The sequence below is a fragment of the Coregonus lavaretus genome, assembly GCF_964263955.1.
Source record: "Coregonus lavaretus genome assembly, contig: HAP1_SCAFFOLD_271, whole genome shotgun sequence".
Lineage (NCBI taxonomy): Eukaryota > Metazoa > Chordata > Actinopteri > Salmoniformes > Salmonidae > Coregonus > Coregonus lavaretus.
This window is the reverse complement of record NW_028157817.1, coordinates 567,073-631,451: the sequence shown is the minus strand read 5'-3', so window position 1 is coordinate 631,451 and position 64,379 is coordinate 567,073. Positions and strand designations below refer to the sequence as shown.

General features: G+C 42.4%; 2 protein-coding genes across 2 annotated transcripts; both read right to left on the bottom strand.

Annotated features, from left to right (window-relative positions):
• Positions 1–3,928: 3,928 nt before the first annotated feature.
• Positions 3,929–5,327, bottom strand: LOC311124883 (proline-rich protein 18-like). The gene has a single exon (XM_084198977.1). The coding sequence runs from the start codon at positions 5,160–5,162 to the stop codon at positions 4,413–4,415; it is 750 nt and encodes a 249-aa protein (XP_084055103.1). The 5' UTR covers positions 5,163–5,327; the 3' UTR covers positions 3,929–4,412.
• A 4,306-nt stretch (positions 5,328–9,633) lies between these two features.
• LOC311124894 (vesicle transport protein SFT2A-like) lies at positions 9,634–52,541 on the bottom strand. Its single transcript, XM_084198991.1, has 8 exons — positions 52,363–52,541; positions 50,036–50,122; positions 46,859–46,941; positions 33,601–33,682; positions 31,163–31,198; positions 30,851–30,909; positions 16,760–16,789; positions 9,634–10,444 (listed from the first exon to the last, which is right to left on the bottom strand). The coding sequence occupies exons 1-8, from the start codon at positions 52,426–52,428 to the stop codon at positions 10,405–10,407; spliced, it is 483 nt and encodes a 160-aa protein (XP_084055117.1). The 5' UTR covers positions 52,429–52,541; the 3' UTR covers positions 9,634–10,404.
• Between the last annotated feature and the right edge of the window lie 11,838 nt (positions 52,542–64,379).

Below are 64,379 nucleotides of genomic sequence, written 5' to 3'. Positions count from 1 at the left end.
GAATGGAATATGAATGAGAGTCATCCAATATGCTGTAATAGAAATAAGGCCATGCTCATGAAAAAAAAATTGTCCTCCCTCATCTTAAACGGCACTGACAGCCACTGATTGGTTCCTACCTTCTCTTCAGCATTTATTTTAAGCATGATTTCCATTCAGGGCTTCCATTATCCTGATTAATATGTGTGCTTATTGCCTCCTCTGGCCCAAACAAATATTTTAATGAACTCCTTTAGTAAGAAAACAAATGTTTTAGTGAACTCCTTTAATAATAAAACAAATGTTTAAGTGAACTCCTTTAGCAAGAAAACAATTATTTTAGTGAACTCCTTTAGCAAGAAAACAATTGTTTTAGTAAACTCCTTTAGTAATAACACAAATGTTTTAGTGAACTCCTTTAGCAAGAAAACAATTATTTTAGTTAACTCCTTTAGCAAGAAAGCAAATGTTTTAGTGAACTTTAGCAAGAAAACAAATGTTTTAGTAAACTCCTTTAGTAATAACACAAATGTTTTAGTGAACTCCTTTAGCAAAAAAACAAATGTTTTAGTGAACTCCTTTAGTAATAACACAAATGTTTAGTGAACTCCTTTAGTAAGAAAACAAATGTTTTAGTGAACTCCTTTAGCAAGAAAACAAGGCATTTGAGACAGTCCCTGATTGGTTGACAGGTTGTTTGATTGGTTGGTTGGTTGGTTGATAAGTAATAATACATTTAACTCATAAAGTGCATTTCTCAAACCCAAGGCGCTAAAAATAACAGCAATGGTAGTGTTACCTTTTTGCCACCACTAGATGACAGGTATGTTTCCAAGATGCAGGGCAGATTGCTTGATTGGTGGATGTCTTTACACTTTGACTTCATCGTGATCCATCACAGTCAACCTTCACATTGAGACGTGATAACAATATAATTGATCAATATAAGTACGCTAGCGTAATTACAATGTAGGTACATACTGTTGTCACATGGTTCTACAGCAGCCTACCTGTTAGCAGATTGTACAATATCAACAATTTAAATAATTTCACAAAGGATATTATATGATCATCTTTTTAAGTTAGCTAACCCTTAGACCTACAAACTTTTAAAAAATTCCAGCTCACCAGGGTTGGGGTCAATTCCATTTAAATTCCAGTCAATTCAGGAAGTACACTGAAATTCCAATTCCAATTCTCTTCAATGAGGAACATTTGGAATTGGAATTTGGTTTACTTTCTGAATTGACTGGAATTGAAAAGAAATGGAGGCCAACCCTGCAGCTCACAGCGCTCACTTACCCCTCTACCTTGAACAGCATGTCAGAATGTTATGAGTCCCTAGGCTAGGGTTTACACTCCTCCCTCAGTAAAACTCAATGGTTACCAAGTTACACAGAACAATGTGAACCACAACTTCCTTTTTTATTTTACTTTCAGTCAATTCCAAGTCTGACTGGCTGTAAAGGTTATAGGTTATAAGCTGCAGTGTTGATGAAAAAAAGTACTTTCTGTTCACATGTATTTTCTTATAAAATAATAGTCTCCACAGAGAGTCTGTGGCTTAGTCTCCACAGACTTGCGTCCTAGTTGAGACTATTATTTAGCCTAGTCTCCACAGACTTGCATCCTAGTTGAGACTATTATTTGGCCTAGTCTCCACAGACTTTCATCCCAGTTGAGACTATTATTTGGCCTAGTCTCCACAGACTTGCATCCCAGTTGAGACTATTATTTGGCCTAGTCTCCACAGACTTGCATCCTAGTTGAGACTATTATTTGGCCTAGTCTCCACAGACTTTCATCCCAGTTGAGACTATTATTTGGCCTAGTCTCCACAGACTTGCATCGCAGTTGAGACTATTATTAGGCCTAGTCTCCACAGACTTGCATCGTAGTTGAGACTATTATTAGGCCTAGTCTCCACAGACTTGCATCCTAGTTGAGACTATTATTTGGCTTAGACTCCACAGACTTGCATCCTAGTTGAGACTATTATTTGGCCTAGTCTCCACAGACTTGCATCCTAGTTGAGACTATTATTTGGCCTAGTCTCCACAGACTTGCATCCCAGTTGAGACTATTATTTGGCCTAGTCTCCACAGACTTGCATCCCAGTTGAGACTATTATTTGGCCTAGTCTCCACAGACTTGCATCCCAGTTGAGACTATTATTTGGCCTAGTCTCCACAGACTTTCATCCCAGTTGAGACTATTATTTGGCCTAGTCTCCACAGACTTGCATCCCAGTTGAGACTATTATTTGGCCTAGTCTCCACAGACTTGCATCCTAGTTGAGACTATTATTTGGCCTAGTCTCCACAGACTTTCATCCCAGTTGAGACTATTATTTGGCCTAGTCTCCACAGACTTGCATCGCAGTTGAGACTATTATTAGGCCTAGTCTCCACAGACTTGCATCGTAGTTGAGACTATTATTAGGCCTAGTCTCCACAGACTTGCATCCTAGTTGAGACTATTATTTGGCTTAGACTCCACAGACTTGCATCCTAGTTGAGACTATTATTTGGCCTAGTCTCCACAGACTTGCATCCTAGTTGAGACTATTATTTGGCCTAGTCTCCACAGACTTGCATCCCAGTTGAGACTATTATTTGGCCTAGTCTCCACAGACTTGCATCCCAGTTGAGACTATTATTTGGCCTAGTCTCCACAGACTTGCATCCCAGTTGAGACTATTATTTGGCCTAGTCTCCACAGACTTGCATCCCAGTTGAGACTATTATTTGGCCTAGTCTATCTAGTGATGTGCATTGTATAATGATTTCTACAGTTCTACTAGGCCTTTGTATCATAATATATATTACAGCCTAAGCTACTTCTTGAGGCTGAATGGACACTAACTATCTGCCTATAGTTCTCATGTGTCCCAACTAATGTATTAAATCGGCAGAAATTGTAGCCTAACAATGTGGGGGCAATTTTACTTTCTTCTCAGGAATTTAACGAATCAGACTATTAAACTATTCATGTCAATAAATGCCTTAGCCGATTATATAATCCTGTATCAGCATGACATTACAAAACTGTCCTGACAGCAATGTCTGGAGTTAACGGGTCTGTTTAATATATGTGTATATAGAGTGGTTGCCATGATACGAATAGGTCCTATTCAATGGGCCATATTCACTGGGCTGTTTAGAGTGGCCGTTCTCACTCTCCCACAGCAGGCGCGGGCAAATCCTCTCTGAGCAGCGCACCAGATCACTTCTATAACAACCGTATTGGCCACAGGATGTTGATGCTTTGGCTTATAACAATAATGGGGTGACGTATCCGATATGATAACATTAAAATACATTTTGTTCAGCTGAAAACGTGCTGATTGACACTATAAACCACAAAGGCCTAGGCATATTGATCGAATCAATGGCTTAAAGGCCTAATAGCATTATTGCGTGCACTAGCCTAGGTCAGTAGTCCTACTCCTTAGCAGGGTAATGCTTTGGCATTTGTCAGCGGGTGCACGAGAGCTCTCTGACAACACTGATTAACACACATTCTAATAAGAAGCTTATCTAGTTAGCACCAAAATGACTCAAAGTAGGATATAAAAGCAACCTTGTGAAACCTAAGCTTTCAATGACATCTGAGCCATCGTGTCATTCTTGACTTTTGACTTGTTGATTGGGCAGAACCAATTGACATTGGTTACGGTTGCCATCATAGCTACATACCTCCATCCAAGTAATGGATACTGGAGGATATGGCTACCTAATTTGATTTGTATTGGGTTTATTGATCACAAAACTGCCAGGGGTAATATCTACACTAATTAAATAAGTCAAACGCTCAGTGCATGTAGGTTTTTTTTTTTTTTACTTCATACAAATGGCATAAAAATGTCAGGGTATAACGAAACATTTGAGCTGATACAAACATCCCCCTTCTCCCTCATAATAAATACTGTAGGCCTACAAATCTGATCCACCTTTACAACATTTTTTCTTTAATTTTCCACAGTGCAAAAAAACAGGTGCATCTTCTGAGAGGGTAAAAACAGTCGTTTGCGCCCCCCCCCCAAAAAAACACGCAAAGTAACCCTGTCGTCGCGGTTGACAGCTATTGTTCTTGGACACAAAGGAAGAGGGACCTTGGATCGCAGGCGGCTCATGCCAACCAACGAATAAAGGCGCCTCAATAAAAACAAAAGCCACGTGCAAAAGAAGAGAACACAGGATTCTGCCAGTGTCAACATGAAAGGCTATTCAATTAAGACATCATTAGAATTATTAGACTAGTAAAAACAACATTCCCATGTGTGTGGAAACAGTGTTCGCCGTGCGTAATGGTGAGCAGTGTCAGTGGATAGGCTACTAAGAATCAATTTATTTTGTGTAGGCTACAATGTGCAATGTTCGTAGCTTGCCATATCACATAATATTAAAGTCCTATAATATGAGAAGCATTCGTCAGCAGCTTTTTAGGTGCGGAAGGGCAGATAGTTTGTCCACTTTTCCAAAAGCAGCGGCGCTTTCAACTCCTTTCAGCCATTCTTTGCATTTCCTCACCACCGTCTCATCCACGTCGCCATCGTCTTCTTCATATTCCACGTCATCGTATTTATACTGATCATTTAGTAAAGAGATTTTTACTATGGTTGTAATGTCCTCTGCATGTTCCAGATTGGGATCGGGGTTGGTCGTGCTTTTGGAGCCACCTTGAGTCCTTTTGGATGGAAAGACTCGCCTGTGCCGAAAGTCCACGGACACACAACCCTTCTGCTGTTTGGCTAGCATCTGTTTTTCTAAGCTGCGCTTCTGAATAACGAGAATGGCCTCCGGTGTGAGGCTCAGAGAGAATTGAATCTTCCTTTCTTCTCCTGCCTCGTCCTTTCCTATGGAACTCCGCGAGGACTGCTTGCCCCTGTCCCGGTGAGTGGTGGATTCCACGGAGCTGTAAAGCGGAACGCTCTCGCACGAGTCTTGAGATTGTTTGGGTAAAGTTAGCCAGGAGTTCTTTAAACCTTCTGTCTCCTGAATCGGGAGTTTGGTTTTCTGTTGTTGGGGTTTTCGCCCCAAATTCCTCAGATTGGCCGTAGTCCAAGACTTCGACATCTTTTCCTTCTCAGAGTCTTTTTCCTCCGTCTGTTTCATTTTCCTGAACAGCTCTCTCCCGGGAGAAGAGATTCGTTGATGGAGATTTATCGGCGGAAAAGGCATTATTGGGATTTAAAAGTGATCCGACCACAACAGCAACGTCGTCTATTAAACAGAATACGAATTTTAAACTCGAAGACTGTAAATAAATATACTGTATTGCAATTGCATTATCCGATCAAATACAAATGTGGTATCTTGAATGTGGTAATGTGCACCAGTGCTATAATCCGTTTAGTAATTCAACTGGTGTGAAGTTGCGGCTTGTCTGGTATTTATACGGCTGGTCCGTGGGAGGCGTGTCCATGGCAAGAGCTAGGAGCAGAAACACGCGGCTAAACAAAGGCAACAGCGGTAAAAGAACAAGCATGGCTTAGGATAGTGATGTCATTCATTCCATATTAGTACTTTAAATGTAACGTTGTTCTTGTTGAATGTAAAAAATTAAAAACTGACCAATAACATGATAGGCTTACTATTCAGGGGACCGTTATTACAGCGCTGAGGTCAATTTCAATTGACATTTCAGTAGAATGTTCACGTTTTTCCATTCTTGAACTGTAAATTCAGTTCATCCACTGAAATGAAAATTAAACCAAATAAATTAGATGAAATAAATAAAGAGCTCACACACACACAATATTGCTATAGCTATTTATATAATTTCCCAGTGACAAATGTCCATTTACTCATGTAACCTGCTATGTCTGGTATAGATCCATCTGCCTTTTCTCTGCCCTGAACCATTTCTAGGTCGAAACCTGATTGTAAATCGCCTGGGGATATATTGTTTACCCATCATTAATGAATGAAGGATGAAGTGTATTGACTGTTAGTCGACATCAATAGTATTGAATGATTCCATTTTGAATAAATAGTGAGCGGAATTCCATTTTATTCAGAGGCATAATATTGTTATCAGAGGCTCAAGGCATAATCTCTCGAAGAGTGTGCTACAACACGTTCTGTCAGGGTCTTGCTTATAACCCTGCCTACATGGACATATTACCTCAACTAACCGGTACCCCCTGTATATAGTCTCGTTATTGTTATTTTATTGTGTTACTTAAAACATTATTTTTTTGTTTAGCATATTTAGTAAATATTTTCATAACTATTATTTTTCTTAAAACTGCATTGTTGGTTAAGGGCTTGTAAGTAAGCATTTCACGGTAAGGTCTACACCTGTTGTATTCGCCGCAAGTGACAAATAAAGTTTGATTTGATTTGAAAGAGACCAATTTTGGACTTATAAATTAATGATATGTAACCATTGATTCTTGACTAATATAACTTATAAATGGCTCATGAGCTTAGTTTAACTGTCATACCCCATCCGAACCCAAACTTAAACAAAACATGATTCAAATTATATTTTTGATATCATGGATAGTCAGCCCTTGCATCAGAAGCTCTGTCTATGAATTTGAGAGTGCTTACATTTCTCCATGCAGCCCCATCCTTCAGCTTTTTACCCAAAACAGTGGCAGGGATTTGGATTGTTATCGTTTGAACTGCTGATTGCCATAGGCCTCTCACACATATTAACCTGTAATAGCCAGGCCTGTACACTGTTTTCTTTTCCTCCATTTTGTGTGAATCATTTCTCAATTTCAAAGGTAAATAGCTTTGCTATTTCTAGTAATATGTGACAGAACTGACTTTGAGAGAGACGAGCAGTATAGATTCAGAACACAAGCCATGATCACAATACAATACAAAAGAGTAATGATCCATTTGCACAGAAACGCTTAATTTTTTTAACTGTCACAATGTCATTGTTGAATATACCACTAACCACATACAGTAGCCAAAAAGCTGATGATCGGTTGGGTTTAATCATGGAAAGACAGTCTACACCCTCTATAACATCTACTAAACACCTGTATGTGACAAATAACATTTGATTTGATGGTGGTGATTACTGTATTGAGTTCAGAAGTTTTTCTTTCTTGTTCTCCAAATTAACTTCTTCTTCGTCATCCACATTCACTCTCAAAGAAGCTAAACAAAACAAACAACTCTCCATCCTCTATCCAAAAAAAGGAAATGGTATACGCCAACTGAATATCCCACCTGATCAAGGGGTTTGGTTCAAGGGCTTTTCTTGTTCTCAAAGTCATCATAATTTAATGGACAAAACAGACCCACATTCACAACAACAAACAATTGTCTTGCATCCAAAGAAAGACAACAGAAATAAGAGATGTATTTTCCTCCCTCTCCCAGATTACTCTGATAGTCACAGTGAGCCTAAAGCTTAGCTGAACCCCTGCCAAGCCAAGTCCCTGGACCTGCGTCCCAAACGGAACACTATCCCCTTTATAGTGCACTACTTTTGATCAGGGCCCATATAGGGTTCTGGTTAAACGTAGTGCGCCATTTAGGGAATAGGGTTCCATTTGGGATGCATTCTGGAACTAGTGCTACTGAAAGGGGATTTATTTCTTATATTAAAAGCATGTTCCATGATCACATTGCTAATGAAACGTTGTGTGGGGGGGGGGGGGGGGGGTCGGAGAATATAATTCCATAACACTGCTGGGTAAATACGATAGGCATCAATCATGTACTCCAAGATCAAATATGGTTCTATACGGAACCAAAAAAAGGTTCTATGCTCCGATAGATGTCATCCCTAAAGAACCTTTATTCCAAGCAAACATTTGTTCCGAGTATATAAAGAAAGCCCCCTAAGCGGGATGTTTAAAAACCTGTGTGTTAGGTGGAGTAGACCAACGTAAGAAGCGAACAGGATAATGTCTTAAGAGGACCACAAGAATAACACACAAGATTGATGGCACGTCTTAAAGGTTTGTTGTTTTTCTTAAAGAGCAATGAAGCATCTTTCCTTGCCCAGAGCTTTCTCTCTTTGTTGTGGGTTAAGGCCACTCATTGTATTGGGCTACGGGTCTAATCCAGGAAAAGTCCCCTCCTCCCCTCTGAACCATATTACCTCTGAGAGGAGAGGCGGAGGCAGAAGGACCAACCAGACCTGTGACACTCCTGTCTGAAATCCCACTGTCTCATTACCATAATGGACCCTAATGGACCATGGATGCTCCAGTTGGGAATACGGAGAGGGGGAGCGGGTGGGGGGGGGGGGGGGTAACTTCCTAGCTCCTGGGGTTGTCATAGCAACCACATCCTCCTTTCAGAATCCCATCCAGAAGGCTCCAGCTTATTCCGAAGATGTTTATATTTAGAATGAACCCCAACATGACACAATAGCATTGGTCCCAAATCTGTTTGTGCCATCTTGCCAAATATGCTTATTGTGACAATGACCATAGACGTTGTGAAGACAGCACAAAAAGCTAGATATGGGACCAGGCTAATATAAAAAGCCATGTATAGCAGGTTATTCGGTTATGTTAAGATTACACAGAGCAGAAGGGCGGAGTGAACGAGCCAGAAGGTCTCCACTGCATCTGGCTGACAATTAGAGAAACAAAGAGAGCTCATTTACAGGCAATTGGCTTTGAGCTGAAGGGGTAAGAGGGGAGATGTTGTATGTCACTGCACACATGTTGATCTGGGTCTTCTTCAGTAGGCATCAAACTGAAGAAAACGGACTGAAATGGAGAGGGATTTGTCCAATAATAATTAAAAAATTTTTTTTCCAGTTGCAAAGCATTTTGAACCATTTTGCTAAGGTTTGCCCTAATGACCACTGGGATACAGTAGCTGCTTTCCCTTTGTTGTCTTTGGCTGAGAAAAGCCAAGAGTGGGATCTGGGTTTAATGTGGTGTGATGCGATCGTCTGTCTGTCGCCCCTGGCAGGGCACGGTGGGGTACTGTAGTTCTCCATTAACAATTTAGTAACATAACACAATTTGAGTCTATCAGCCACATTAATTACACGTCACTGACTTGGACACATGGGGTGAGGAGATACAATGTGTTTCAAGGAATCACTCACATACGCATGGTCGCACACACGTGTGTCTTTTGCATTTTAGGAAATGATCACACACACACACACACACACACACACAAACACACACACACACACACACACACACACACACACACACACACACACACACACACACACAATAAACAATACACAATTATAAGCATGACACCAACATTTAAAGGAAAACTCCACCCAAAAACAATATTTCAGTATTTGTTTCATTAGTCCATTGTTGACATAGTCCCACAATGTTTTGCTTGTCAGCGATCAAGTTTTCAAGATATGTAACTTTCAAAATACAGAAATCATCCCCGTATGATGCATTTTGCATAATTTGATGCTGCGTTTTACATATCTTGAAAACGTAATTGCTGACAAGCAAAACATTTTGGGACTATGTCAACAATGGACTAATGAAACAAATACCGAAAGATAGTTTTGGGTGGAGTTTTCCTTTAAGGGCGAACTAAGTTGGTTTACTGAATAGCCTGCAGTTTCAAAATGAAAACATTTGTTGATGTTATTAATAAAAAATAGACAGTCATATTCCATTCTTCTGAAGAAGGAAACCTTATGTTAAAATATCAGCAAATCATATGGTCATGAGGCAAAATACAAAGTTGAAAAAGTTAAGGTATTGAGTTGTATTTTCAGTTTTACAGGTATCATATTGTAAAATGTCTATAGGCCTTTCCCTTCTCTGAACAAAACAAGATATAAAATTGGTCTTCTTGCAGGGTAGGGGTCAATTCGAATTGAAGGCAGTCAATTCAGGAAGTAAACTGAACTTCCAATTCAATAATTGAAAAAAAAAAAGCATATTTTAATGACTTCTCAATAAACTGAGAAGTAAAAGCTATTTATTTTGAGAGTTGTTAAATGTTTTCATTTTAAATTCAAATCACTTCCTGAATTGACTGCCTTCAATTCCACTTGACCCCAATCCTGTCTTTTTGGATGATATATATATTAGGAACATTCTTAAATCATTTGATTTCAAGCATTCACCTCTCACCCGGAAGCATAAACACACTTAAAATAACAGACCCAATCTGAGAGTAAGAAACTAAACGGATAAATAAGCATCAATCAGGGTCAATTCAGGAATTAAACTAATTCCAAAAACAGTCTTCTTCCTGAATTAACTGAATTGAAATTGACCCCAACCCTGATAAGCATAACATGAATAAACTTTAGTTTCAGATAACTGCTATCATGATTACAACTATTGGAAATATGAATGATTCACAGTATCAAAACAGCAATGAAAATGAAAAATACAATTCCCCAAAAACAAAATATCTATCCATTGCCTTTGCATATTTGGGACCAGTCTTGTGATTTCATAGTACTTGAACCCAGGTCTGGGAGACTGGCGTCCGTTCTCTAACTCAGACAGCTGGTGAAAACCTTCATCACTGCATCCCTGGAGGGAACGGAAAAGACATGGAAACAGAAGAGAAGAGGTGATACATGACAACAAATATTTCATAAGGGGTGTTTTAATGATCAATCCAATATCCATCTTTATGATCAATCCAATACAGTAGGTTATACCTGTTGTCTGATACAGTAGGTTATATATTTTGTCTGAACAAAAACAACAAAATAATTGTGAAAGCAATAGTTATAAAACAGTGATTTCTTTATTTATTTTTCCTTCATTCTAGTATTTAGGGTTTTAAAGACTTTTAGCTTTCTTAATAACAATTCCCATATATCACATCTAGAAAATTATATCACATCTAGAAAAGGACTACTACAGTATTGTTATCACATTCTTCTTTTGCTGTTATCGTTGTTTTGGGCGTGGTTCATGCATATTTAATTCGTTTTGGCGGGAAAGCAGCACATTCTCAGAGTGACGCCCCTCCCCCCTACACTCCAGGTATTGGAATGATGAGGCATCACAACCAGCAATCACCATGGCAACAGCAAAAAAAGGTCACTCCTCCATCTCTCTCTTCCACCTCCCCCTTATTATTTATTTCTCTGTGTCAACCGCTCTCTCTCTCTCTCTCTCTCTCTCTCTCCCTATCCATGTGTTGCTAAGCAGACTTCACTGGCCTGCCACCCTCAAAAGCTACTGGAGGAGAGGTAAAGCTGAACCAGTTAAGGTTAAAAGGATGAAGGGAGGGAATAATCATAACAAAGAGAGAGAGAGAGAGAGAGAGAGAGAGAGAGAGAGAGAGAGAGAGAGAGAGAGAGAGAGAGAGAGAAGGAACAAGATGGTTGGTGGAAAAGACTGGTGACTCTCCTTCTGCTTCTCTAATTTGCAGTGAGCTCACCCCCTTCGCAAAAAGACACACACACACACACACACACACACACACACATCCCCCTACACTCCTCCTCCTTCCCATCTTTCCTCTACATTGAAGGCAACACACTGCTATTTTAGCACCCGGCTTCCTAAAACACACCACATAAATAAATGATAATTTACTGAAATGATGAAACACCGGCGCAACAGACTACTCCAGGATACCCCAGATAAACAGTATCTCAAATAGCACCCTATTCCCTATAAAGCACATTACTTTGACCATAGCCCTATGGGATAGGGGGCCCTTTGGGACACAGCCATAGTGACCTCAGCTGTAGTTTAGAAAGTGCAGATGCAGCAGGTTTAACCAGGGACTGGGGAGAGCAGCAGGTTTAATCAGGGACTGGGGAGAGCAGCAGGTTTAACCAGGGACTGGGGAGAGAAGCAGGTTTAACCAGGGACTGGGGAGAGCAGCAGGTTTAACCAGGGACTGGGGAGAGAAGCAGGTTTAACCAGGGACTGGGGAGAGCAGCAGGTTTAATCAGGGACTGGGGAGAGCAGCAGGTTTAACCAGGGACTGGGGAGAGCAGCAGGTTTAACCAGGGACTGGGGAGAGCAGCAGGTTTAACCAGGGACTGGGAGAGCAGCAGGTTTAACCAGGGACTGGGGAGAGCAGCAGGTTTAACCAGGGACTGGGGAGAGCAGCAGATTTAACCAGGGACTGGGGAGAGCAGCAGATTTAACCAGGGACTGGGGAGAGCAGCAGGTTTAACCAGGGACTGGGGAGAGCAGCAGGTTTAACCAGGGACTGGGAGAGCAGCAGGTTTAATCAGGGGAGAGCAGCAGGTTTAACCAGGGACTGGGAGAGCAGCAGGTTTAACCAGGGACTGGGGAGAGCAGCAGGTTTAACCAGGAACTGGGGAGAGCAGCAGGTTTAACCAGGGACTGGGAGAGCAGCAGGTTTAATCAGGGGAGAGCAGCAGGTTTAACCAGGGACTGGGAGAGCAGCAGGTTTAATCAGGGACTGGGGAGAGCAGCAGGTTTAACCAGGGACTGGGGAGAGCAGCAGGTTTAACCAGGGACTGGGGAGAGCAGCAGGTTTAACCAGGGACTGGGGAGAGCAGCAGGTTTAATCAGGGACTGGGGAGAGCAGCAGGTTTAACCAGGGACTGGGGAGAGCAGCAGGTTTAACCAGGGACTGGGGAGAGCAGCAGGTTTAACCAGGGACTGGGGAGAGCAGCAGGTTTAACCAGGGACTGGGAGAGCAGCAGGTTTAATCAGGGGAGAGCAGCAGGTTTAACCAGGGACTGGGAGAGCAGCAGGTTTAATCAGGGACTGGGGAGAGCAGCCGGTTTAACCAGGGACTGGGGAGAGCAGCAGGTTTAACCAGGGACTGGGGAGAGCAGCAGGTTTAACCAGGGACTGGGGAGAGCAGCAGGTTTAACCAGGGACTGGGAGAGCAGCAGGTTTAATCAGGGACTGGGGAGAGCAACCGGTTTAACCAGGGACTGGGGAGAGCAGCAGGTTTAACCAGGGACTGGGGAGAGCAGCAGGTTTAATCAGGGACTGGGAGAGCAGCAGGTTTAACCAGGGACTGGGAGAGCAGCAGGTTTAACCAGGGACTGGGGAGAGTAGCAGGTTTAACCAGGGACTGGGAGAGCAGCAGGTTTAACCAGGGACTGGGGAGAGCAGCAGGTTTAACCAGGGACTGGGGAGAGCAGCAGGTTTAACCAGGGACTGGGAGAGCAGCAGGTTTAACCAGGGACTGGGGAGAGCAGCAGGTTTAACCAGGGACTGGGAGAGCAGCAGGTTTAACCAGGGACTGGGGAGAGCAGCAGGTTTAACCAGGGACTGGGGAGAGCAGCAGGTTTAACCAGGGACTGGGGAGAGCAGCAGGTTTAACCAGGGACTGGGGAGAGCAGCAGGTTTAACCAGGGACTGGGGAGAGCAGCAGGTTTCACCAGGGACTGGGGAGAGCAGCAGGTTTAACTGGGGAGAGCAGCAGGTTTAACCAGGGACTGGGGAGAGCAGCAGGTTTAACCAGGGACTGGGGAGAGCAGCAGGTTTAACCAGGGACTGGGGAGAGCAGCAGGTTTAACCAGGGACTGGGGAGAGCAGCAGGTTTAACCAGGGACTGGGGAGAGCAGCAGGTTTAACCAGGGACTGGGGAGAGCAGCAGGTTTCACCAGGGACTGGGGAGAGAAGCAGGTTTAACTGGGGAGAGCAGCAGGTTTAACCAGGGACTGGGGAGAGCAGCAGGTTTAACCAGGGACTGGGAGAGCAGCAGGTTTAACCAGGGACTGGGGAGAGCAGCAGGTTTAACCAGGGACTGGGAGAGCAGCAGGTTTAACCAGGGACTGGGGAGAGCAGCAGGTTTAACCAGGGACTGGGGAGAGCCGCAGGTTTCACCAGGGACTGGGGAGAGCAGCAGGTTTAACCAGGGACTGGGGAGAGTAGCAGGTTTAACCAGGGACTGGGGAGAGCAGCAGGTTTAACCAGGGACTGGGGAGAGCAGCAGGTTTAACCAGGGACTGGGGAGAGCAGCAGGTTTAACCAGGGACTGGGGAGAGCAGCAGGTTTAACCAGGGACTGGGGAGAGCAGCAGGTTTAACCAGGGACTGGGAGAGCAGCAGGTTTAACCAGGGACTGGGGAGAGCCTCCCTGAGAGGGGCTATATGTCTATATATAGTATCAACAGAGTAAAACACATTAAAGGATCAGCTTGGGCTACAGTAGGGTGGGGAGTGATGATGTTGTGGCCAACACAGACCAACACCAAAGTTAGTGTGACGGACCACAGTGACTGGAGAGGGGAGAGGGGAGGTAGTACTGTAGAATTAGGGGTTAAATATTGTAAATAACAATTTTGATTGGTTAAATAAAATAAATCATGCACGCATTATGTTATTCAAAGGGAAACGGCTCCATACTATAGTTAGGATGTGGGTTAACCCTAGATGTCATTGCTAATACAAATGTGTTCTTAACTGCCTCACCTGGTTAAATAAAGGTTATATAAAATAGATTATGTGAACATTACGTTCGAAGGGAATTCTATGAACGTTCATAATCTAAATACTACTCCGGCTGCGTGATAACAAATGAAAATGACAGAGAGCACCAATCTAAATGAAAACGACAGAGAGCACCAATCTAAATGAAAAGGACAACGACAGAGAGCACCAATCTAAATGTAAAGGAAAACGACAGAGAGCACCAATCTAAAGGAAAAGGAAAACGACAGAGAGCACCAATCTAAATGAAAAGGAAAACGACAGAGAGCACCAATCTAAATGAAAAGGAAAACGACAGAGAGCACCAATCTAAATGAAAAGGAAAACGACAGAGAGCACCAATCTAAATGAAAAGGAAAACGACAGAGAGCACCAATCTAAAGGAAAAGGAAAACGACAGAGAGCACCAATCTAAATGAAAAGGAAAACGACAGAGAGCACCAATCTAAATGAAAAGGAAAACGACAGAGAGCACCAATCTAAATGAAAAGGAAAACGACAGAGAGCACCAATCTAAATGAAAAGGAAAACGACAGAGAGCACCAATCTAAATGAAAAGGAAAACGACAGAGAGCACCAATCTAAATGAAAAGGAAAACGACAGAGAGCACCAATCTAAATGAAAAGGAAAACGACAGAGAGCACCAATCTAAATGAAAAGGAAAACGACAGAGAGCACCAATCTAAATGAAAAGGAAAACAACAGAGAGCACCAATCTAAATGAAAAGGGATTTAAACCAAGAGGATTGGGGGATAAAATGATTTGCTGGCAGAAACCAGAAACCCGTTGGTCTCTAAGAACTGAGTATAACAACAAAGGAATGGCAATACAGAAAACAAGCCCTGTAGTGTTCTGACACGGGAGTCCCAACACAACATAGCAACAATAAGGCTACCTACCTAAAGAGATCATCTATTCATTCTATCAATTAGTCCCATTACTATGCATACAGTACTGTTTACAGCTATACTTAGTACAGTCTATACTGTACTGTATACAGATTCAGTATGGTAGGAGGGAGGCTAACGATCTGTCTGCCCTCTCCACTACAGAAACGTGTGTGTGTCTGTGTGTGTGTGTGTCTGTGTGTGTGTCTGTGTGTGTGTGTGTGTGTGTGTGTGTGTGTGTGTGTGTGTGTGTGTGTGTCTGTGTCTGTGTGTCTGTGTGTGTCTGTGTCTGTGTGTGTCTGTGTGTGTGTGTGTGTGTGTGTGTGTGTGTGTGTGTGTGTCTGTGTCTGTGTCTGTCTGTGTCTGTGTCTGTGTCTGTGTGTGTGTGTGTGTGTGTGTGTGTGTGTGCGAGGAGGGGTTGAACGGTGAAGATGCTCAAACCTAAAAGGAGAGAACCACCTGGCTCAGACTAAACAATCCTTTATTGCTGAGGAGGTGTAAGGGAGGGCACCAGGACCATTTGTATCAGAGGGGGGAAGAACAGGCAGAACAGACTCATTTTGTCTGTGTTTAATCCTCCCCCTTACCAAGACAGAAATCACCACTAAAGTCAACTCTCAGGGGTTCAATCAGAGCTTATCACTGGTGAAAATAGGAAGGCTAGACAAAAAAAAACATACATTAGCATGTTTTCAAAAAATTTATTTCTAAAAGGATAATAATATTTTCCCGTTAATATAAAAGAATTGGTGGAGCTGGAGCAGGGAGGGGTGGCTGAGACTGAAACAACAAGCTACCATCTGCGTGGCTCCCTCTGGTGAGCTCTGTGGGGTGAGGGCTTTGGGGCTTTGTCCCAAAAGGCACCCTATTCCCTACATAGTGCACTACTTTAGACCAGGGCCCATTGGGAGGGCCATAGGGCTCTGGTCTAAAGTAGTGCACTATGTAGGAAATAGGGTGCTATTTGGGACGCAGCCTCGAGGGGATTAGCCCCATATGGTGGAGCCAAACAGCGGGGTGTTTAGAAGTAAATAAATACGTGGATCAGGGATCAGGGAGTGTTTGCGTTCAGCTCAGCGAAGCATTGTGCCGTTTGTAGATGGACGGCTGCTGCTCTCAAATATAAAATCAGTGTGTGTGTCTTTATCCCTGCACTTTGTCCATGAGGTTTGTGTCAACAAAACAACGTGGCAACCGGATCACTAAAGTCACAAACACCAAAAGGAACACGCTATGACAGAGCCTCACATCACACAACCAGCCAGTAATATCACACTGAGAAATAAAGGGGAACGTTAAGTTTATTTTATACCTGTGTAGTAAAACTAGAAACAACATTGTAATTAGTAGAGTTACAACATTGTTGTTAGATATATATACCAATGTACACTATATAAGTAACAGTTTTCCCCCCTGCTCCAAACCTAGCCTCTAGGGCACAGGGTGACGGTAAGGTCAACGCACTGGGTTCCACAAATCACACCAGATGAGGTGAAGTTAGTTAGACTCAGTCTTCTAAACAAAGTCCACAAAAAGGGTAATGTACTGTAGTTTGAAACATAATCATCTTACCTGGCAAATGGAATGTAAGAGATGCTGTACCTGAAAGAGAAGAAAACAAGATAAAAGAGTGAGTATATATATTATAATATACAGGTATAGTATCAAGTAGTATATATTATAATATACAAGTATAGTATCATATCAAGTAGAAAATATTATAATATACAGGTATAGTATCAGGTAGCCTATATTATAATATACAGGTATAGTATCAGGTAGCCTATATTATAATATACAGGTATAGTACAGTATCAGGTAGCCTATATTATAATATACAGGTATAGTATCAGGTAGCCTATATTATAATATACAGGTATAGTATCAGGTAGCCTATATTATAATATACAGGTATAGTATCAGGTAGCCTATATTATAATATACAGGTACAGTATCAGGTAGCCTATATTATAATATACAGGTTCAATCTTGGTTTCATCAGACCAGATAATCTTGTTTCTCATGGTCTGAGAGTCCTTCAGGTGCCTTTTGGAAAACTCCAAGCGGGCTGTCATGAGCCTTTTACTGAGGAGTGGCTTCCGTCTGGCCACTCTACCATAAAGGCCTGATTGGTGGAGTGCTGCAGAGATGGTTGTCCTTCTGGAAGGTTCTCCCATCTCCACAGAGGAACTCTGGAGCTCTATCAGAGTGACCATCGGGTTCTTGGTCACCTCCCTGACCAAGGCCCTTCTCCCCCGATTGCTCAGTTTGGCCGGGCGGCCAGCTCTAGGAAGAGTCTTGATGGTTCCAAACTTCTTCCATTTAAGAATGATGGAGGCCACTGTGTTCTTGTGGACCTTCAATGCTGCAGAAATGTTTTGGTACCCTTCCCCAGATCTGTGCTTCGGCACAATCCTGTCTCGGCACTTTACGGACAATTCCTTCGACCTCATGGCTTGGTTTTGCTCTGACAAAAACCTTATATAGACAGGTGTGTGCCTTTCCAAATCATGTCCTATCAATCGAATTTACCACAGGTGGACATCTCAAGGATGATCAATTGAAACAGGATGTACCTGAGCTCAATTTCGAGTCTCATAGCAAAGGGTTTGAATACTTATGTATATTAGGTATTTTCATTTTTTATATTTAATACATTTGCAACATTTTCGAGAAACCTGTTTTCACTTTGTTAGCATGGCGTGTTGTGTGTAGATTGATGAGGAAAACATTTAATTTAATCAATTTTAGAATAAGGCTGTAATGTAACAAAATGTGGAAAAAAAGGGAAGGGGTCTGAATACTTTCCGAATGCACTGTCTGTTTTGTTAACGTGGGCTGTACACTGAGAGGGTCTGATAGAAAGCGTATCAATACAGAGTACAGCTTTAGGCTATTAGGATATTAGACAACCAACTAACTGAGTCATGAGAACATCCAGATAAATGATTAACCATTGGATAATATATTCTGGTACGTTTGGCATCTCATTTGAGCATCTGAGCAGTCAGCAGGAATTCCTGTTACATTCTGAGTAATAGGCCTATATTAGACAGTCAATGTGTAGCTGCGTCGGTCAACGGACCGAGGGGGAACGTTACAGGAAATACACTCCCACACACAGACAGGTGTGAGTGCATGTCGGGGTGTGTGTGATGTAATATGCGTGTGTGATGCCTGGTGGTTGCCAAGGTGACGGCTATCAGACTAGGACAGGCATCACACAGTGAGAGAGAGGGTGATGTTTATCAGACTAGGACAGGCATCACACAGTGAGAGACAGGGTGATGTTTATCAGACTAGGACAGGCATCACACAGTGAGAGAGAGGGTGATGTTTATCAGACTAGGACAGGTATCACAGTGAGAGACAGGGTGATGTTTATCAGACTAGGACAGGCATCACACAGTGAGAGACAGGGTGATGTTTATCAGACTAGGACAGGTATCACACAGTGAGAGACAGGGTGATGTTTATCAGACTAGGACAGGTATCACACAGTGAGAGAGAGGGTGATGTTTATCAGACTAGGACAGGTATCACACAGTGAGAGACAGGGTGATGTTTATCAGACTAGGACAGGCATCACACAGTGAGAGAGAGGGTGATGTTTATCAGACTAGGACAGGCATCACACAGTGAGAGACAGGGTGATGTTTATCAGACTAGGACAGGCATCACACAGTGAGAGAGAGAGTGATGTTTATCAGACTAGGACAGGTATCACACAGTGAGAGACAGGGTGATGTTTATCAGACTAGGACAGGCATCACACAGTGAGAGAGAGGGTGATGTTTATCAGACTAGGACAGGCATCACACAGTGAGAGAGAGGGTGATGTTTATCAGACTAGGACAGGTATCACACAGTGAGAGAGGGGAAGTGCTGGGCTGGTTTAGTGTTTAGTACACACACAGAAGGACACACATGAAAGGCAACAAGGCCCATCTGTCTCTCTGTTTCTCTGTTTCTCTGTCTGTCTGTCTGTCTGTCTGTCTGTCTGTCTGTCTGTCTGTCTGTCTGTCTGTCTGTCTGTCTGTCTGTCTGTCTGTCTGTCTGTCTGTCTGTCTGTCTCCCTCCCTCTCCCCTGTTTGTCCGTCTCTCCCTTCCTCGGTTTCGGTTCGATTATTAAAAAATAATCACATGTTCGATTTCGTATTTTTTTTAAACATGAATTGCACTATGCATTATGTGGGTTGAATGCTGTAACAACACAGAATAAACCAATTAATAAAAGTCCCATGATGGTAGTGACTGCCCATTACTGCTTATCACTTATTAACCATCATTTATTCACATTACTTTACTTTAATAAAACATTTCAGTTGTGTATATTCCATTTGTTTTATTTGAGGACTTTATTATTTCATTCCAAGTCATCATCTCATCTCTACAGAGCTGCTGTCTATGGTGTCTGACTAAATCACTATTTTAGTAGTTCTTCAAAGTCAATAAGGTATACTTTTATGACTGCTGAATACCAACTATCAATCACTTAGATCATGTATTTTCAGGTAGAGATACTTCGCGAAGCAACTCCTCTATCTGTCTCGATCGCACATTCTTCTGTCTCTTTTACTGTATGTAGCAGGCATAAAATAAACAGACCGGACAAGTAGGCGCGCAATGGATTATGGTCATTGTAGTTAATTATCACGTTTTCTGCGCTACACTATGTAGAATATTGGCCTGTTGGAAACTACTTTCTCCCAACTACATCCACAGTCCGGGCTGATATGATTTATCTCTAGGGAAATGGCGCAATGTGTGCATTGAGCTCACACAAAAAACAAACACGAGGCAAACGTCGTCAAGGCAAACGGTGGCTATTTGAAGAATCTCAAATCTCAAATATATTTTGATTTGTTTAACACTTTATTGGTTACTACATTATTCCATATGTGTTATTTCATAGTTTTGATGTCATCACTATTATTCTACAATGTAGAAAATAGTAACAATAAAGAAAAACCCTTGAATGAGTAGGTGTGTCCAAACTTTTGACTGGTACTGTAAGTATTCAGACCATTTGCTATGAGACTCGAAATTGAGCTCAGGTGCATCCTGTTTCCATTGATCATCCTTGAGATGTTTCAACAACTTGATTGGAGTCCACCTGTAGTAAATTAAATTGATCGGACATGATTTGGAAAGGCACACACATGTCTATATAAGGTCCCACAGTTGACAGTGCATGTCAGAGCAAAAAACAAGCCATGAGGTCGAAGGAATTTTCCGTAGAGCTCCGAGACAGGATTGTGTCGAGGGACAGATCCCCAAGACCACAGTGGCTTCCATCATTCTTAAATGGAAGAAGTTTGGAACCACCAAGACTCTTCCTAGAGCTGGCCGCCCAGTCAAACTGTGCAATCGGGGGAGAAGGGCCTTGGTCAGGGAGGTGACCAAGAACCCGATGGTCACTCTGACAGAGCTCCAGAGTTCCTCTGTGGAGATGGGAGAACCTTCCAGAAGGATAACCATCTCTGCAGCACTCCACCAAATCAGGCCTTTATGGTAGAGTGGCCAGACAGAAGCCACTCCTCAGTAAAAGGCACATGACAGCCCGCTTGGAGTTTGCCAAAAGGCACCTAAAGGACTCTCAGACTATGAGAAACAAGATTCTCTGGTCTGATGAAACCAAGATTGAACTCTTTGGCCTGAATGCCAAGCGTCATGTCTGGAGGGAACCTGGCACCATCCCTACGGTGAAGCATGGTGGTGGCAGCATCATGCTGTGGGGATGTTTTTCAGCGGCAGGGACTGGGAGACTAGTCAGGATCAAGGGAAAGATGAACAGAGCAAAGTACAGAGAGATCCTTGATGAAAACCTGCTCCAGAGCGCTCAGGACCTCAGACTAGGGCGAAGGTTCACCTTCCAACAGGACAACGACCCTAAGCACACAGCAAAGACAACGCAGGAGTGGCTTCGGGACAAGTCTCTGAATGTCCTTGAGTGGCCCAGCCAGAGCCTGGACTTGAACCCGATCAAACATCTCTGGGGAGACCTGAAAATAGCTGTGCAGCGACGCTCCCCATCCAACCTGACAGAACTTGAGAGGATCTGCAGAGAAGAATGGGAGAAACTCCCCAAATACAGGTGTGCCAAGCTTGTAGCGCTGTAATCACTGCCAAAGGTGCTTCAACAAAGTACTGAGTAAAGGGTCTGAATAATTATGTAAATGTTATTTCAGTTTATTTTTTAGAAATTTGCAAAAATGTCTAAAAACCTGTTTTTTCTTTGTCATTATGGAGTATTGTGTGTAGATTGATGAGGGGGGAAAAACAATTTAATCCATTTTAGAATAAGGCTGTAACGTAACAAAATGTGGAAAAAGTCAAGGGGTCTGAATACTTTCCGAATGCACTGTATATATTTTGGATAATCGCTCAGCACTACTGTCTATCTATCCCCATCTTCTCTTGGTAATAATATGATAGTATACACTGAGTGTACAAAACATGAGGATAATCTTCCTAATATTGAGTTGCACCCCCCTTTGTCCTCAGAACAGCCTCAATTCATCGGGGCATGGACTCTACAAGGTCTCGAAAGTAGTTGACTCCAATGTTTCCCACAGTTGTGTCAAGTTGGCTGGAAGTCATTTGGGTGGTGGACCATTCTTGATACACACAGGAAACTATTGAGTGTGAAAAACCCAGCAGCATTGCAGTTCTTGACACACTCAAACCAGTGCGCCTGGCACCTACTACCATACCCCGTTCAAAGGCACTTAAATATTTTGTCTTGCCCATTCACCCTCTGAATGGCACACATACACAATCCATATCTCAAGGCTTAAAAATCCTTCTTTAACCCGTCTCCTCCCCTTCATCTACACTGATTGAAGTGGATTTAACAAGTGACATCAATAAGGGATCATAGCTTTCACCTGGATTCACCTGGTCAGTCTATGTCATGGAAAGAGCAGGTGTTCCTAATGTTTTGTACACAGTGTATACTACAATAACATGTTGCTTTATCTAGAAATGATAATAATTTGGTCTGAAAACCAAACCAAAAAACATTCTTATGACAGCCAAACTGCACATAAATGTTGATGGAACTGGAAGTTATAGGTGGAGTTACAGAGATAAGATTCCAGCTGCTGGTCTTCTGCTTTGTAGTGGCTCAGCTTAACTCCAAAAGGAGAACAGTCAGAGATCCTGCCAGCCAGGTTGTGTCCAGGGTAGGCAATGTACTTGGGAGTCAAACACAGCCTTGGATGAGATCTTTAAGGTCAGGGCCCTTAGCAAGGCTCACAAAATCCTTTTTAGAGCCAAGGAGCTGGACTTTGAACTGGTCCCCTCTGGGTGCAGGTATAGGGCAGCCCCTGGCAGAAATAACACAACTACACAATCATTTATATAAGGTGTGATACCCCTCCTAAACAGCTGGGGTTAATATTCCTATCCACCCAGTAAGGCCAGAAGGCTGGTTTTCTTTCATCGCTATATGGTATATGGTGTATGGTGTATGGTGTATGGTGTATGGTGTATGGTATATGGTGTATGGTGTATGGTGTATGGTGTATGGTGTATGGTGTATGTACCGTTAGGAATTGTCTATTGTCCATTTGTTTTCTACTGTATTTAAACGCCATTATAAACGTGTCCATGATACGGCAACAGCAAACTATAAAGTCAGTAAAGGCACGTCCAACAGTACGTGCACAGTGCACGTCTTCTGGGGTTACCCATTAACTGGATTTAGCACACGCACTTGGCCAGTGGGTCAATCAGCTGGAGCCAAGTCAGCTCTGCTCTCGTTGACACACAAGAGTTCCTCCTCCTTGTTACTATGCCGATAAATTACATTATCCACCTGGACCTTTGCCACCTAGGAAATGTGTGTGACCAGACCATCTCAAATAGTACTGCAGTACCCCTGCTATAGGTCTACAACACATTAATAAATAGTACTGGAGTACCCCTGCTATAGGTCTACAACACATTAATAAATAGTACTGGAGTACCCCTGCTATAGGTCAACAACACATTAATAAATAGTACTGGAGTACCCCTGCTATAGGTCAACAACACATTAATAAATAGTACTGCAGTACCCCTGCTATAGGTCTACAACACATTAATAAATAGTACTGGAGTACCCCTGCTATAGGTCTACAACACATTAATAAATAGTACTGGAGTACCCCTGCTATAGGTCTACAACACATTAATAAATAGTACTGGAGTACCCCTGCTATAGGTCTACAACACATTAATAAATAGTACTGGAGTACCCCTGCTATAGGTCTACAACACATTAATAAATAGTACTGGAGTACCCCTGCTATAGGTCTACAACACATTAATAAATAGTACTGCAGTACCCCTGCTATAGGTCTACAACACATTAATAAATAGTACTGGAGTACCCCTGCTATAGGTCTACAACACATTAATAAATAGTACTGGAGTACCCCTGCTATAGGTCTACAACACATTAATAAATAGTACTGGAGTACCCCTGCTATAGGTCTACAACACATTAATAAATAGTACTGGAGTACCCCTGCTATAGGTCTACAACACATTAATAAATAGTACTGGAGTACCCCTGCTATAGGTCTACAACACATTAATAAATAGTACTGGAGTACCCCTGCTATAGGTCTACAACACATTAATAAATAGTACTGGAGTACCCCTGCTATAGGTCTACAACACATTAATAAATAGTACTGGAGTACCCCTGCTATAGGTCTACAACACATTAATAAATAGTACTGCAGTACCCCTGCTATAGGTCTACAACACATTAATAAATAGTACTGGAGTACCCCTGCTATAGGTCAACAACACATTAATAAATAGTACTGGAGTACCCCTGCTATAGGTCTACAACACATTAATAAATAGTACTGGAGTACCCCTGCTATAGGACTACAACACATTAATAAATAGTACTGGAGTACCCCTGCTATAGGTCTACAACACATTAATAAATAGTACTGGAGTACCCCTGCTATAGGTCTACAACACATTAATAAATAGTACTGGAGTACCCCTGCTATAGGTCAACAACACATTAATAAATAGTACTGGAGTACCCCTGCTATAGGTCTACAACACATTAATAAATAGTACTGGAGTACCCCTGCTATAGGTCTACAACACATTAATAAATAGTACTGGAGTACCCCTGCTATAGGTCTACAACACATTAATAAATAGTACTGGAGTACCCCTGCTATAGGTCTACAACACATTAATAAATAGTACTGGAGTACCCCTGCTATAGGTCTACAACACATTAATAAATAGTACTGGAGTACCCCTGCTATAGGTCTACAACACATTAATAAATAGTACTGGAGTACCCCTGCTATAGGTCAACAACACATTAATAAATAGTACTGGAGTACCCCTGCTATAGGTCAACAACACATTAATAAATAGTACTGGAGTACCCCTGCTATAGGTCTACAACACATTAATAAATAGTACTGGAGTACCCCTGCTATAGGTCTACAACACATTAATAAATAGTACTGCAGTACCCCTGCTATAGGTCTACAACACATTAATAAATAGTACTGGAGTACCCCTGCTATAGGTCTACAACACATTAATAAATAGTACTGGAGTACCCCTGCTATAGGTCTACAACACATTAATAAATAGTACTGGAGTACCCCTGCTATAGGTCTACAACACATTAATAAATAGTACTGGAGTACCCCTGCTATAGGTCTACAACACATTAATAAATAGTACTGGAGTACCCCTGCTATAGGTCAACAACACATTAATAAATAGTACTGGAGTACCCCTGCTATAGGTCAACAACACATTAATAAATAGTACTGGAGTACCCCTGCTATAGGTCTACAACAAATTAATAAATAGTACTGGAGAACCCCTGCTATAGGTCTACAACACATTAATAAATAGTACTGGAGTACCCCTGCTATAGGTCTACAACACATTAATAAATAGTACTGGAGTACCCCTGCTATAGGTCTACAACACATTAATAAATAGTACTGAGTACCCATGCTATAGGTCTACAACACATTAATAAATAGTACTGGAGTACCCCTGCTATAGGTCTACAACACATTAATAAATAGTACTGGAGTACCCCTGCTATAGGTCTACAACACATTAATAAATAGTACTGGAGTACCCCTGCTATAGGTCTACAACACATTAATAAATAGTACTGGAGTACCCCTGCTATAGGTCTACAACACATTAATAAATAGTACTGAGTACCCATGCTATAGGTCTACAACACATTAATAAATAGTACTGGAGTACCCCTGCTATAGGTCTACAACACATTAATAAATAGTACTGGAGTACCCCTGCTATAGGTCTACAACACATTAATAAATAGTACTGAGTACCCCTGCTATAGGTCTACAACACATTAATAAATAGTACTGGAGTACCCCTGCTATAGGTCTACAACACATTAATAAATAGTACTGGAGTACCCCTGCTATAGGTCTACAACACATTAATAAATAGTACTGGAGTACCCCTGCTATAGGTCTACAACACATTAATAAATAGTACTGGAGTACCCCTGCTATAGGTCTACAACACATTAATAAATAGTACTGGAGAACCCCTGCTATAGGTCTACAACACATTAATAAATAGTACTGGAGTACCCCTGCTATAGGTCTACAACACATTAATAAATAGTACTGGAGTACCCCTGCTATAGGTCTACAACACATTAATAAATAGTACTGGACTACCCCTGCTATAGGTCTACAACACATTAATAAATAGTACTGGAGTACCCCTGCTATAGGTCTACAACACATTAATAAATAGTACTGAGTACCCATGCTATAGGTCTACAACACATTAATAAATAGTACTGGAGTACCCCTGCTATAGGTCTACAACACATTAATAAATAGTACTGGAGTACCCCTGCTATAGGTCAACAACACATTAATAAATAGTACTGAGTACCCATGCTATAGGTCTACAACACATTAATAAATAGTACTGGAGTACCCCTGCTATAGGTCTACAACACATTAATAAATAGTACTGGAGTACCCCTGCTATAGGTCTACAACACATTAATAAATAGTACTGCAGTACCCCTGCTATAGGTCTACAACACATTAATAAATAGTACTGGAGTACCCCTGCTATAGGTCAACAACACATTAATAAATAGTACTGGAGTACCCCTGCTATAGGTCTACAACACATTAATAAATAGTACTGGAGTACCCCTGCTATAGGTCTACAACACATTAATAAATAGTACTGGAGTACCCCTGCTATAGGTCTACAACACATTAATAAATAGTACTGGAGTACCCCTGCTATAGGTCAACAACACATTAATAAATAGTACTGGAGTACCCCTGCTATAGGTCTACAACACATTAATAAATAGTACTGGAGTACCCCTGCTATAGGTCTACAACACATTAATAAATAGTACTGAGTACCCATGCTATAGGTCTACAACACATTAATAAATAGTACTGGAGTACCCCTGCTATAGGTCTACAACACATTAATAAATAGTACTGGAGTACCCCTGCTATAGGTCTACAACACATTAATAAATAGTACTGAGTACCCCTGCTATAGGTCTACAACACATTAATAAATAGTACTGGAGTACCCCTGCTATAGGTCTACAACACATTAATAAATAGTACTGGAGTACCCCTGCTATAGGTCTACAACACATTAATAAATAGTACTGGAGTACCCCTGCTATAGGTCTACAACACATTAATAAATAGTACTGGAGTACCCCTGCTATAGGTCTACAACACATTAATAAATAGTACTGGAGAACCCCTGCTATAGGTCTACAACACATTAATAAATAGTACTGGAGTACCCCTGCTATAGGTCTACAACACATTAATAAATAGTACTGGAGTACCCCTGCTATAGGTCTACAACACATTAATAAATAGTACTGGACTACCCCTGCTATAGGTCTACAACACATTAATAAATAGTACTGGAGTACCCCTGCTATAGGTCTACAACACATTAATAAATAGTACTGAGTACCCATGCTATAGGTCTACAACACATTAATAAATAGTACTGGAGTACCCCTGCTATAGGTCTACAACACATTAATAAATAGTACTGGAGTACCCCTGCTATAGGTCAACAACACATTAATAAATAGTACTGAGTACCCATGCTATAGGTCTACAACACATTAATAAATAGTACTGGAGTACCCCTGCTATAGGTCTACAACACATTAATAAATAGTACTGGAGTACCCCTGCTATAGGTCTACAACACATTAATAAATAGTACTGCAGTACCCCTGCTATAGGTCTACAACACATTAATAAATAGTACTGGAGTACCCCTGCTATAGGTCAACAACACATTAATAAATAGTACTGGAGTACCCCTGCTATAGGTCTACAACACATTAATAAATTGTACTGGAGTACCCCTGCTATAGGTCTACAACACATTAATAAATAGTACTGGAGTACCCCTGCTATAGGTCTACAACACATTAATAAATAGTACTGGAGTACCCCTGCTATAGGTCAACAACACATTAATAAATAGTACTGGAGTACCCCTGCTATAGGTCTACAACACATTAATAAATAGTACTGGAGTACCCCTGCTATAGGTCTACAACACATTAATAAATAGTACTGGAGTACCCCTAATATAGGTCTACAACACATTAATAAATAGTACTGAGTACCCCTGCTATAGGTCTACAACACATTAATAAATAGTACTGGAATACCCCTGCTATAGGTCTACAACACATTAATAAATAGTACTGGAATACCCCTGCTATAGGTCTACAACAAATTAATAAATAGTACTGGAGTACCCCTGCTATAGGTCTACAACACATTAATAAATAGTACTGCAGTACCCCTGCTATAGGTCTACAACACATTAATAAATAGTACTGGAGTACCCCTGCTATAGGTCAACAACACATTAATAAATAGTACTGGAGTACCCCTGCTATAGGTCTACAACACATTAATAAATAGTACTGGAGTACCCCTGCTATAGGTCTACAACACATTAATAAATAGTACTGGAGTACCCCTGCTATAGGTCTACAACACATTAATAAATAGTACTGGAGTACCCCTGCTATAGGTCAACAACACATTAATAAATAGTACTGGAGTACCCCTGCTATAGGTCTACAACACATTAATAAATAGTACTGGAGTACCCCTGCTATAGGTCTACAACACATTAATAAATAGTACTGGAGTACCCCTAATATAGGTCTACAACACATTAATAAATAGTACTGAGTACCCCTGCTATAGGTCTACAACACATTAATAAATAGTACTGGAATACCCCTGCTATAGGTCTACAACACATTAATAAATAGTACTGGAGTACCCCTGCTATAGGTCTACAACACATTAATAAATAGTACTGGAGTACCCCTGCTATAGGTCTACAACACATTAATAAATAGTACTGCAGTACCCCTGCTATAGGTCAACAACACATTAATAAATAGTACTGCAGTACCCCTGCTATAGGTCAACAACACATTAATAAATAGTACTGGAGTACCCCTGCTATAGGTCTACAACACATTAATAAATAGTACTGGAGTACCCCTGCTATAGGTCTACAACACATTAATAAATAGTACTGGAGTACCCCTGCTATAGGTCTACAACACATTAATAAATAGTACTGGAGTACCCCTGCTATAGGTCTACAACACATTAATAAATAGTACTGGAGTACCCCATGCTATAGGTCTACAACACATTAATAAATAGTACTGGAGTACCCCTGCTATAGGTCTACAACACATTAATAAATAGTACTGGAGTACCCCTGCTATAGGTCTACAACACATTAATAAATAGTACTGGAGTACCCCTGCTATAGGTCTACAACACATTAATAAATAGTACTGGAGTACCCCTGCTATAGGTCAACAACACATTAATAAATAGTACTGGTGTACCCCTGCTATAGGTCTACAACACATTAATAAATAGTACTGGAGTACCCCTGCTATAGGTCTACAACACATTAATAAATAGTACTGGAGTACCCCTGCTATAGGTCTACAACACATTAATAAATAGTACTGCAGTACCCCTGCTATAGGTCTACAACACATTAATAAATAGTACTGGAGTACCCCTGCTATAGGTCTACAACACATTAATAAATAGTACTGCAGTACCCCTGCTATAGGTCTACAACACATTAATAAATAGTACTGGAGTACCCCTGCTATAGGTCAACAACACATTAATAAATAGTACTGGAGTACCCCTGCTATAGGTCTACAACACATACATGGCTCCTAGCCTCCCATTCATAAGGCTACTTCCTGTCCCGAATCCTAAAACTGAAACTAAATAATATAAAAGATGAAATAGAAATGTTTTGATCAAAATGAAACTGAAAAAAAAATCTAAAAAAGAGTAAATCGAGTTTGAAATATAACTGAAACTAAACCGAATTTAAAATAAAATTCTAAAAAACTAATAGAAATAAAATTGTATAGAAAATTACAAAACTATAATAACAACCTTGTTCCACAGTAGCAGAGGCAGCAAAGCAACCGCACAGCATTATCGAACCTCCCCCATAATAATTGAATGTAGGGAGGTTGTTATATTCTTTGAACGCTTCATTTGGTCGTTGGTAAACATAGGAAGACCCCACTGCTGAAGGAAGACACAAGAAAGCCTGATTGAACTTCTCACAAACCCACAACAAAAAATCTTGCCGAAAATGTTCTGTGGACCAATTAAACAAAATTAGAGCTCTTCGGCAATACAAAGCCTGTTCACTAACAACCAAATTAAATAATTAAATCTAAAGAACACCCTTCCTACAATCAAAGATGGGGGAGGTTTGATAATGCTGTGTGGTTGCTTTGCTTGAATGTGCTCAAGGCATCACAAAATCAGCAGATTATCAGGTGTTTTGGAGTCCAATGTTCAACCCAGTGTCCAAAAACTAGGTCTCCATTGAAGGTTGTGGGTCTTCCAGGAGGACAACGACCCCAAACACACATAAAAAAAAAAAGCACCCTGGAATGGTTCAAGGAGAAAAGCTTGGACTGATCTGGAGCGGCCAGTGAAGAGTCCAGATCTGAATCACCTCCAGAACCTATGGCGAGATCTGACAACGGCAGTTGGTGGAAGGTACCCCTCAAACATTGAACAATTAGAGCAGTAAGCTCATTGGATGGTTCCAATAATCATTTATCTGCAGTTATCTTGGCCAAATGCGGTGTAACCAATTACTACCTCCAGGGTGCCAATCATTTGCTCCATGCTATTTGTCTTTATTTTCAAAACTAAAATTGTAAACGTAAGTTTACAAATATTTACTTGGTTCTGCAATGTTGGAAATAAGGTGTGGTGACCAAAAGTTAAATTAAAATGTCTACTTATTTAAAAGAAAAAGGGAATCGTTTAAGAAAAGTGCAAGGGTGCCAATATATTTGGCTGCAACTGTATATGGGGGTTTCACACACATATTTCAATAGAATTGAATGTATCTCTATGGTTTTACCTTTAGGACGAGAATCAATCCGTATCGCGGAAGATCCGTGTTATAGCGCAATTGAAATGTAAAGGTAATTTCCGATTGAGCCGACGTAAACGGATTGAATCTAGGCCTTAGTTGAATGCACTGTGAGAGGAGAGAGTTACTTACCATGTCATTGCTAAGAACTGTAGAATACAGAAGATGATGGCCAGTCCCTTCTTATTCCACTGCAGAGTAAAGAGACAGAACGAACGTCACGTCTTTTGTCAAACAGCTGTGTTGTACATTTGTTATAGTGCAAAACGGCAGCGTTTTCCCCAAACTGGGTCCTGGGGACCCCAAGGGCTGCACGTTTTGGTTTTTTACCCTAGCACTACACAGCTGATTTAAATAATCAACTCATCATCAAGCTTTGAATATTTGAATCAGCTGTGTAGTGCTAGGGCTACTGAACTGTTTCAGAGGCGTTCAGATACTTACCCAGAAAACTGCACAAAGAGTCAAAATGAGACAGAGCTGGAGGAAGAAAGAGAAAAACAAAAAGTAAACCTTCTGAATATTGATTCAATTAATGTATTATCTATTCTACTGTTATTAACGCATTATCTGATTAATGTGTTATCTACTGTGAGGGATTTACTTCCCATTACCACTCAGCTTTGTGTGTTTTGACTTACCCTAACAGCAGATCAACCTTAAAGAGCAACTGCCCCTAAAAAAGAACTTCTAATTTTCGAAAACAGCCTATGTGGCATCGATATGAGTCAGAGTTTAAATAGGATAACTTAAAAATAAAGTCAGTCTCGTCCAAAACAGAGTTTTGTGAGACTTGTGGTCCTGTCTGCATCAGAACGTAAATTAAGGTTGGTTTCAATCCTGCCCACATGTCCACAGCTGGCAGCACACAGAGTAATCATCAATTCGGAGTGCAGCTGCACGTGACCCGATCGTAATGCCTGTGGTAAATTTGGGTCAACTTTGGATATGCCAATGGGGCTAGTTAGGGACCATCTGTAAATTACACAACGTACATGGGACAATATGTTAAAATTCCAATAGCTCCACATTTCAATGACTTAAAAACCTCAAACCAACTAAACATTGTAGAAATGGATATACAAATGTTCAAAGCATTTCATTACAAAACTAAAAAGGTGTGGAACATTAAAATATTGTCTCATTTAAATTGTGTAATTTATAGCCCTGGAGACGGGCTATCCAAAGTTAAACAAACTTTGCCACGGTCGCACACCAGCCGGCTGAAGCTAATTGGCAAAATAATTTGGTTAACTCTTCCCACCTGCGAACACACACGAGACACCGACATCAAACCACACCCTGAAACCAACTCACGTTTGAATTAAGTCATGGCCGCTAGCATTTCATTTACATTAGCATTTCCTAATGAACCAAATCTAAAACGAGGCCAAAACAGGAAGTTGCAGTCGCCCTTTAAGTTGTCATTTTAAATGTTTTGACTTTTTCAGTCATGGAAAAACGAGTGTCTGTCTGTCCTAAACTAGTGACAGACTATTATCCAAAACGCATCAGTATTATGTAACACTGACTAAACAAGTGTCTTAAATGAGATGTGATCCAAGAAACATCAGTATTATGTAACACTGACTAAACAAGTGTCTTAAAGGAGATGTGATCCAAAAAACATCAGTATTATGTAACACTGACTAAACAAGTGTCTTAAAGGAGATGTGATCCAAAACGCATCAGTATTATGTAACACTGACTAAACAAGTGTCTTAAAGGAGATGTGATCCAAAACGCATCAGTATTATGTAACACTGACTAAACAAGTGTCTTAAAGGAGATGTGATCCAAAACGCATCAGTATTATGTAACACTGACTAAACAAGTGTCTTAAAGGAGATGTGATCCAAAACGCATCAGTATTATGTAACACTGACTAAACAAGTGTCTTAAAGGAGATGTGATCCAAAACGCATCAGTATTATGTAACACTGACTAAACAAGTGTCTTAAAGGAGATGTGATCCAAAAAACATCAGTATTATGTAACACTGACTAAACAAGTGTCTTAAAGGAGATGTGATCCAAAACGCATCATACTGTGACACTTTGTGTTTTCAAAGTTCTCTATCTTGAAAACATACATTTGCACCCCTATTTTAAAAGTGGGGATGCAGCTGCTCTGTTTGCTGATATCGGCATGATAGACTTAAGGCAGCTGTATAGAACATAACTACTAGACCTAAGCATTAACTGTTGAAGTACTCGTTTTTACTTACATTGACATTTAAAATCACTCTTGGCCAGAGTGACTCACAGTTAGTGCATTCATCTTAACGTAGCTAGATGAGACAACCACTTATCATCACAGTCATAGTAAATCAAACTTTTCATCAATATTAGGCGCTATCAGCAAAGTCAGTGCTAGTAAGAAAAGGTGCTGTGGGATTTCTTACAATTATCGTTTTATGTAGTTGATTAACTTAACATTAGTTGACTAGGCCACCCGTGTATGTCTTTTTTTTTTTTTACGTCAATGTCATGTCAATAAACTCAATGAAATCAACTCAATTGTTTACAATACATTCACCGCTCATGGACAGACCACGTAAACATGAACAGTATCAGACCAAATTAAAAAACGCAGGATTTTTGTTCTAGGTTAACAGGTAGCTTAGTGGTTAAGAGCGTTGTGCCAGTAACCGAAAGGTCGCTGGTTCTAATCCCCGAGCCGACTAGGTGAAAAATCTGTCGATGTGCCCTTGAGCAAGGCACTTAACCCTAATTGCTCCTGTAAGTCGCTCTGGATAAGAGCGTCCGCTAAAATGACTAAAATGTAAATTAAAAAAATTAACGATAGCTGTCAATGCATGTCACTTCAACAAGCAGAAGTTAGGCGTATTGGACAGCTGTGTATGTGCAGTAGTTAGTTACCAGCACCACACAGGTAGCTATCAACCTGGTGTGTTCAAACATTCTCTTCAGCTGCTTAAGGGGTCCCATCAGGAAACAGGTGCTGCAGACAGATAAAAGGAAAACACACTGGTTACCATAGAAACATTGTCAAATAGATTATATTTCTATGGGTTACACATTCAATAGACAACATATTGATCACACAGGTGATGATAAAAGAGACCTTTAAAAAAAAAAGGGGGCAATCTGGGATTCAAACAACAAAACACCCCACCACTTTTTTTTTGGTAAACAGCTGAGGGATGGGGCTGGAGAAATTTAACCACTCGTAAATGTATAGGGAAGAGCAATTATTGCAAGGACTAACCATCCATGACGTCAAGATGATCGTTTTAATCATGTTTTGAAGCTATACAGTGGTTGTTTACAATCCCATTGTTTACAAACAATGGAGTAAACAATCTTCTATTTTGGGTTGTGATGGAGTAAACAATCTTCTATTTTGGGTTGTGATGGAGTAAACAATCTTCTATTTTGGGTTGTGATGGAGTAAACAATCTTCTATTTTGGGTTGTGATGGAGTAAACAATCTTCTATTTTGGGTTGTGATGGAGTAAACAATCTTCTATTTTGGGTTGTGATGGAGTAAGACAGTTGAACTAAGCTCGTGAGCCATGTAGAATATATTCTTCAAGAATCAGTGGCTATTTATAGCACTCATTTGAGTCAATAAGCAGATTGCCCCTTTAAAAAAAAAAAAAGGGGAAAAAAATGCTATTTACATAATTGTCAAGCAAAACAAATGCATTCTCATTTCAACAGTGTGAATAGATATTCTGTGGCTGGCTATATACTAAGCCATCTATTATTGCCTACAGCTTATAATATAATAATAACAGCTTGTAGGAACATTACATGGAACGCAGTCACATTTAAACCCACGTACAACAGTCACCACCACGTCACCCTTACATGACCACTCATCGGTATCAGTAGTTTAGTACCCGCCCAATTTCATGTCCAGCTCTGATGGATCGGACATCTTTTTATCCATTCATCACTTCCTCCCCCCTCAGCTCTGGAGAGATGCATCCACCTAACCTACGTCATCTGCTTTCACACAAAGACCCTGCCTGCTACCTATCCATCTAGCCCCAGCGGGCTGAGTGGGACGGTTCGCTTGAGTGCGCTGTGTGTGAGTGTGTGTGTGTGTGTGTGTGTGTGTGTGTGTGTGTGCCCGTGCGTGCACATCTGAGTGGGCTGTGTGATTGCGGAGCATCACATCCGTCTGTCTGTGACTGGTGACGCAAACAGGCTCTCAGACAGCCACGGGGTGAAGTGGAGTGAAGCTGAGGTGGAGGGAGAGGAGAGGAGAATGGAGTGAAGCTGAGGTGGAGGACAGAGGAGAGGAGAATGGAGTGAAGCTGAAGTGGAGGAGGGGGGAGAGGAGAATGGAGTGAAACTGAGGTAGAGGAGGGGGGAGAGGAGAAAGGAGTGAAGCTGAGGTGGAGGAAGGGGGAGAGGAGAATGGAGTGAAGGTGAGGTGGAGGAAGGGGGAGAGGAGAATGGAGTGAAGCTGAGGTGGAGGAAGGGGGACAGGAGAATGGAGTGAAGGTGAGGTAGAGGAAGGGGAAGAATGGAGTGAAGGTGAGGTGGAGGAGGGAGGAGAGGAGAATGGAGTAAAGCTGAGCTGGAGGAGGGGGGAGAGGAGAATGGAGTGAAGCTGAGCTGGAGGAAGGGGGAGAGGAGAATGGAGTGAAGCTGAGCTGGAGGAAGGGGGAGAGGAGAATGGAGTGAAAATAAAGTGGAGGAAGGGGGAGAGGAGAATGGAGTGAAGCTGAAGTGGAGGAAGGGGGAGAGGAGAATGGAGTGAAACTGAGGTAGAGGAAGGGGAAGAATGGAGTGAAGCTGAGGTGGAGGAGGGGGGAGAGGAGAATGGAGTGAAAATAAAGTGGAGGAAGGGGGAGAGGAGAATGGAGTGAAGCTGAGCTGGAGGAAGGGGGAGAGGAGAATGGAGTGAAAATAAAGTGGAGGAAGGGGGAGAGGAGAATGGAGTGAAGCTGAAGTGGAGGAGGGGGGAGAGGAGAATGGAGTGAAGCTGAGCTGGAGGAAGGGGGAGAGGAGAATGGAGTGAAAATAAAGTGGAGGAAGGGGGAGAGGAGAATGGAGTGAAGCTGAAGTGGAGGAAGGGGGAGAGGAGAATGGAGTGAAACTGAGGTAGAGGAAGGGGAAGAATGGAGTGAAGCTGAGGTGGAGGAGGGGGGAGAGGAGAATGGAGTGAAAATAAAGTGGAGGAAGGGGGAGAGGAGAATGGAGTGAAGCTGAGCTGGAGGAAGGGGGAGAGGAGAATGGAGTGAAAATAAAGTGGAGGAAGGGGGAGAGGAGAATGGAGTGAAGCTGAAGTGGAGGAAGGGGAGAGGAGAATGGAGTGAAGCTGAAGTGGAGGAGGGGGGAGAGGAGAATGGAGTGAAGATGAGGTGGAGGAAGGGGGAGAGGAGAATGGAGTGAAGCTGAAGTGGAGGAAGGGGGAGAGGAGAATGGAGTGAAGATGAGCTGGAGGAGGGAGGGAGAGGAGAATGGAGTGAAGCTGAAGTGGAGGAAGAGGGAGAGGAGAATGGAGTGAAGGTGAGGTGGAGGAGGGAGGAGAGGAGAATGGAGTGAAGCTGAGCTGGAGGAGGGAGGGAGAGGAGAATGGAGTGAAGCTGAGCTGGAGGGAGAGGAGAATGGAGTGAAGCTGAGGTGGAGGAAGGGGGAGAGGAGAATGGAGTGAAGATGAGGTGGAGGAAGGGGGAGAGGAGAATGGAGTGGAGCTGAGGGGAAGGAAAGGAAGTGGAGTGGAGCTGAGGGGAAGGAAAGGAAGTGGAGTGGAGCTGAGGGGAAGGAGAGGAAGTGGAGTGGAGCTGAGGGGAAGGAGGGAGGAGAGGAAGTGGAGTGGAGCTGAAGAGAAGGAGTGGAAGTGGAGTGGAGCTGAGGGGAAGGAGGGAGGAGTGGAAGTGGAGTGGAGCTGAGGGGAAGGAGAGGAAGTGGAGTGGAGCTGAGGGGAAGGAGGGAGGAGAGGAAGTGGAGTGGAGCTGAGGGGAAGGAGAGGAAGTGGAGTGGAGCTGAGGGGAAGTGGAGTGGAGCTGAGGGGAAGGAGGGAGGAGAGGAAGTGGAGTGGAGCTGAAGAGAAGGAGAGGAAGTGGAGTGGAGCTGAGGGGAAGGAGAGGAAGTGGAGTGGAGCTGAGGGGAAGGAGGGAGGAGAGGAAGTGGAGTGGAGCTGAGGAGAAGGAGAGGAAGTGGAGTGGAGCTGAGGGGAAGGAGGAGGAGAGGAAGTGGAGTGGAGCTGAGGAGAAGGAGAGGAAGTGGAGTGGATCTGAGGGGAAGGAGGAGGAGAGGAAGTGGAGTGGAGGTGAGGAGAAGGAGAGGAAGTGGAGTGGAGCTGAGGAGAAGGAGAGGAAGTGGAGTGGAGCTGAGGGGAAGGAGAGGAAGTGGAGTGGAGCTGAGGGGAAGGAGAGGAAGTGGAGTGGAGCTGAGGAGAAGGAGAGGAAGTGGAGTGGAGCTGAGGGGAAGGAGAGGAAGTGGAGTGGAGCTGAGGGGAAGGAGGGAGGAGAGGAAGTGGAGTGGAGCTGAGGGGAAGGAGAGGAAGTGGAGTGGAGCTGAGGAGAAGGAGGGAGGAGAGGAAGTGGAGTGGAGCTGAGGGGAAGGAGGGAGGAGAGGAAGTGGAGTGGAGCTGAGGGGAAGGAGGGAGGAGAGGAAGTGGAGTGGAGCTGAGGGGAAGTAGGGAGGAGAGGAAGTGGAGTGGAGCTGAGGGGAAGGAGGAGGAGAGGAAGTGGAGTGGAGCTGAGGGGAAGGAGGGAGGAGAGGAAGTGGAGTGGAGCTGAGGGGAAGGAGGAGGAGAGGAAGTGGAGTGGAGCTGAGGGGAAGGAGGGGAAGTGCAGTGGAGCTGAGGAGAAGGAGAGGAGGTGGAGTGGAGCTGAGGAGAAGGAGGGAGGAGAGGAAGTGGAGTGGAGCTGAGGGGAAGGAGAGGAAGTGGAGTGGAGCTGAGGGGAAGGAGGGGAAGTGGAGTGGAGCTGAGGGGAAGGAGGGAGGAGAGGAAGTGGAGTGGAGCTGAAGAGAAGGAGAGGAAGTGGAGTGGAGCTGCGGGGAAGGAGAGGAAGTGGAGTGGAGCTGAGGGGAAGGAGGGAGGAGAGGAAGTGGAGTGGAGCTGAGGAGAAGGAGAGGAAGTGGAGTGGAGCTGAGGGGAAGGAGGAGGAGAGGAAGTGGAGTGGAGCTGAGGAGAAGGAGAGGAAGTGGAGTGGATCTGAGGGGAAGGAGGAGGAGAGGAAGTGGAGTGGAGCTGAGGAGAAGGAGGAGGAGAGGAAGTGGAGTGGAGCTGAGGAGAAGGAGAGGAAGTGGAGTGGATCTGAGGGGAAGGAGGAGGAGAGGAAGTGGAGTGGAGCTGAGGGGAAGGAGGAGGAGAGGAAGTGGAGTGGAGCTGAGGGGAAGGAGAGGAAGTGGAGTGGAGCTGAGGGGAAGGAGGAGGAGAGGAAGTGGAGTGGAGCTGAGGGGAAGGAGAGGAAGTGGAGTGGTGGAGCTGAGGGGAAGGAGAGGAAGTGGAGTGGAGCTGAGGGGAAGGAGAGGAAGTGGAGCTGAGGGGAAGGAGAGGAAGTGGAGTGGAGCTGAGGGGAAGGAGAGGAAGTGGAGCTGAGGGGAAGGAGAGGAAGGAGAGGAAGGGCTTAAGGTGCTCCAATGGACAGGCACATTATTAAAGCCACTAACCATGTTTCCATCCACAGTCTTTATGCGAGTAAAGTCATACCGTATTTTACAAAAAAACACGACAGCTGCCATGTAAACAGGAAGTTTCGGTACAATTTTATAAATTGCAAAAGATAATTTGTTCGACATGGTGGGATCTTTTTGTCTTTGTAAAATTAATTAGGCGAGAAATGGTGGTGAAAAGTCCTTTATGCGCAAATATTGATATAATAACCATCATATCGAAGTTAACTTGTCACGCGATTATATGATGTGGTCCTCCCACTACGACTTGGGAAACCAAGCAGTTCATTAGGCTATACTGTAGATTAAATAAGTTATGATGAACTTCACAGGGTGGCGAAAGGGCACGGTGATGAGCTTTTCTCTTATTCTGGTGACATGATGATCCATGCTTGACTGCTGTTTGACAAATACAAATATTCTCGCTCTTATCCACAATAATCTCATGTAGACCAGCCTACCCGCACAGCCTACATTAAAAAGCTGAATTCTGCGATATTTCTTATGGTTCAATTGTTCATTTAAAAAAAAAAGGTGCAATCTGCAATATTTCCTACTGTTCCAATGGTTCATTAAAAAGCTGCAATCTGCAATATTTCATGCTGTTAAATGTATAAGATTTTTTTTATTCTTCTTTATTTATTCAGGGAAACCCGATGGTCTCATTCCCAAGGGTGCCCTGATCATGGCAATACAACAACCAATACAATGTAAAACAAAAACCGCAATCAATACAAAACACAACGTTTATAAAGAACAGTCCTCAGTCCTCAGCTACTAGGTCCTCCATTAACACCCTAAACTGCCCGAGCGGCACCACAACATCTCATTGTAATGAGTTCTGCAAATCTTTCCAGCAGTGAGGCGCATTAAAACTAAAAGCGGATTTACCTAGTTCGGTAGAGACCCGAGGAACCTCAAGAGTTTGTATTTTATTGTTTTTATATATATTTAACAGCGTGGTTAGGTAAGTCAGAAGCTTGTGTAGTAGAGCTTTGGAAACAAAAATGGGAATAGTGAAGTGATCTAGGGGGCTTTAAATGAGGACCAGACAACCTTTTGATGCAGGATGCAGTGGTGAGTATTAAAACTGTCACCTGTGATAAAAACGAAGGGCGCCATGTTAGACGGCATCAAAAGGTTTAATGGTAGTAGCTGCTGCATTCTGGTAAATGGTGTCACCATAGTCAAGAACTGGCAGGAAAGTTGACTGTACAATCTGCTTCCTGCTGTTTAGGGAGAGGCAAGATCTATTTTAAAAGCCCACTTTAAATCTTAGCTTTTTAACTAGCTCATCAGTATGTTTTTTTAAAATGTTAAATCCTTGTCAATCCAAAATCCCAGATATTTATAGGCGGGAACCCGATTGATGGGAGAACCATTCAATTAATAAATAATAATATTTTTGTGAGAATTAGAGAATAACATATATTTAGTCTTGCCCACATTTAAGTACAAGTTTTAAACCAACAAGGGCATTTTGTAAGGCAACAAAGTCAGATTGCAGCCATAGCAACATTGCAGCTATAGCAACGCCTGGTCTACAGTTGCGTCGTCAACGGCAACAGTACCGTCTGCATACAGATGAATATTACACATTATAACAGATAGAGAACAGGTCCCAATAACAACCCCTGTGGTACACCTTTCGTAAAATATCCAGGAAGCTAGACTTTAAATGGTTCATTTAAAAAAAAGGTGCAATCTGCAATATTTCCTGCTGTTCAATGGTTCATTTAAAAAAAGGTGCAATCTGCAATATTTCCTGCTGTTCAATGGTTCATTTAAAAAAGGTGCAATCTGCAATATTTCATGCTGTTCAATGGTTCATTAAAAAAAGGTGCAATCTGCAATATTTCTGGTCAAATTTCCCTCACCTACAGCAGTGTTCAAGAACAAACCTTTTGGATCAGTTTGCACACTGCCTCTTCAACAGTCTTTATGAGCTCTTTATGAGCTCTTCGTGAGCTCATAAGGTTCTAAGGCATTTTAGTCCGATTTTAAATCGATCCAGCAAGTCAGTGTGTCAAACCACATGGCCACATAGGAATCCCTGGAAAACAGTGGCAAGTGTTACTGCTAAATAAATAGCCAACTTCCCCTCAGGCAGACAAGCTTTTCCAACAGAACCAGTTTGAGTAGTAGTAACCGTTAAAGTAACCATTACATAACCACCAATATGCTGAAGGGCTTGTGAGCCTAAATATTATACAATGTGGCACTTATGAGTTACTTATGAACCTGCTTAGCTGAATATACGCCGCCTTAACTGAGCACTTCAAGTTACTATGTGAACATACTGGACAAAAGCCCTGTCCGTGTCCCAAATGGCCCCCTATTCCATACGTAGTGCCCTATATGGGCCCTGGTCAAAAGTAGTGCACTACAAAGGGAATAGGGTTCCATTTGGAACGCAAGTCCAGTGTAAACATTTACATTTTAGTCATTTTAGCAGACGCTCTTATCCAGAGCGACTTACAGGAGCAATTAGGGTTAAGTGCCTTGATTAAGGGCACATCGACAGATTTTTTCACCTAGTCGGCTCGGGGTTAGAACCAGCGACCTTTCGGTTACTGGCACAACGCTCTTACCCACTAAGCTACCTGCCGCTCTGTAGTAAACATAACACTACTGTTTGTGGTTCAGAACAGTAACCAGGAGTCAGGACACACAAGACACTGTCCCAGTATCTTTCACACGCTGTTGTCACTGTGTAAACATACACGAGACCTAATTAAGCTGCAGCTGGCCCAGAACAGAGCGGCACGTCTTGCTCTTCATTGTAATCAGAGGGCTGATATTAATACTACGCATGCCAGTCTCTCTTGGCTAAGAGTTGAGGAAAGACTGACTGTGTCACTTCTTGTTCTTATTAGAATCATAAATGTGTTGGAAATTCCAAATTGTTTGCATAGTCAACTTACACACAGCATTGACACACACAGTTACCCCACCAGACATACAGTGGGGGAAAAAAGTATTTAGTCAGCCACCAATTGTGCAAGTTCTCCCACTTAAAAAGATGAGAGAGGCCTGTAATTTTCATCATAGGTACACGTCAACTATGACAGACAAAATGAGATTTTTTTTCTCCAGAAAATCACATTGTAGGATTTTTTATGAATTTATTTGCAAATTATGGCGGAAAATAAGTATTTGGTCAATAACAAAAGTTTCTCAATACTTTGTTATATACCCTTTGTTGGCAATGACACAGGTCAAACGTTTTCTGTAAGTCTTCACAAGGTTGTCACACACTGTTGCTGGTATTTTGGCCCATTCCTCCATGCAGATCTCCTCTAGAGCAGTGATGTTTTGGGGCTGTCGCTGGGCAACACAGACTTTCAACTCCCTCCAAAGATTTTCTATGGGGTTGAGATCTGGAGACTGGCTAGGCCACTCCAGGACCTTGAAATGCTTCTTACGAAGCCACTCCTTCGTTGCCCGGGCGGTGTGTTTGGGATCATTGTCATGCTGAAAGACCCAGCCACGTTTCATCTTCAATGCCTTTGCTGATGGAAGGAGGTTTTCACTCAAAATCTCACGATACATGGCCCCATTCATTCTTTCCTTTACACGGATCAGTCGTCCTGGTCCCTTTGCAGAAAAACAGCCCCAAAGCATGATGTTTCCACCCCCATGCTTCACAGTAGGTATGGTGTTCTTTGGATGCAACTCAGCATTCTTTGTCCTCCAAACACGACGAGTTGAGTTTTTACCAAAAGGTTCTATTTTGGTTTCATCTGACCATATGACATTCTCCCAATCCTCTTCTGGATCATCCAAATGCACTCTAGCAAACTTCAGACGGACCTGGACATGTACTGGCTTAAGCAGGGGGACACGTCTGGCACTGCAGGATTTGAGTCCCTGGCGGCGTAGTGTGTTACTGATGGTAGGCTTTGTTACTTTGGTCCCAGCTCTCTGCAGGTCATTTACTAGGTCCCCCCGTGTGGTTCTGGGATTTTTGCTCACCGTTCTTGTGATCATTTTGACCCCACGGGGTAAGATCTTGCGTGGAGCCCCAGATCGAGGGAGATTATCAGTGGTCTTGTATGTCTTCCATTTCCTAATAATTGCTCCCACAGTTGATTTCTTCAAACCAAGCTGCTTACCTATTGCAGATTCAGTCTTCCCAGCCTGGTGCAGGTCTACAGTTTTGTTTCTGGTGTCCTTTGACAGCTCTTTGGTCTTGGCCATAGTGGAGTTTGGAGTGTGACTGTTTGAGGTTGTGGACAGGTGTCTTTTATACTGATAACAAGTTCAAACAGGTGCCATTAATACAGGTAACGAGTGGAGGACAGAGGAGCCTCTTAAAGAAGAAGTTACAGGTCTGTGAGAGCCAGAAATCTTGCTTGTTTGTAGGTGACCAAATACTTATTTTCCACCATAATTTGCAAATAAATTCATAAAAAATCCTACAATGTGATTTTCTGGATTTTATTTTCTCAATTTGTCTGTCATAGTTGACGTGTACCTATGATGAAAATTACAGGCCTCTCTCATCTTTTTAAGTGGGAGAACTTGCACAATTGGTGGCTGACTAAATACTTTTTTTCCCCACTGTACCACCTGGGGTCTTTTCACAGTTCCCAGGTCCAGAACAAATTCAAAGAAACATACAGTATTATACAGAGCCATTAAAAAAAAAAAAAAGTTTAGTCATTTAGCAGACGCTCTTATCCAGAGCGACTTACAGTTAGTGAGTGCATACATTTTCATAGCCATGAGTGCATTGAACTCCCTTCCACCTCATATAGCGCAAGTGAACAGCAAACCTGGTTTCAAAAAACGAATAAAGCAACACCTCACGGCACATCGCCTCTCCCCAATGCGACCTACTTGTTGTGTGTATGTACTGACATGTATGTGTAACTGATAGATGCACACACAAACACACTACATGTTTATGTTTTTAAATGTATGTAAATTGTCAAGTATTTTGTCTGTAATGCCTTTTTTTGTTGTGTCGGACCCCAGTAAGACTAGCTGTCGCCATTGGCGTTTTAAATTTTTTTAGATGACACCTGAAACAAAGAGATGTGAGAGTTTCCCATTCGACACAAAATGGACACTGTGTCAATCTGTCAAAGGACAGTCACACAGATAGCCACACACAACGTTGAGACGACACGACACCTGTCTGTGACTGTAATAACCAACCAACCTAATGAATTTTAGCAAGCAGAAGCACAGCGGCATGGAAACACTCCCAAATAAAGGAAGAAACTTAAAGAGTAACCAGGCTCAGAGGGGAGTAACCAGGCTCAGAGGGGAGTAACCAGGCTCAGAGGGGAGTAACCAGGCTCAGAGGGGAGTAACCAGGCTCAGAGGGGAGTAACCAGGCTCAGAGGGGAGTAACCAGGCTCAGAGGGGAGTAACCAGGCTCAGAGGGGAGGGCCACCCATCTTCGTCTGACAGCAGAGTATAAATTAAACATTACTAGGTAACCTAGATCAAAACCATCAGATATCTTGGAGAGTAAGTAAAACTACTGAGAGCGCAAGAGAAAATAATCAGTGGCACAAGCAGTAGTTTTCCTACGATAACGCTAGTAACTTTAGCTAGCTTGAGTTATAGTAGTGTGACAATGTTAGCTAGCTTGTGTTATGGTAGTGTGACAATGTTAGCTAGCTTGTGTTATGGTAGTGTGACAATGTTAGCTAGCTTGTGTTATGGTAGTGTGACAATGTTAGCTAGCTTGTGTTGTAGGAGTGTGACAATGTTAGCTAGCTTGTGTTATGGTAGTGTGCCAATGTTAGCTAGCTTGTGTTGTAGGAGTGTGACAATGTTAGCTAGCTTGTGTTGTAGTAGTGTGACAATGTTAGCTAGCTTGTGTTATGGTAGTGTGCCAATGTTAGCTAGCTTGTGTTGTAGGAGTGTGACAATGTTAGCTAGCTTGTGTTATGGTAGTGTGCCAATGTTAGCTAGCTTGTGTTGTAGGAGTGTGACAATGTTAGCTAGCTTGTGTTGTAGGAGTGTGACAATGTTAGCTAGCTTGTGTTATGGTAGTGTGACAATGTTAGCTAGCTTGTGTTGTAGGAGTGTGACAATGTTAGCTAGCTTGTGTTATGGTAGTGTGACAATGTTAGCTAGCTTGTGTTGTAGGAGTGTGACAATGTTAGCTAGCTTGTGTTGTAGTAGTGTGACAATGTTAGCTAGCTTGTGTTATGGTAGTGTGCCAATGTTAGCTAGCTTGTGTTGTAGGAGTGTGACAATGTTAGCTAGCTTGTGTTATGGTAGTGTGATAATGTTAACTAGCTTGTGTTGTAGGAGTGTGACAATGTTAGCTAGCTTGTGTTGTAGTAGTGTGACAATGTTAGCTAGCTTGTGTTATGGTAGGGAGCCAATGTTAGCTAGCTTGTGTTGTGGTAGTGTGACAACGTTAGCTAGCTTGTGTTGTAGTTGTGTGATGTTAGCTAGCTTGTGTTGTAGTAGTGTGATGTTAGCTAGCTTGTGTTATGGTAGGGAGCCAATGTTAGCTAGCTTGTGTTGTGGTAGTGTGACAACGTTAGCTAGCTTGTGTTGTAGTTGTGTGATGTTAGCTAGCTTGTGTTATAGTAGTTTGACAATGTTAGCTAGCTTGTGTTGTAGTAGTGTGATAATGTTAGCTACCTTGTGTTGTAGTAGTGTGATGTTAGCTATCTTGTGTTGTAGTAGTGTAAGAATGGCGACGGCGGCTACAGCAGCAGTTATCAACTTCAAAGTGGATGTTGTTGCTAATTTGTTAGCATCACCCTTTTCAAGATTACCTTTCAAACTTTGTTTACAAATTATCATAATCTGATGAGTGGCACTGTTTTTGTTAGCTATCTATTTGAAAAGAATGAAACATTGTTGCATTTAAACTTTAGCTCACCGGTTAGTGTAACGAACGTGATAAAATACATTTGCAATGGGAAGTTATAGCTGGTTTGTTAATTTCATTTTGTACATGAAATGGTTGTGCTTTTCTATTGGTATGATTTCATGGGGCCTACTGGAGTGAATGGGATGCTTATTCTTTAACATTATTTGATGCTGCGTGTGACTGCTGTCTCCAGTCTATGTGTTTGACCAAAACTGTCTCTCCTTCAGCGCCATGGAGTGCACAGGTATTACGGTCTCTGTCCTTTCAGCACCACGAGCCTATCACCTTTGACATGAAACTGTTGTTGTAGATATTGGTGATAGTGGTGTTAGACTATCATAGGTTGTGTAAACACTGTGTTTTTTGTTTCGCTGGTCGCATTATTTATGCTGTGTGTCACATGTTGTGTCCACGCCGGTTCTGTCTCTGCGTGTACGGCAGCCCGAAGCGCAGCCAGGCCTGTTTGATTCATTCATAATGTCACCAAAAAGCATTGCTCCTCTTTCACTAGAACTAGAATGGTCCGACTACAGGGGATATATATGTTGGGCGCATTAAGTGATGCTATGTTGTCTGTTATTTTCTAGATTTTTTTGTTTGATATAACGTATTGGAAGAGTTTTGGTCCCTCTGAAGGCCTAGGTCCTATAGTCATGGTTCACCACTGTGTACAAGTACACCCGCTGGACAGGACGCTAGTCTGTCACAGACCCTTACCCCTAATCCATCTCCTTAATGCTGAGTGCCAAGCAGACAGGCATCGGGTTCCATTTTTACAGTCTTTCGTATGACTTGTATCTCGGAGAGTCACGTGTGATATGTTCATCTGACAGCTCAACCCTCTCTTGATTCTTAGATGACGAACTAAACCCAACAGACCTGTTCCACCATCAGCGATTCAACCGAAGACATTAATGCACTGTACAGCATGTCCTGAACTATAGAAACCCTATACCACAATTAATCCTAGACAGCTGCACATCGTGTCCAAAGCAACTTACTTACAGGACAGTGAGTGCACAGGCCACATGTCTTGTATGTGATCCCTGCGGGGAAATGAACCCATGACCTTGGTGTTGTCAACGCCGTGCTCTTACCAACTGAGCCACACAGGACTACTACACCAAGCTCAATAGGGAAACCCGTCCAGTGTACTTCTGTTCTGTCTGAACATTTAGACAACTACTGCATAGTAGGGCAGACAAATCAAGTGGTACTATTGACACCCGAACCATAGAAATAGAATCAATGGAACAGGGACAGAACCTATGACCAGATCTCATTCTAATTCCATGACTTGAACACCCCTCTACAATGAACTCAATGGACACTTGGGTAGCTACTGACGGACTGCTACTGTGTACATTCCAAATAGGTGATGGGACAGGAGATTCATAATTGGTCAAGTCTGGCATCCAAAGTCAAATTAGATGGATAGGATGGAACTTACAGTTACATTTCCTCACAATAAATTTTAATTGAAGGGATTTAGTTTCTGGGCATCTATTGAAATGTAATGTAATTGTAAAAAGTATATGCATTAAGTATAGCTTAATGGAAATAGCTTTGCCTTTAGCTCTGGCAGTAACATCAGTATTGCTCGCAAATCATGAATGAATGAATGGATGAATGAATGAATGAATGAATGAATGAATGAATGAATGAATGAATGAATGAATGACTCACCTGGAGAGTGCAGCGAGGTTCCCTAGTGTGTAGAACACAGCAAACAGCTTGGTGCCGCCGGGTAAGAACAGCAGTGCAGTGCCCTGGTTAAAAACACACAACATTAAATCATTACCCCGTCCACCTAGGCATCACCCTACCGTCAGTCTGTATACCAGTCTGATCTGAACTGATCAGATCGTTTCCACTGTCTATAAACTCCTGGAAGACAAGAGAAGAGGTACGCTAGATCAATCTCACCTGGAATTAGGGTATTTGGTAAATATCAGGAAGTTAAAATGTTTAAAAATGCTCATCTTTTGTATTGCTTTTGTATTGCATTTTCAACTAGAAAAATATGTAGGCCTAAGGAAAATTGCACGGTTCCCTGAAACTACAATAATGTGACATGATCGCCACCTAGTGGTAAAACACCATATAAATCTCCACATTGACTTCCTGGTTCACAAAAACAGTCATTTAGGTTTCTTTTTTGTTGTTGATCATATAGGCAAGGGCTCTCCAACACTGTCCTGGATCGATACCGTCCTGTAGGTTTTAACTCCAACCCTGTTCCTGGTGCAATACCAGCTTGTCCGGTTTTTGCTCCAACCCTTTTCCTGGAGAGCTACCATCTTGTAGGTTCACTCCAATACCTAATCTAGCCACCTAAGATGAATCAGGTTAGTTACAACTGGGGTTGGAGTGAAAACCTACAGGAGGGGTAGCTCTCCAGGAACAGGGTTTGGAGAGCCCTGACCTAGGTTATTAGATAAAGGGTATCTCCTTGTGGAAGAAACCATGATGTTCAACACCAACCTTACCTCATGTGATCCATCTCCTTATGAAAGCATGTAAAGAGTAATGGTGCATAAAAATACATGATTGATGTTTCAACACATTCCTGAACTAGGCCTAAGTAGAATCGATGATGAATGAGGATTTTTTTTATTTTTATAAATCATATTGTCGTATGTCCATACAACAAAACTGGGTACCACTTCACTTACAGCCTGCAGGTATAATGCTTCATAACCCCTTACAAGCACGAATGAGCCTTTATAAATGGTGTTATCCAAAACTGAACATTCTGGTGACTCATGATTTGAGGTCTTCCGCTATGAATGGCTCTCACCAGTGTTGTTAACCACATGGTGTGAATAATCAGTATGCAGAGCTGTTATCAGTACAACTGTTCTGTAGGCAGGCGGATGGCAGAAGGGAATATCCTGTACATGACGAAGTGACTCTTATGAGAAAGTGCTTTGTGGATGGAAACAGCTGTGGGCATTGGAAGGGAAGGTGGAATGTTCAAACAAACATTACAACAGATAGAGACAATAAAGTCCTTCAAATACATTACATGACCAAAAGTATGTGGACACCTGCTCGTTAAACAACTCATTCCAAAACCATAGTAATTAATCTGGAGTTGGTCCCCCCCTTTGCTGCTATAACAGCCTCCACTCTCCTGGGCAGGCTTTCCACTAGATGTTGGAACATTGCTGTAGGGATTTGCTTCCATTCAGCCACAAGAGCATTAGTGAGGTCGGGCACTGATGTTGGGCGATTAGGCCTTGGCTCACAGTCGGCGTTCCAATTCATCCCAAAGGTGTTTGATGGGGTTGAAGTCAGGGCTCTGTGCAGGCCAGTCAAGTTCTTCCACACCGATTTTGACAAACGATTTCTGTATGGACCTCGCTTTGTGCACGGGGCATTGTCATGCTGAAACAGGAAAGGGTCTTCCCCAAACTGTTGCCACAAAGTTGGAAGCACAGAATTGTCTAGAATGTCATTGAATGCTGTAGCGTTAACATTTCCCTTCACTGGAACTAAGGGGCCTAGCTCTAACCATGAAAAACAGCCCCAGGCCATTATTCCTCCTCCACCAAACTTTACAGTTGGCAATATGCATTGGGGCAGGTAGCGTTCTCCTGGCATCTGCCAAACCCAGATTTGTCCGTTGGACTGCCAGATGGTGAAGAGTGATTCACTGCCCCAGAGTCCAATGGTGGCGAGCTTTACAACACTCCAGCCGACGCTTGGCATTGCGCATGGTGATCTTAGGCTTGTGTGTGGCTGCTCGGCCATAGAAAACCATTTCATGAAGCTCCCGACGAACAGTTCTTGTGCTGACGTTCCAGAGGCAGTTTGGAACTCGGTAGTGAGTGTTGCAACCGAGGACAGACGACTTTTATACGCTTCAGCACTCGGCGGTCCCGTTCTGTGAGCTTGTGTGGCCTACCACTTCGGGGTTGAGCCGTTGTTGCACCTAGACGTTTCCACTTCACAATAACAGCACTTACAGTTGACCGGGGGCAGCTCTAGCAGGGCAGAAATTTGACGAACTGACTTGTTGGAAAGGTGGCATCCTATGACGGTGCCACGTTGAAAGTCACTGAGCTCTTCAGTAAGGCCATTCTACTGCCAATGTTTGTCTATGGAGATTGCATGGCCGTGTGCTCGATTTTAATACACCTGTCAGCAACGGGTGTGGCTGAAATAGCCGAATCCACTCATTTGAAGGGGTGTCCACATACTTTTGTATATATTGTGTATAACAAGAGTTGCTTTACTGAAATGTCAACAACGCACAAACTCTCATGAAACTGTCTGTGTGGTCCAGACAGTGCTGGTACCACACAGTATAAATAAATACAAGTATGCCGAAATAGACACAGGTAAAAGGGCCCCTATTATGGCCTAAATATGCCAGGGCCCCTATTCATAGTCTCTCAAAGTAGTGGTGATCTAGGATCCGTTTGACCTTTTTTAGGTGCATGAACAGTGTGGGACCCGTTCCTAGACTAGCAGCACTCATTAAAGATGGGAACTCCCAAGTATAGAACTATAACAGCAGGATAGAAGTGGAGTCAACTTTAGTGACCTGTGACCTGCCAAAACAGTTTCATGAACACCTGCCAGTCTGTTTCAGGGGCTAGGACCAAACAGGAAGAACAAGGCACCATGCTGAAATAGGCCAGGGACTCTAGGCTATTAAGAAACTGTCTCAGAGTAGTATTGATCTCAGATCACTTTTGCCTTTTAGATTATAAGGAATAAGATTATATGGACAGGGGATACCCGTTTCTGTCCCGTATCTAGAGTACAGCCCGGGGTCAAAAGTAGTGCACTATATTAGAGAAAAAGGGCACCATTTCAGACTCACTATGATGCTGAAATAAGGCCAAATCTCACCAGTATGGAGCACAGGATGCCTGAAGCGAAGCATATGACGAACCACTTCACCCGGGTGCTGTAGCTGAGGCTTGAGGCATCCAGGACCTGAGGAGAGAACAATGGTAGGGTGTGTCACAAGACAGAGGGGCAACGACCCAACGCACAGACCCAGGGACCCAAGGTCTCGCTGCCTATTGATGGTTCTACAATGCTGACCAGTGGCAAAAGATGAGAGAGAAATATACAGTTAGGCCTATTTGAACACACAAAAACAAGATAAGTAATATAACGTATCTTTAGAACTTCTACGTGGTCCTCTGTAGCTCAATTGGTAGAGCATGGCGCTTGTAACGCCAGGGTAGTGGGTTCGATCCCCGGGACCACCCATGTGTAAAAATGTATGCACACATGACTGTAAGTCGCTTTGGATAAAAGCGTCTGCTAAATGGCATATTATTATATTAAGGTAGTGGGTTCGATCCCCGGGACCACCCATACACACACAAAAAATATGTATGCACGCATGACTGTAAGTCGCTTTGGATAAAAGCGTCTGCTAAATGGCATATTATTATTATTATTATTTACTACAGCAGCACAACTCAATCTTCGCTTCTGATGTCACGTGACAGGAAAAGGAAAGCCATGGTTGTACTGTAAATCAGCTGAGCAGCACTGAACTGTTTTGAAGTGTGCATTGCTAGTGAGGGAAATGAACGCAATGTTTGCATGTCTTCAACTAAGTGTATCACTAAGTGAATGGATTAGATAAAGGCTGTCTTCTTGTGTTGTCCTTGTGAAGGCATGTGAAGAGCAGTGATGCATTCAAATACACGGGATTAATGATAAGACATTGTTAGCTGTCACAGCCATACAATTACATATGTAATCAATGTATAGGATCTCTATGGTCAGAGCTCGCTCGTTTTTTAAACTCCTGAGCAGCATCGGCGCATGCCCTGCTTTACTCCTACTAGCGAGCTAGCATGTGTGTCGTGAACAACAACTACGTCAGCAACAATGGTCGAATCGGCGGTTTGCCTTCAAAATAAAAGTCGCGTATTGAAACTGATGCAAACGATAGAAATAGTGGAATCATGCCACAATTGGACTATATAATGATAAACAAGGTTGGAATGTTGTTATATAAATTCAACAAAATACAATTATTAGTTAGTTTGACCAACAACAAAAAACATCTAAAAACATGTTTTCACTTTGTCATAAATGAGGATTGTGTGTAAATGTGATTTAATCCATTTTGAATTCAGGCTCTAACAACAAAATATGGACTAAGTCAAGGGGTATGAATACTTTCTGAAGGCAGCGTATGACCTGCACAGTCTAACTTATGGATTGCGCACCCATGAAATGGGGTATCAGCCAACTCCGTGACACTCACAGAACACAACTATGCAGAGTTTACACAAGATTTAGCATCTTAGCTCTTATTGCAGGACTTTCATATTGCACTGAATAGTGAGGTGAATTCCCACAGTCAAAGTCCTACAATAAGTGCTAAGAGGCTAATACTTGTGTAAACTCTACATAGTTGTGTTCTGTGGGTGTCACTGTGTAGGCTGTTACCCCATTTCATGGACACACAATCCAAAAGTTAGGCTGTACAGTGCATATAAGTATGTCCCCAACGCAATTTTCAATTCAAATACATCCACAGTCCTATTTCAACTGATTTTTAAACAATTTTTTTGTCAAATTAACTAATTGTCTTTTGTTTAATTTATATAACATTCCAACCTTGTTTAGCATTATCTAGTCTAATTGTGGCATGTTTTCACACATTTGTATCTGTTTGTATCAGTTTCAATTGAGGACTTTTATTTTGAAGACGAACCGCCGATTCCCCTATTGCCATAGACTGTAAAGTTGCTCACGCAAATGTTGTTCACGACAAAACTGGTCTAGCTACCAAACTATTTCAGCGGAGTCGACACGTATGTGGGGTGTATCAATGACAACAAGGTACAAAGTGTTAGCTGAAATACTCGTGACTAAAAACAATCAAATTATGCATTTGATGTGGTTAACGGAAATGCACTGTCACTCACCACTCGACTCGTCGTGTGTCAAGTCAAGTTTTTGGGTTAACAAGCTATCCGGGATCCATGGGACGTCCCTATCCCCCATTAAAGTTGAAATTTAAACTGGGTAGGGTTAAGTAAGGGTTATGGGTAGGGTTAAGTAAGGGTTATGGGTAGGGTTAAGTAAGGGTTATGGGTAGGAGTTAAGTAAGGGTTATGGGTAGGAGTTAAGTTTAGGGTAGGGAAGTCCCAAGGGTCCCGCATAGCACTGACCGATAAAGTACGACGCTCTTTCTGTGTTACCTGCGCTGTGAGCCCCACTTCCTCGTCTTCTCGTCCCCCTATCATACTACGAAGCCTGTCCATCATTGATAATAAATATGTATGTGGATTATTATTTGTTTGGAACTAAATGAGCTAGCTAGACAGCTAAACTAAAATGCAGAGCTAGCTCGTCTAGCCAGCTAACTTCCTCGGACTTCAGGGATGGGCGTATCTATGCAATTCTACGTATGCTACCCAGGCAGCGCGACATCGAGTTAAAAACTAGATTGTCATTTTCCTTGCTTTAACTCTTTGCATTTATTTTTGTGTTAGTGGAAGAAGTTTAAATGTTTTACTTTAGCCAAGCAGTTACATTTAGTCAAAGTTACGTTTAGTAAAATAATTGGTCTGATTGCTTTGATAGACTACACTATCAACCTTATTACTTTGGATTGTTGGGCAGTTAGAGGACATATTTAATCACAAATAACTACACTCGGACTACTACATTTGTATACACCAGTAGCGGTCAGTGCCGTTTATGATGAGGGAGGACATTTTAATTTTAAATTTTTATATGAGCTATCTTTCTATTACAGCATGTTGGATGACTGTCATTCATATTCCATTCACCCAGTTCAATGTCACATCGATAGGTTTAGGCTACTACATGATACTCGAATTTTCACTATACCCATCATGAGGTTGCTACAACCTAGCCTATAAATGAAAGTTTACAACACAGGTGCACACAGGTTGAGAGAAATATTTGAGATGACAGACAGTGACACATTCAATACCGCCTTGTACACTCTTTCCCTGCATCTAGCTTATCTAGGGTTTAATCATTAGTCCAACAGTTGCAAACAAGAGTTTCTATTGGACAAATTTAGGTATTTTTATCCCCGTTTCGTTTGCTTCCGTTTAAGAAAAGTTTTTCAACAGAATCGGCGGAATGAATACACTCCTGATCACGCATTAACAAAGTTCACTTTCATAGCAGCCACATTGTATTCCTTCTCGCCTCTATGCACACTCCTCCTCTCACCTTTTCCCTTCGTTTGTGGACTTCAACACATCAGCTGTATGTGACCAGTGTTAGAAATTGCGTAATTCAAATCTGGTATTGGAATAAGAGAAAACATAATCAAGAGATATTCAATCCAAGCTAAATGTATTATATGCAAAATGTATGTATGATAAGTATGAAGGTTCGTATACGGGCTCACTGAAAAAACACGCAGGGCAGACAGAGAACTGATCCATTGTTCTAAGCTCTTCTTCAAATACTCTGACAGAAAGCCTCCACCTCTTCTGTTGGCCAACCAGAGCAAAGGACTGAGTGTGGTCCAGACTCCATTCAGCCAATCCGTTGGCGCAGGGGTTGGTCCCAACTCCTCGGCACTCCATTTGTTGCCAGGCATAAGTTGCTATGATAATAACCTGCGGAGTCAGCACCCAAAAGACACCATTCCACTGTACTCCATGTTCAAGGACAGTTTCACAGACTACAAAGAGAGAGTGTTCGTATCTGTAAGAAATACAAGTCTTATCTGTCCTACCCCTAACGTTCCTTACATGAATAACAGCCTGTTATGTGAAACAATCCATATCAGTACAGTGCTCCTCATTAATGCATTCCTTCCAAGCTATTCATCACATACAGATCCAATTATGAGAAAAATAGAATCCAACAATCCCCCTTTTGACGCCCTCTAGGGTGTCACTCATTAAAATACAATACAAACAAAAAGAATCACACTTTTATTAATAGACAATTTGATAATAAAAGGCCTTCAGTCCTTCCATCTACACCCAACTTGCAAACGGTTGGCTACAAGTCACCCAGGCACTTCAAACCTTCACATAAGGAAAGACAAACATTCCCAATGGTTAACTTGAGTAATAAAGCATAAAACACAGGATTAATAGAACACAAAACATAAGATTATTAAAACATAAAACACCAACAGGGAAGTAAATTTTGGCCCCCTTTAGACACCCTCTAGAGTGTCACTCCTCCAAGTCTGGTAGGTCATATCCTTCATTCCTTAGGTCGGAGTCCGGGATTGGGCCGTATCTCACCATCTGTTTGGAAACCACCTTCTCCATCTCCTTTTCTCACCAACCCTCAGACACAGGAAATAAGACAACATCCACAAAGAACAAGTATACCCATAGAAGCTATAACTTCACCCAGAATAGTTACAACAATAGTTTTCCATTTACCAAATATGTTATCAAACCAACCGTTTATGGAGCTATCAATACCAGAGTTCTCAACCAGTTCGTTCGCCAGCGTGGTGAGTCCCTGAAGCGCTTTGGTCACGGACCTGTCCGGTGCTGTGTTGTTGGAGATGAAAGTACAGCACATATATCCAAACAGAACACAAACCCCGTCCCGCTCAGCCACAAGCATATCTAAAGCTATTCTATTCTGCCATGTCATTAAGCTAGTTGCCGCTGTCTGCTCAGCTAATCCCTTTATTGCATCACGAGTGTGGTTTATAAATCTTTTGCTGGTTATATTAAATATAATTTATCCAATCTACATTTTTATTAATTGTTGACCACCAGAAAATACTTGATTCAAACCCAGCTGCGATCTGATTGTGGATCCCATCAATATATATCCTTTCATCAAAGGATCCCGGGAGGAGGTTCTACTTTCTACGTGACAACTCACCAGTCTCTGACACGTTTGATTGTTTGCGTATGTAGGTGAGTTCACAATCAGTTATCACCACACATCCATCAGATGTCAGCACGGGTCTGGTTTTGGTTCCTAAAATCCTCTGGCTGCAACAAAGAGGAGAGATTAGTCATGGTCTCTTTTACTTGTGACATTCTCTGTGTGGGAGCAGGAGCTAAGATGCCCTACCCTGTATCCTATCTTATTAGTCCTAGAAAAACAATAAGAATCCCCTGTGACTTCAAACTGAGGCAACCCAGGTTGGGATGACTTTGTTATCGGGGGATACAGATAGTGCAAGTTACCATAAGACTCTTTCACCACATCCCCAGGTGGCTTGCATGGAGGATAAACCTGACAGAGAGTCAAAGCCTGTCAAGGGGAACGGAGTAGTTGTTAACCTTGGTTTGGCTGTCCTACAGGCATAACAGTCCTCTTTAGACCGTATACTGAATCCATTCCAACCACAGGTTAAAATCTATCTACTCCATCTCCATCTGTACTACTTCCTTCAGGTCTATAGTTTGCACTGTCTCACTACCTCCCTCAGAGAGGTTTACTCTATAGGGTGCCCCAGTTGAAGAAGATATCTCACTTGTCAGGTCTGTAATCTGTTTTAGCATAATTCAGACTTTCAGACAGTACCTACCCTCATATGGGTCGCACTGCCATTTCTGATAATTCCCTACTTTCACAATACTCCACCTGTCCCTAAACTGTGTATGGAGATTGGTGATGTCCTTCCCTAAAGTCCCTAGTATTTCCCCTTTCCCTACGTCTAGCTGTCTCCTATGCCTTTTCAACTTGTGTTAGGTTAACTACCACTTCTGGCTGAAACAGGAGGGTCCGTGTGTGTTAGGAATATGGCCCCCACAATCAGACAGCTACCTACCGTCGGGAGACCTGTGAATCCCCACCCTCGCCCTGAGAACATGTCAGACGCCAGAGGCCAACCCATTGCTTCACCTTCTATCGAACTCACACAGGGATGATCAGACAGGGTAAGGGAATCTTCGTTAAGGAGCCAACCCCCGAGCACTAGTGGTGATAGGATCTTTCTCCTAACTCTGTGTTTGTTCGTCAGGTGTAGCTGGGTTTACCTTTTTGCAGTGAGTGACATGCACCCAGATGGATCTCTCAGCTATTCTGCTGGCAAAGGCAGTACTTGGTAGGGCCCTTCCCGCCAGGCCTGATTCAGTCTCCTGGTTAGATAGAGTGGGTCACCTTCTCCTTTAGTTCACCTGTGGGGCACAAAACCTCTGACATACAGGTGTGGTTAATAAACTATCATACATGTTGTTGTTTTTTTAAGTATTTTGTCCTCTCCTTCGTATATATTTAATATTTAATCCTACCATCTCCTACCATACCATCCCCCATTTGACACATGATTTGGCCATGTGTCAATATTACCACCTACCTAAACAATCACTTTAGTTAATATTGGTAATTCATTATCCAATTGCCATCCCTCCACTCTCTCTTCTGTTATTTTATGGTTCAAATCATATATATTATTACCAAATTATAATCTTCTTCACAATTTTCACAGTACTATAAATTACCCTCAATTTTGTAAAATAAACTATCTTAAAGTCCTCCTCTCATGCCTTTAGAATTTACTAGTGTGGATGATTAAAATAACACCAGAATGTTAAAACAGAGTTCAGAGGCAATTGAAATCATTTAACGAACTGTTTAATCCCATAGTATACTAAACATTACCATTATTCTAAATATTTCATAAATGTTAGTTATCCCAAGTGTTCATTAAGTCCTCATGACATTCATTCTCATAAGAAATCATATATACCCCAAACTCAGCCAAAACCTAAAAACTCCATAAAATTCACTGTGTGTGTGCTCCTCTAAGACCTATCACCCTTGACCTGCTGAAACCCCCCCAAAATTGAAACAACAAGGCTTTATAAACATCATACTAGGTGTGTTGTTTTTTGTTTGAAAAACCAATTTGAAAAACAACAACCACAAATAGCTTCCTCCAATTAAACATAACACTACCGGTTCTAACCCTGGTGGAAATGAGTAGATGTTGGTGGTGTGGTTAGATTGGGTTTCTTGGCAGCTTCATTGGGGGTCCTGGTTGGGGTGTTGCATTCCCATCCATGACATACTTGGCAGCATTTCAGGGTTGGGTAGTTGCTGTGGTTGGATATTTGACCCTCCAGGATATTGGGGTGCTGGTTGTGGTTGGAATTGTTGGGCGCCTTGCCAGGTTGGCCTTTGACCTGGGTATCTGGGCCCACCCCCTTCTTGCTGTCCTCCATAACCTCGCCCTCTTGGTCGTTTTCTTAATCTCTGGTGTGGGTGTTGGCAAAATCTTGCCATGTGTCCTGGTTCCCCACAGTTAAAACAACGTGGTGCATAACCAGGCTGTTGAGGTGGGTCTGGCTCTGTGTACATCCCGACAGACCAGTACCCGTTTGGCCCCACAGGAGCCATCATCTGGGGTCTCACCATTCCAGTTAGCGCCTGTACCACTGCAGCTGCTGCGGCGGCAGCTGGATCAATACTCTGCACGTTCTGCTTATTCGGGGTGCTGGTCACAACCATCTGTTTGCCTGTTTTGTCTTCAGCTAATTGTTTTTTCAAAACTTTCTTCTGTAGCTGCTTCAGTTCGTCTTCCTCCTTCCTCTTGCCTTCCCTCCATCGCTCCACATGATGTTGGGCTATCTCTGTGAACTCTGGGATGGATTTCGCTGTGAGTGCCACAACCTTTTCACACTCTACCCGGGCCTGGTCTGGGAGTCCCCCCAGGCAGTTTGCAAGGAAGAGGTGACTCATTGTATTTTTGGTGGGCTCTTCATTCCATGCTTGTCTCCAGAGGCACTTTGCCCTCTTCATGTAGGCTGGTATGGTTTCATCATCATTCAGCGTCAGTGTTCTCATGAGATCTGGCCTTGCCTGAGTGGGATACTTCCTTCTAACTGCATCCCATATGACAGTTCGGTATCGATCAAAACCAGTTGCTGCTCCTACTATTCCTCTCAGGCCTGCTTGTGTGAGTATCTCTTTGCATTCATGATCTCCCATGCACCTGTTCATCACTGCCACCATATCCCCTATGGTGAGTTCATCTGCTGCAGTAAGGCTCTCAAAAGCCTTCACCCACCTGTGTCCTGATTCTTCAGGCTGGGGTAAACTGTCAACCAGAGTTTGCACATCCCTGTGTGGCCAGGGCTTGTATACTGAAGCTCCCACTGTTGTTTCTCTCAGAGGGTACTGACCCCCACAGTTACCCCCTCTCCCTTGAGGATACTGACCCCCACAGTTACCCCCTCTCCCTTGAGGATACTGACCCCCACAGTTACCCCCTCTCCCTTGAGGATACTGACCCCCACAGTTACCCCCTCTCCCTTGAGTTTTGGCCCGTGTGCGTTGTGCAGGCCCTTCCTCATCCCAAATGTCTCCTTGGAAAGCTCCATAGAGCATTTTTGTCGGCTTTGTGTCTTCATACTCTTCCTCTTCTTCTCCCAGATCAATACAATGCCCCCCCCCCCTTTGCTCTGGTACTCTTTGCAGTGATGTGAGTGCCAACTCCTTTCTGTCTCCTCTCACTTGCTGTTCCAGTACTTTCAGTTCCTTTCTTAATTCGGCATAGTTGTCATAACTGGTTGAACTGGCTGTACTTCCTCCTACTTCCTCATTTTCTCTCTCACTTGCTCTGGTTCGACACAAGTCCCGGTACTCTGTACTTCTCTCTGAGCCTTCTTTCTCTTTATCCAGTCTACTCAGCTGAGAAATCTGTTCTTTCAGTTCTCGTGTGGCTTTCAACATCTGTTCGGTGTCACTTCTTCGTCTATTCACCTCTTCTTCACCCACCCATGTATCCTGCAGCACGCCGTCTTTCTGCTGATACTGTACCCGCCCAGTCAGTTCCAACACTGGTGCCATTGTTTTTGGAGGGTTTTCATACGGCGGTGGGGCCGATGGCAGGGCTGGATACAACCGATTTGTTATCTTGGGTGGTGCTTTGTCTTCCCACATTTTCTTCAGTTCAATCCGCTCCTTTAACCTGGCTTTCTCCATCGCGTCTTTGGACTTCCCTTTGAGGGGCTCCCCTTCCTCTTTCCACTCACTTACTGCCTTCTCTGTTCTCTTCTTCAGGGCTGTCAGTATTGTCCTCGGTTCTCCTTCCCCTGGGATTCCATTCATTGCCATTATCAATCCATCTGCTATCCATTCTTTGTATAACTTTTCTCCTCTCCTCTTCCATTCCTTCCCGTCTTTTCCCCCATTTATCTCGAGGGCGGATTTCAACACTTTAATTACTTTATCTGTCATTTTTGCCAATGTTGTTGTATCTATACTTTTGTTTTAAGAACTTTATTATTTATTCTTAATTGTAATTTAAAACCTTACTGACTCCAATATTTTTTATAAAAAGTGCTTTGAATGTTAATGGTTTAATATTTTTAGTTTAAAAACTGAAATAGGTAATAGTAATGAAATGGGTAATAGTAATACCATTAAAATGTTAGTACACACAAAACATGATACAGATATCCCCAGTCCTAACCCCCTCAATAATTGTTTGTATCAACCTAAATCACCCCCCTTCTCTCTCTCCTGACTCTTCAAAAGCCACACTCTCGCTGTCTCCAGCCCCTCCCCTCGCAACTCTCTCTCTTTCCGTGTCCAGTGGGAGTAGGCTCTTGGGGAGCTGTTTCTCGTTTTAGTGTTTCCAATATTCTGTCATTATTTAAAGTACTTTAATCTATTTATTTAAATCAAATTATTCCCACCTAATTAGTTAAAGTTGGTGCATATTTATATATCAACGATAAACCTAATTATTTCAGTCTAATTGTTTAACCAGTATTTTGCAGGGTCAAACATCAAACGTTAAATCAAATAATAAACCAAAAAGCCTCAACCCAAGCACCTAAAACCAGTATTATGCTATGTCTAACACCAAACGCCACAGTTCAATCATATCAGCTCAAACGCCTCAGTTCAGTCACACAATTCATCACTTTAGCTTTATGTTCCCAATTGTTATTAACGGGTTATATGGTTTAAGCAACCACAAACCCAAAAGTTATCCCCAAATTATACAGTTTGGACAGCCCGATTAGTTTTCTATCAAGGTATACAGGTTTATCATTCACACTCTCATGCATACGTCACCCCTGTCTTCAAGAATTTTAAGTGTCTCCTTTGAACCTAGTCATATCTAGTCTAAACTGATATGTGCCATAGCGTCGCACTGCCCATCTATTTAAAGTACCTCTTATGGGTGTCTTTTGTTAACGTTTGCACAATTTAAACTTTATTTCCTAATTGTAATTCTCATTATTTACTGTTTTAAAATATTGTTTGTATTCTCAGCCAAAATGGTACACAGTTATTACACAGTTAAACGTAGTATACAGTTATCACTCAGCAAAAATAGTACACAGTTATCACACTCACTCACAATACACAGTCATAATCCTATCACACAGTCATAAATGACACACTTACACTCAACACACAATCGTAATTCTTTGTCACACAACTAAAGTTTCTTAGGACACACAGATAACAAAGATATACAATGGGGCACACAGCCTCCTCTACTATGGGGCACACAGCCTCCTCTACTATGGGGCACACAGCCTCCTCTACTATGGGGCACACAGCCACCTCTACTATGGGGCACACAGCCACCTCTACTATGGGGCACACAGCCACCTCTACTATGGGGCACACAGCCTCCTCTATTTGGGCACACAGCCTCCTCTATTTGGGCACACAGCCACCTCTACTATGGGGCACACAGCCTCCTCTACTATGGGGCACACAGCCTCCTCTACTATGGGGCACACAGCCACCTCTACTATGGGGCACACAGCCACCTCTACTATGGGGCACACAGCCTCCTCTATTTGGGCACACAGCCACCTCTACTATGGGGCACACAGCCTCCTCTACTATGGGGCACACAGCCACCTCTACTATGGGGCACACAGCCTCCTCTACTATGGGGCACACAGCCACCTCTACTATGGGGCACACAGCCTCCTCTATTTGGGCACACAGCCTCCTCTATTTGGGCACACAGCCTCCTCTATTTGGGCACACAGCCTCCTCTATTTGGGCACACAGCCTCCTCTATTTGGGCACACAGCCTCCTCTATTTGGGCACACAGCCTCCTCTATTTGGGCACACAGCCTCCTCTATTTGGGCACACAGCCTCCTCTATGGGCACACAGCCTCCTCTATGGGCACACAGCCGCTTCTATATCCCATGGGTTTAACCATCAGAATTATCAAACATTTGCATGGTAATCTATAAAATTGAATTAGTATTCTATAATCGTTATTTATAGTACAATAGGGTTCACTTACATCAAACAGGTGTTTGACAAAATTAATTTGGATAAAGCCAATATGCAGAACTTTAGTTATATAAACAATAGGTGTCTGCTTACCAGTGTTTTTAGAAGCCCGGGCACTTTGTGAAACACACGGTTCGACGACAGCGATGTCCAATAGGCTGGATGGATCCCAGCGAAGTTCCGCTACCAGATCACAGTCGGAGGTCACCAATTGTTAGAAATTGCGTAATTCAAATCTGGTATTGGAATAAGAGAAAACATAATCAAGAGATATTCAATCCAAGCTAAATTTATTATATGCAAAATGTATGTATGATAAGTATGAAGGTTCGTATACGGGCTCACTGAAAAACCACGCAGGGCAGACAGAGAACTAAACCATTGTTTACAGGTACTTTCTCAAATACTCTGACAGAGAGTTCCCACCTCTTCTGTTGGCCAATCAGAGTAAAGGACTGAGTGTGGTTTAGACTTTACTCAGCCAATCCGTTGGCGCACGGGTTAGTCCCATCCCCTTGGCGCTCCACCCCTTGGCACTCCACCGTTCCCAGGCATAAGTTGCTATCATAATAACCTGTAGAGTCAGCACTTTTTTTGCAGTACCCATGTCCTTGGAAGGTTCACAGATCACAAAGAAGCAGTGTTCGTATCTGTGAGAAATGCAAGTCTTATCTATCCTTCCCCTAACGTTCCTTACATGAATCACAGCCTGTTATGTGAAACAATTTATATCAGTATAGTACAAACCTATGCTCCTCATTAATGCATTCCTTCTAAGTTATTCATCACATACAGATCCAATTATGAGAAAAATAGAACCCAACATTATCAAAATTAGCTATTTGTTGTGTAGGCTGTTGTCCTATTTAAAATAAAATCAAGGGAGGGAAAAAAATGTGCTGCCGAGTAGGAAGCACCTCAGCACACGTGGAAATGCACTTGTCACCGGTTTATCGACTCGCCGTGCAGCCCAATCAGCCTCGCAAAACGGTCTTGAATTGCAACAAATCTTCCCAATTAGCTGATTCGCTTAACCATACACCCACTCCTTTCGTCAAACCCACTTGCCCATACTCCGGTCGACCAAACTTTGGATGCAGCTACCCATACTTGGCCAGTGACCGTAAAACCCGAGAGGAGTCCAGCTGCGACATCATCTCTCAGAGCAGTCACCCCTCGGGATCTCCATGCTGCCTCCTACCGTTACGTGTCATCGCTCAGGAAAAGTGGGGGTGTCGAAAGGAGTGGACTTTTTCAAAGGAACCATATAAGAGATGACAGTAAGGAATTTCAGTTCTGCCCCAAAATATGTCTATTCACTCACTCTGCGCTGTGTCTTTGAACGTTACCAACCGGTAGGCATAACGTTACCTACCGGTAGTCATGTATGTAACGTTACCCACCGGTAGGCGTAACGTTACCTACCGGTAGTCATGTACAGTGGGGAAAAAAAGTATTTAGTCAGCCACCAATTGTGCAAGTTCTCCCACTTAAAAAGATGAGAGAGGCCTGTAATTTTCACCATAGGTACACGTCAACTATGACAGACAAAATGAGGAAAAAAAATCCAGAAAATCACATTGTAGGATTTTTAATGAATTTATTTGCAAATTATGGTGGAAAATAAGTATTTGGTCAATAACAAAAGTTTCTCAATACTTTGTTATATACCCTTTGTATATCAAGTCATGGCGGTTCTAGTAGTTATGGAATTCCAGGTTTCATTTCGAAACCCCCACTTCTCCTTATATGGTTCCTTTGGAGACCCCCACTTCTCCTTATATGGTTCCAACTTTTCCTGAGAGTTGCACTGAGAGATGACATAACAGTAGGTGGCAGCATAGGGGTGACTGATCTGAGAGATTACTAACACTAACGCCCCTATTATATCACAGCAAAATCACAGTCTACCTGAACAGAGCAATACTCAATCATGAGGCATCAAAGCCAAAGGAATTGCACAATATTAACAAATGCTATAGATGGAAGGAAAGTACCGTAGAAACCTACCAAAAAACTATTAGGCAACAACAAATGCAATCCCTTTTAGACAACTTCCAGGACAAAACATTTCACTGTAATAGTGAAGGTATGAACTTGGCAGTAGAAAGCCTAAACAGTACATTTGACCTCTCAGCTTTCCTATCAAATCTAAAAATCTAAAGCAGACAACCTAAGAAAATTAACAACAATGACAAATGGTTTGATGAAGAATGCAAAAACCTAAGAAAGAAATTGAGAAACCTATCCAACCAAAAACTTAGAGACCCAGAAAACCTGAGCCTACGCCTTCACTATGGTGAATCATTAAAACAATACAGAAATACACTACGGAAAAAGAAGGGACAGCACATCAGAAATCAGCTCAATGTAATTGAAGAATCCATAGAATCTAACCACTTCTGGGATAATTGGAAAACACTAAACAAACAACAACACAAAGAGGATGTGGGATAAACCACTTCTCCAATCTTTTTGGCTCTATAACAAAGAACAAACAGCAAAAACATATACATGATCAAATACAAATCTTAGAATTAGCTATTAAAGACTACCAGGACCCACTGGATTCTCCAATTACATTAAATGAACTACAGGACAAAATACAAACTCTCCAACCCAAAAAGGCCTGTGGTGTTGATGGTATCCTACATGAAATGATAAAATATATAGACCACAAATTCCAATTGTCTATACTTAAACTCTTTAACATCATCCTCAGCTCTGGCATCTTCCCCAATATTTGGAACCAAGGACTGATAACCCCAATCCACAAAAGTGGAGACAAATTTGACCCCAATAACTACCGTGGGATATGCGCCAACAGCAACCTTGGGGAAATCCTCTGCATTATCATTAACAACAGACTTGTACATTTCCTCAGTGAAAACAATGTACTGAGCAAATTACCATACGACAGACCACGTATTCACCCTGCACACCCTAATTGTCAAACAAAACAAAACAAAAGCAAAGTCTTCTCATGCTTTGTTGACTTCAAAAAAGCATTTGACTCAAT

Bases quoted from the DNA above. Each gene is read 5' to 3' on its own strand.
- LOC311124894 (XM_084198991.1), bottom strand. From the start codon at position 52,428: ATGATGGACAGGCTTCGTAGTATGATAGGGGGACGAGAAGACGAGGAA. The intron at 50,123-52,362 runs GTAACACAGAAA...TTCTCTCCTCAG, and splicing joins AAGTGGGGCTCACAGCGCAG to GTCCTGGATGCCTCAAGCCT. The intron at 30,910-31,162 runs GTAAGTATCTGA...TTTACTCTGCAG, and splicing joins CTCTTTGTGCAGTTTTCTGG to TGGAATAAGAAGGGACTGGC.
- LOC311124883 (XM_084198977.1), bottom strand. From the start codon at position 5,162: ATGCCTTTTCCGCCGATAAATCTCCATCAACGAATCTCTTCTCCCGGG.